General features: G+C 40.0%; 1 long non-coding RNA gene across 2 annotated transcripts; it reads right to left on the bottom strand.

Moving 5' to 3' along the window:
- Positions 1 to 3,456: 3,456 nt before the first annotated feature.
- LOC109319175 lies at positions 3,457 to 37,437 on the bottom strand. Of its 2 annotated transcripts, none has more exons than XR_002103395.1 (3): positions 37,389 to 37,437; positions 10,072 to 10,196; positions 3,457 to 4,771 (listed from the first exon to the last, which is right to left on the bottom strand). It is a non-coding gene; the product is annotated as an uncharacterized LOC109319175 (long non-coding RNA). The 2 variants fall into 2 exon arrangements; XR_002103394.1 differs by lacking the exon at positions 37,389 to 37,437 and adding an exon at positions 12,180 to 12,299.
- Positions 37,438 to 64,184: the final 26,747 nt, after the last annotated feature.

Below are 64,184 nucleotides of genomic sequence, written 5' to 3'. Positions count from 1 at the left end.
GTACAGCTCACACTCCACCGCCGCTAATCCCACCTGTTCGAATTCCAGTTGCCACCCCGGCCCACCGTGACCTTGGGGCCCGATTCACTCGGTGTTCGGTTACCCCAACACCTCCTGCACTGGCCATTCCAGATGTTGATAATGGGTACAGAGACTGCAATATCTTCTGCCCCTGAGCGAAGAACTAGGATGGCAAACTAACACAGTAGGTGTGTCCACACATACATTTATGCTGGCTTAAAGTTACTGTGCCATAAGTGGGAATGGGCTGGCTTAATGTGCAGGCATGAAAGTGCATTAACACTATGTGTAGACTGACTTGGGACTAAAGTTAGTCCACAAACAGTGTTACTTCTCAGTAAGGTGTCTACATGTGCATTACTGTGCAGTAGCTAATCAGCCATAAATTTGATACCTGCATGATGCAGATATGAAATTTATGTCCAAGTTGCCATAAGTCACCATATTTATTTCACAATACAGACGTGCATGTGTAGACATACGACCATACTGTGCAATAATTTCAGTTACTGTGCAGTAAATGTGCATGTGTGGACATACCCAGTATGTAGGCTAGCAGCTCTCAGTCCCATTGCTTCCAGGGCCACATTGTGTTTTAAAGGAGGAACAGGGGCTCTACAAGTGCTGTCAGAAACATTTCATAATTAGAAGTTTAGGATGAAAAATGTCATTGAAATTTCCAAGGAAAAAGGGAAGGGAAATTTAAATTTTTTTTGCTTTTTCTCTTTCTTTCCTCTGGCCTAGTTTCTAAAAATTAGATTTTTGTTTTGGGTAATCAGATGTCAAAGGACATCGGGCCATAGACCATCAAAAATATAAACAATGGGTCTTTTGTTATGTTTTAAAAAATCATCTCAGTTATGACCACCTAGTTTTTATCGTATTATTTTTACATCAAAGTTACACTGTTCTGAGCTGTCACGTTATTTGCTTCAAGAACAGACATGTCCAGAAATTTAACAGAAGGTTTGCCTTTGCTACTTATAGTCCTGACAGATATTATCTTTGTGATACTTCTCCTAAAACTCAGGCTAGCTAAGGAAAACTCACTCTGAGGGAAGTATTTTTGAAGCTGTGATTTTAATCTTAAGGTTTACATACCTGTCAGAGGATAGCACATCCCTAGCCTTTACTATTGTTCACAGTTTCCGTCTTTTCTTCCAAAGTCTACACAGAGCTCTCAAGGGTTCTTGCTCCTCAAGGCAAATTACCTCTGAGTTTACAGTTTCACCTCCAGCTCCTTATTATTTTTGCTTTTCACATGCTTTTTTCTTTGTGTTTTTTGTCCTATCTATTCCTTATATCCAACTCCTGATCTGGATCCTTAAAGGAAAGAAGAAAGCCACTCAGATACCGTGGTGATGGGTGACCTTATAAAGACATAGATAAATAGGCAGGGACACTGTTATGTTTCCCCCACACTGTTAAAATGTGCTTTCGTCGTGTGAAAACATTTGTTCGACAAAGAAAAGAAAACCTTTCAAGCAGCATTTGGCCTGAGCCTTACTCCCACTGAAGCAGCTGGGGAAAGAATTTGAGATCGCCTGGGCTTTCATCTCCTCAGGGATGAGGTGAAGTTAGTTGATGGAAAGATAGCCTATCATTCCTACTGTTAGTTTTCTCATCCATTTAAATGACACTGTGAAAGTTTAAGGCTTGTAAGTATTCTCTGGAAGCTCAAAACTGTAATCTCCTTTCCAACTTTTTTTCTTTGTCTTTCATAACATGTATATTGCTGTGCTATTTATAGGGGTACCTTTGAATACAGGGACAATTATACTTACTTTTACTTGTTTTTTTATTGTAACCTGTCTGTCGTTATGTTTTATTGCAATATTTTTCCCCAGCATAAGTGCTAGACCAGTGGTTCATCTAGCCCAGTAGCCTCTCTCTGACAATGGTAGGAGTGGATGCTTTTGGCACCCTCCCTGAGTACCACTGCAATCCTGCAAATTTCAGTGCCTCCTAGTTCTACTGTTCTGGGACTTGGTAAATAATAGTTCCCTGCTCATTTTGCCCACACCTTTCATTAATTTAATAGACCTCTAACATATCCTTAGCCTTCTCCCTTCCAAACTGAAGAGTCCTAGCCATTTTAGTCTCTCCTGGTATAGCAGTTGCTCCATCATTATCTTGTTATGACAGTGTTAAGAATTTGCTTTAAAAGAAAAAAAGCCCCATAATACATTAACTCTCCTCAGTAAAATATTTAAGCATATTTCTAAATTTAAGCCCATGAGAAATTCTGCATGCTTAAGAACCACACTGATTTGGGTCCATAACACAGACTATGGACTCCGAAAAAGAATATGACAAGAAAGAGTCAACTCTAAATACGAGGAAGTCAGTTTACTTTTTACGGTCATAACAGTAAGGTGGTAATCATTTTGGTTCAGGCAAATATAATCTAAAGTCAGTGGGCAGACAAAAAAAATCTCTCTATAAACCATCATGTTCTTGGGCTAAAACTGGGATATTGCAGCTCTCATTCATCCTGAATCACTGCTGCCACACTTCCCAGTCTTAGCACTGAAGACGAAGGCATCCAATCAGCTGGGACTCAGCATCAAAGAAACAGTGTGTTGTAGTGCAGTGATGGCAAAAGAAAAAGGGAAAAATAAAAAAGGATCAAAGAAAAAAAAACTTTTTTATTTAGGACGACACAACCAGGCCGATGCAGAGGGAGTGTAGTGTGGCTACAGTATGCAGCAATGTTTGGGGGTGGAAAGGTGAGCCAGGAAACAGCCATTTGAAACACAACTAGGAATACAGCCAGAGACAGCATTGATTTTTTTGGCACAGAAAAAGATGTATGTGTTTAGATCAACTCATGCCCTTATTGAGTCTTAAGTGTAGCAACATCTGACTTTTTTGATACAGTCAGTGGGATTCCAGGGTATACTCCATGCAGATTACTGTAGGCATGGGATAAATGAAGACCCTGACTGTGGCCTTAACCTGTAATGCAGTGGGAGAGAATTGTTTTGTTAAGTGGTAAAAAGGAATCTGGCAGATCTGCAACAAATCTTTCTAACTGCCAGGTTAACATGGTGTGTAATGTCTGTAAGACAGATCATGAAAGGAGGTGACACATTTTAAGACCTTGGCTAGGAAGGAACATCAGCTGGAGGTAGCTCATTTCTGTCACCATGTAGGCCTCATGCAGCCAAAAGAATGACAACCTAAAGACTTTGCAAGATTTCTTTAACCCAGAAGTGATGAAAATACTTAGTGATGCTTAAAAGCAAAGATTAGAGACACATCAGCAGCCTAGACAGAGAAAAATGGATTACTTGAACCGAGACAATGGGAAACTATTGCCTGATTCAATGCTCTTCCTGATGTATCCCTGTTCTGTCTTTTATATATGACACCTTTGGCTGCTCCACAAACAATTCCAGCCTTGATATCCTTCTGCAAAGTTTTCCATCTCACTATTACCTTGGAATCCCCAAACTCTGTTGAATCGACCTGTTAATTTTCATCCTATGTCTTGATGGCAGGCTCTTCAAGAAAGGGACTGTATTTTGGTCATATGTGCATACTGTATCATGCACAATGGGACCTGGATCCTTGATTGGTGGCTTTTATACACTATTGAAATACAAGTTTATAATGATAATAAATAAATAAGCTCCCTTAGGCTCCATTACTATGGCAAAGAACAGTACAGATTCAGTCATTCAAATTCACATACACCTTACCTGGGATATTTTAAAAGACTGCAGCATTTTGTTTCCAAAGTGGTATTGAGTACTCTAGTACATTCTAAGATGTATACGTAAATCCCCCAAACTATGACAGAAATTAATGGAATCTGGTAAAAGTAAAGATGAAGAGAGAGTTCTTACAGTTGTCCCTAAACACAGTTAAACATACATTTCATCATAGAAACATTCAGAGTTGTGAACGTTGAACTAAGAATTTGAACATTCCTAGTGAATACTAATGATATGCCAGGCTACAAATAGGAAAAAGCCATTTCATTCAGTGGTTAACTGGCAGTCAGTGCAAGTGGAGTACAAGAATAAGATGCTCTTGTCAGTTTACACAGCTGAGAAGATAGGCAGCTGTATTTTTCCCAGATGGAGTTTCCAGGTGGCTTTTATAATTAACTTTTGCAGTTAGCTGCAAGTTAGCCTAAGTGGTCACAAAAGCATGGATGACTGAAATAAGCCCCAGCCTGAAAAGGAAAAATGTTCATCTGAGCTGAGATCAAAGGTTGTAATTTTAGGAAGTGTTGGAAGCACATGGACAGTGATGAATCTATTAAAACACTGAAACTGTGTGCCATGTTTGATGATGATTGATCACACATCTCCAACGCCTGGATTATATGCAGATTTCACTGATTTTTCCAAGCACTTCTTTTGCCAATTAGGGCGACTTCTCTCATGTATATGTTGAGATGTTCCCAGCTGGTTTTCATCCAGATACGAATTCTACCAGATATCACATGAGTTTGGAGACTGTTGTCTCTAGGGTCAGATGAAGAGAAGTCAAATATACGTATACTTGGGTATCATCAGCATGCGGATGAAGCAGTAGTTTAGACTCTCAGGACCGATCCCTAGTGTGAAAGTCCAAATCTGAACAGTACAGGGAGTGGGATCTGACACCCAGCACCTCATGGAATTGATCATAAAGGAGTAAGTTGTAAGCACTATGAAAACATATTTGCCATACTTAGATGATCCTTCTTGGTATGTGCTGTCCATTTCCCAGTTTCTGCCCCACTTCAGGTATACTCCTGAAAAAAAACATACCTTCGGTTTCAGTTCACTTTTATGATTCTTTCCATTCGCATGGCTCTACAATTGGGTGAAACTCTGAAGGTAAAAGAATGAGAAATACTGAACATGCCAACTAGGCTACACACAGGATATACTAACCTAGAGCATTACATCCATATGATAAGAAAGATAAAAATCTAACTGTTGATCCAAGGCTAAACTGCTGCTAAACTGCTGCTATGCCTGGGTGGGTGGGCTGGAAGGTACCTTAGAAGGTCACCTGGTCCAACTCCATCATCAAGACAGATAACATTTGTCTAGATAGGGATGATCCTAACCTATTCTTAAGACTACACAAAAAAAACCCCCCAGAAAGTTGGTTTGGCCCAGCTTTTTGTGTAATCCTAAACCAATCAGTTTTAATTGTTAAGAATTATTCTGAATAAAAGCAGTTATCAAACACTAAACAGACGGTAGTGGGTTTGATTCTGAGTTCTCTTACACATTTTTATATTTACCTGTTAGCTTTAGCAGATTGCTTCTTGATTTACGCTAGTGGAAGGGAGAAGAGCAGCAGGCCTATTCTTCAATAAATCCTTTAGCAGAATCCCTGCTATCAAATTTACATGCAGTATCTTCAGATTCATACCTTTTCCTACATCTTTTGGCTGTCACACCTACTTCTTTCAACAAATACAATGTATAGATTCATTGAAAGGAAGATAAAAGTAGCAAGGTATGCACAGCTAATGCTCATTATATGCAAAAGTTAGCTTGCCTCCACAAATTCAATGTATAGTGAATGACTCATCCAGCAGACTTGGGCTCAACCGATGACACATAAAGACTAAACTGTATTAAGGTTAATGAACTTCAGAATGATGATTTATACTAAAGTGAACGTAACACTTTATGGCAGCTAAAGCTACATTCACTCCTTTTCATTACTTTCTTGAGGACAACTCACATTAAAAAGAATCTGACACAAGGGGCTGTTGACAAGCATACAAAATGAAGCACAAATGCTACCTACTATCTGTAGCTGCACCCAGGGGACCTTGACAAAACGTGTGAATAGCCACTGCTCTTATTCAGTGTAAGTGGGAAATATAGGCTCTTTACCAAGGGGTATGGCTGAATTTCTCTATAAGATACCTTCTGCTTACACAGTGGTTAGAGTCAGGGTGGAAGCTTGTTCTGTGCCATGAAGCCCACAAAATAGACAAATATTTTAAAAGCCTTTAAAAATGTGATGATTTAAAGGAACTTAGTATGATTTAAAGGAACTAAAGACTGAATGGTTCCTGATTATGTCATCCATATTTGTGATGTAAACAAATTGTATTGTTTCTCCTGAACAAAATATTTTGTATGGCCCCTCTGGTTGTTAGAAGAAAGTGCTAAGAAATATTTGCAGTTTTGATGTTTGTATCTGAATGGTCTTTTCACCCCATTTGTGCATGTCTTATAGGTACACCCAAATGCGTTTCCTGTGAAGAGCATGTACCTTGATTTTACAGGCATATACAAAATAAAAAAGGCCATTTTGGATGTGAAGAAACCCCCTACTCATAGCAGTTTGCTTCTATACATGCTCAACAGGTAAGAAGAAAAGTTATCCTTTGCTGGTTTTACTATATTCTGCCCTTACAAGACACTCTAAGTTCCTGATATAAGTTAGTTGTTACTAAAGGAGGTCAGCATATCCCAGCTCATCCCTGTTGTAACTTCAAGAACAGAGTTAGCTCTATGTATTTTTAAGCACCAAAATACTAACAGCATCAATCTTTCAAAGAGTTAGCCAAACATCAAAGAGATGAATAGTTACCTTCAGGCAGTGATGGCCCAGCAGACTCTTGCTTACCTTTGGGCTCTCTTTTTCCTCAGTTAGGGAACCCCTAAGGCAGATACTAGGAGGAAGAGCCAACACTTGAAGAAGTCCTCTGGCTATGATCTTGCACTCTCTAAACAAGTGACATTATTAACATGCCTTGTAGAAGGAGGACTCTGGCACTTTCATTTCTTATTTGAATTCATTTCCAAATATGATTATTTATGACCTTTATTTAAAGTCACATTATACAATGCTTGTTCTCTAGTCTTGGCTAGGAATATACCAGAAGCTAAAGGAAGAATCCAAGTTTCTTCCGGGGGGGGGGGGAGGAAACAACTAAATTAGGAAATGCCTTTAGACAGATAAATGAAGATTTCAAGTCAACTGCAATTAATGAGCAATGAGGTTCCATGTGAAAGAAAGGTCCTTCATGAAACTTAAAAAAGCTTTAAGCATGTAGTATCCAGCAAGTGGGCCCCTAGCTCTACTTTGTCTAGCAATGCTGGCTCCAAGAAGGAAATGAAATGACAAAGAAAGCACAAATTGAAACATTAAGACGCACCACACTTCAAACAGCTTGTGACTGTCACATATGTGAGCATGGGCTTCCTAGGGAATTAGCCACTTTTGGTCTGTGTATGTTTCTTTAAATCCTGTCCACCTTCGAATCACTTTGCAAGGATATGGATAGACTCCCCCACAAACCATACAATTGCCCTAAAACATTCATGAAAAGTCATTAAAAAACAAACCCACAAAACCAAGCAATGGTAGTTATTGCATTAATAGCATGAATACCCTTGTTGAAATACTTTTCTAGGCAAGTTCTCCCCTCCTCACACTACACCAGCTGTCTTTCAGGCTGTTTCCTGCAGCCTCCCAACGGGAAAAATGTGGGGCTATTATAAAATTGGCTTTAGAATTCTCTAAAAACCTCAGAGTCCCATGTAATAGCAAGAAGACTTCCAAGTATCTTTCTGCAATGTTTCCTGCCATTCACTTAGGAAAATAATCGGCTTCTTATTCAAGGAAAGATATTTTTTAAAAGAAAAAAATCTCCCCAGAATTCTGCCTGTTCTTTTATATACCTGTTGTTGATAAAAATCAAGCCTTTTAAGAAGCTAAGAATTAAGCTGCACATGTAGAAATACAGGAATATCAATATCAAACAGACCAATGGTTTCTCTAATTCAGAATTCTGTCTTCAATAAGATGCTTGAGAGGAAGGTACAAGAAACCTTACAGTAGGCAAGAAATTAGCTAATTTACCCCAGTCTGAACAGTTATAAGTTTACATTGTAGGAGTTTACACTGTAGGTTTATGTTATGCCCCCTTTTTGTAGCCTTTGTACAACAGTCTATATTTAGCATTAACTTTGGATAGCCCTGTTTGAATTTTGATGAGTTTTTCAATTGCTATTCTGGAGAAATGACTTCTATATCAAACATTCCCCTCATCAAGTCTGTTTACTGAATGTCCTTCTACTCTTGTGCTATGAAACAGAGAGAATAGATCCTTCTGATCTACCTTCCCCATACCACACACTCATTTTGTGCATCTCTATCAGGTCTTACCTTTTTCTGAAAAAAAAACCCAATTTCGTTCTTTTCAGCCTCAGAATATTTCCATGCCTCTAATCAATCTTGTCATCCTTCTCCAAAGCCCTTTTATTTATGCAATGCACTTGGCTGAGTTGGAGTTACATGTGTGTATGCACCACTAATTTATATACTTTTTATGTTATTCTCAATCGTATTTCATATGCCCTAGCATTATCGGGGTTCTTTCTTGACTGCAGCTGTAGTGTGGCATGGGTTCTCATTTGAACAGTGAGAACCCACTCTTTTTCTTTTTCCAAATTTCCAATGCCCAACTTGACACAAATGAAAAGGACCTGATTTTCAAAGTGCAGGTGTTCAGACTTTCTAAAAAGTGGCCAGAGCAGGTAGTCTCCAGATAGCATCAGTAAAGGGTAGAGGGCAGGAGTCAGAAGGCAGAACAGAAGATCAGGCATAGAAAAAGGATCAGAGTGGCATTTGGGGAGGGTGCAGGGCTTTGTGGCATGTCTGCCAAAAAGGTTGCCTCCCACTGACCTAAAGAATATAACTGGTCAGAATACAAAAGCATTTGCAAACATTTGTTTAAGTCTCAAACTGCTGTTTACAGTATGATGAAGTGTTCTACTGGGTAAGGATGGGAGTGCTCAATTCTTATAGGATCAAGCCATAGAAAGGTACAGAAGAAACAGAATAACCCAGTGAGGAAAGTCATATATTATTAGGAGTCATGGAAAAGTCATGATTTGAAAAGGTATTTGAATCTAAGGACCTGTTTTAGAGAGAATACTAATAAATGGGGCCACGATGGAGCTATATTGGGCAATGGAAGATATAAAAATAAGTCAATTGGTTATTCTTGTTGCTACTATGGGAGCAGAACTTCAGCCTATATACATTTTTCATATAACACAAGAACACAAGAATACCCAATGACATCAAATGGGAATGATTTAAACTAATAAAAAGGAACTACTTCTCTGTACCATATATAAATTAACCTGTGCTACTCATTACTGGAATACATTAATAAGGCAAAGTATCTAGAAGGTCTCAAACAAAGATATTATGTAAAATGGAATAGCATAAACCATACAAGGCAGGGCATAATCCAAATTCAGCCAGGCCAGAGTTAAGCAACTCAGCTGTGGGCTACTGAAGAATTTATGAGCATTTCAACTCTTCCTCCAGAATGCTGGTTACAGAGTACTGGGACAGGCAACATTACAATCAGCATTTTCAGAAGTGGTCCAGTTTAGAATGAGTCTATTTTGGGGTATCTTATATGAGATGCTGTATACTGGATGTTTTTGTAGAGGTTCTAGATACCTGTTTTTTCCTACTGACTTCCACCAGAGTCACTGGTGCTTAGCACCTCCATATAGCAGTCACAGCGTTGGTCACTACAAACTAGCCATGACTTTGAGAACACTGGCCTGAACCAGAAGAAGGGATGAAAAGACAATCATTCAACTAGAAGCCCTCCATTTCTCTTCACTTAGAAACTTAAAATGCAGAGATAACTATAGCTGAGGGATATTTAATGGGAATCTTGCACAGTTCATTTTTAGGATATATAAAAAATCTGACGTTCTGTAAAATTTATAGCTTCCTTGCCCCCCAAAAGAAAAAAAATCTCATGGTAGAACATATAAATTTTTCTGAGACTCTAAAAGGTGTCATAAAATCTCCCTGCTAGAGACACTGTAGGTGTTACAGAACCACATACTGTAATGCAGATTTGCAATAATTTCATCTTTGGTTCAAAACTATATGCAGACACTGGGTTCTAATGTTGAAATGCTCTAGGCAAGAAGCATATAATGCCCAACACAACAAAATGCTGTTGGATCTCATTTGAAATATAATCTAAACAAACACAAATGGCGGGACATATGCAAAGAGTCTTAATATTTCAACACCTACATTTCTTTATGTGTCCACGTTATTAGAAAGGTGGTTGCAAAGGATTATTTCTTTACCAAGTTCACATGGAGTTGTTTGCTCAGTTTAATAATAGTCTATCTTGTTCAGCCTGAACAAACTGGTCCCTGTGGAAAAAAAAAAGGCAGTAATAAATCAATAGCCCAGATGTAATCTTAGGTGTCTAGAATGCAGAGAGGGATTTTGGAGCATAATGGCACTAGTTGTCTATTGTCATTCAGACATGAGCTGCATCAGAAAAGGGCTTGTGGGAACCTGATAAGAGTTGGTCAAAAGTGGGCTATAAATCAAATACAGGCAGTATTCTGCTGATTTCACACACACGCTCACTGGGGGGAAAAAAAAGTGATAGATCTGCAATTTACTGCTTATCACATCTGCTAGAAGTTTCATAATACAAAAGGCTGACCTTGAATGAATAAACACCCTAGTTGACTACCTGTTTCTGCTTAGAAAATATGGCACTCTGCTCACCTAGAGCTGGAAACACAGCTATGAGAATGATGTTACATCTTCAAGTTTAACAAGCTTCCTTCTGTTGTTAGCAGTTGAGTAGTTGTCACTTTAGTTACTAGTAGCCACTTTAACATCAAGTGTATAGTGTTTATTGAAAGGAACTAGATGCTTATTCAAAGGAACTAATGACTTAAGGAGCTAAATAGCTAAATAGCTCACCCAGCCACTAGAAGTATGAAAAAAGCGGGAGGCTCAGGTACTTTTGTTATTTTCTTTCATATAAATGACCTGCTCCCTTTTAAAAGGAAAATGGAAACACTACTATGATGATACATTAAGTAGAGAAGTTCAAGCACAATATATTGATTTAGATTGTGGTTCTGAACTCGCTCAAATTCAGGAGCTAGCAAAACTGTAAGCTTAGTTTTGCCCTGCAAAACTGTAGGCTGACTTTGGCCCTTCATATTAGCCATTTGACAATTTAAATATGAATTGAGATTCAGACTTCAAAGTTCAGGCTAATCTGATCTCTCTCTTCATTAACCAGAAAGAATTATACTTTATAATCTCTTTTTAATTTTTATAATGAAGTAAACTTTATAATCTCCTCTTATTAAAATTAGGGATGAGGCCAAACTAGACTAAAAGCATCCTAATCTTCTTTTCCTTCCTTCTATCTATAAAAATGTATGGTGTGGCTAATGAAGTCATGCAATGCCCCACTGCCCCGCCCCCCCAGGTTTTGCCTATGTCCACATGAAACTCATTTTATTTTCCACTTACTGAAATTGTGGAACACATTTTCTGCTCAATAAAAAAAGATTTCATTTTTCAAAACAAAAAAAAACATCTTTTCAAACCAGTTGCGATCATTTTTTTAGTTACTACACACACAAGTACTAAACCTCATGTTTCCAGTCTCACCTTCCTCAGAGCTTGCTTGACAGGATGTTTAAAGCTCAATTAAGCCACTGTGCATTGATCAAGTTGGAGGGAACTGAATTTAGATGTTACAGGAAACATCCTAATAACCAAAGTTGGAATGCTTATCACTTAGCAACTCCCGTGAGGCCTGCAAATACTAGCCCACATGAGACAAATCCATTCTCCACCCCAACATCATACAAGAGGATAGAGACTGTGATTAAAAGAAAAAAATAATAAGTTAACAGCTTCCTATGGATCCCTCAGTGTCTTGTCTTATCTGCATCTGTCTTTTAGATTGTCAGTCCCTTAGGGCAAGGGTTGTCTTTACATTTGACTTCTCCAACAGCACTGAGCATATTAGGTACTTAGGAAATAATAACTAGGGAATACATGATGGTCTGGCAATGCATGACTGTTTAGTGGCCCAAGTGTGTCCTGTCTGTATTACTTGTAAGTACATCAGCCTTGTGTGAATTATTGACGGTTGTAACAAACTGCTGTTTACCTGAAAGAGTCTATAGCTGCTCTTCTGGCTATAGGGTTCAAAGGGTCATTGCAGTGGTGGATATGGGGAAAGGAAAAGAGACAGAGATAATTGCGGGGCTAGAACATGCATTCACTCAGAGACCACATGAGGGAATTGCATCAACATATCAGTATGGAGTCCTGTTGCAAGTGAAGGTCTCCAGCTTATAAACAGGACTAACCTGGAAGCATCACACCATGTCTTCTTTGGCAGTGAAACTCTGCTCCAGTGCAAAGGGCTTTGCCGGCATAAGGCATAAAACAGACATAGGCTTTTCACCTCCCTAATCAGCTGTAGTGAATCTGATACATTATCTCAGCTGCTAGCAAGAACAGAAACAGAGAGAGGAGAGAGAAAAAAATATGAACTGCTGTTTAAAAATAATTCCTTAACAATTCTACTTCAAAGTTATAACAACAACAGCAGCTAAAATGCTTAGTGAAACACAAGTTCTCCACACATTTGCTGGTCCCCTTGCGGTTGCACCATATACTGTAGGGCAGGAGAGGACAATGACTGTCAATCTACTTTGACCGTTTTAACATGGAACACAAGTTACAAACGCCTTTCAAAATTTATGTCCCAGGGGAAGAGCCATTAATTGGGATTTTCAGCTTCCTGTTCAACCAAAATTAAAAGACAAAATATTGAATATAGGACCCTTTGATTTAAACACATGTAAACAAGTAATAGAGTGTATATCTTTAGACTTCTCCGAAGAGAAAAGGCATAAATATCTGAGCTTGGTTTTACAAACCAAACCTGCTCTACTTATAGGCCAAATCAATTAAATCCTTTCACACATGTTCTGTATACCATGGTTAGCCAGAAGGAAGAGAGACTTTTTTTAAAAAGCAAAAAAAGACTGAAAACCACAACATTTCAGTTATAGTAGAGTGCCTTCTTTTCTTGCATCTGTTAGCTAGTGTTTGGTTTCATGCTCTGTGTGCGCATATGTAAGGGCTATTTTATATTGCAAGTTTGCTCACTTCTCGTACAAAGATTACCCTTTTGATGTTAAATCACTCTTAAATCACTTGTGAACAGTCCATGGCAACCCCAGATCTACTTTAACAGGAAGAGGAGGAGGAAGGGGAGATTGACCAGACTGACTGTGGAAATGCTAAAAATCACATGTCATTCTATTCTATGAACTTCCTTAAGGAACATGAGAGAGAGATAACAGATTTTCATTGCAAATAGTTTGCAGAATTCAGGTCACTTAAAAAAAAAAAGGAACATTGGTTTAGGGATGGACTTTTAGACCACCAGGCAAAGATCCAGATTCAAAAAAGGATTGGACAATTTTTTGGTGGAAACTATCAGTAACTATTGAGCACAGAAATTCGGATACAGCCTCTGAATCAGAATTTCCTGGACCTTATATGCCAGAAGCTGCAAGTAGGAGAGGAACAGTGGAGAAAACCCTGATCATACCCTGCTCACTCTCCTTTTTAGCATCTACTCTTTGACACGGTATGACACAGGATGCTGGGCAAGATAGACCTGTAGTCTGACCCACTTAATGGCAGTTCTTATGCTCTTAAGTCTCTCTGTTTGAGGATAACTGTTTATGCAAGAATCCCCAAAATAACCACTTCAAGTTCTCGCCCACAACTACAAGGAAGAAAATCCAAAATACTAAGAAAACTTTATAGCATGCCACAACCCTGTTGATACTCTGCCACAGCAATAACAAAGTAGTTACTTAGTGTATACTTAGACAATCATTAGAAAAGAACCTTGTTCCATATTACTGAGAAAGGCAAAATCCCCCTGACTATGCTAATATGTCACAGTGAAAAAATTCCTTCTTGACCCTAAATCTGGAAAATGGTATGGACCTGAGTGGATGAGCAAGACCCTCTAAGTTTGGGTTTCTAGTAGGGGTGTGCAAAGTGCCCTATTCGATTTGGATTTGGATTTGGCCTGAATCAGGGACAGTGATTGGATTTGTTGATTCGGATCACTGTCCCTGATTCGATTCACCCGAATCCAAATCTGAAGATTCGATACTGATTCAATCAGCGATTCGGACATAGACACAGCTTTAAAAGTTTTTTCTACATGCCTCGAGATACCAGTGTGTCTCATGAATGCTGTGATGCTGGGGTGCATGGAGCATCCCACAGGAATGTGGGTGAGGGGCCGTCCACATGCTCAGCGGTGAACCCGGAAGTGGAGCAGAAGTACTTCTGGTCCACTTCCAGGTCCACTGGGGAGCACGCAGGGGGGCCTCCCACACCACCCTGGTTCAGCAATCAGCCACAGAGGGGCCCTAGGTGCCCCCCCCGACCCAGAAGGTACCAGTCACTGAGCCAGGGAGGTGCAGGGGAGCCCCCCAGCATGCTCCCCAGTGGACTTGAAAGTGGACCAGAAGTGCTTCTGGTCCTCTTCTGGATCTGCTGCGAAGCGCGCTGGAGAACCCCCCATACTTCTGTGGGATGCTCCATGCACCCCACCATTGCAGTGTTCACGAGCTCCTGGTATGTAGAGGTATGTAGAAAAGACATTTAAAGCCATGTCTATGTCCAAATCGCCAAATCTTTCCAAATCTCTCCAAATCAATTCAGAAGGTTCTAATTCGATTTGGAGAGATTAAAGTGTTCTCTGATTTGATTTGGTGATTCGGCCACCAAATCAGGCGGAATCGAATTAGGAACCAAAGCTGCACACAGCCCTAGTTTCTAGTAGTAGAAGAAACATCAGAGTATCCCATCAAAACACTGGCAGCCTTAACTGGGGCCTATGCCCCAATGCATGAGGGAAAGGCAAGGAAAAAATACAAACAACCATGTCCCTCTGCATGTTTCCCCTCCTGTTCCTTACCACTCTTGGTACTCACAAGGATATTACATCTAAGCCTACTTCTCTAAAGTAGCTTCTTCTCCACAGTTTGTTCTGCTATCCCCCTCCCACCCACTCCCCTTCTTTTCAACTAGCTCCAGTCAGACTATTTAAGATAGCTCAGGTATGATCCAACTTGCCCTCTTTCTAGATATTATCTTCAAAACACTTTTACAGAGAAAAATCATAGGAAATAATCCCTTTGATTAGCTTCTGCTTGAAGGACCTCATCTATTTTCAGAGATTTATAAAGCATAGTGGCCATCTTGAGCAAAAAACAGTTCGTTTCCATATACATTTAAGGTATGCAAATTAATACGGATTCCAGAATCCAGTCTCCCCTGCAGTGGATGGCAAAGGCTTTTAATCCTAACATTACTACAGAGCAGATCATTACTCTAACCATCCAGAGACCAAGATAAGTTACATCTTGTTGATACAATGCTAGAAGCTCTTCCAGCTTCCTTAGAATAAGCTGTTAAATGCTTCTGATGAGCAGACACATTGACACATTTTTATAAGACAACATAGTGGTTGACTTGTTCAATCCAAAAATAAAATAAAATAAAAGAACATGATTGCCTTCACCACTTGGCAGATTGTACCAGATTAAAAAAAATCTAGAAACCATATGGAGGAAATGCAGATTAATCTGTTTAGGAAACTCGCATTATATGTACGTGCATATTAGAAAAGAGGTGAATTAGAAACACTGCGCTGCTGAAACAGCTGATGTATGTTGTTACAGTCACACACACTTGGGGTCTGATGGGAATATATCCTCTCCTAACCCTGAGCCAAATAACTGTGTACTACCTTTAGCCTGCGTATTCTATACACAGTGGAAAGATGTCATATCTGAAATCTAACAGATCCACCTTTGGGCTTTGAAACTAATCCACACTCTTCTCCCACCCACAAGGAAGTAGAAGCTCTCCCACAAACACCAGTGGGCTTTGGCTCAGGAAGTTTGTATGTTGTCATTGGCAGCAATATTAATAGAGAAAGGAGGAAGAGGGGGATATGCTTGTTCTCTACCAGACTGATTGTGAAACACAGAGCTGCTGATTTGGGTGCCAAATGGGATGAAGAAGCAGCTCTTCTTGGAGAAAAACGGGGACAATCTGAGCTTTGTGTGAGTCATTCTCTCTTCCCTTTTAACACTGATGTCTATTGGACACACATGGATAAACACAAGGGAAGAAAGGGGAGGGGGAGAGAGACACACACAGAGAGAGAGAGAGAGAGAGAGAGAGAGAGAATGTGCACCACTGGGCAAATATTTCATCTCAAAATGTTTCATCAGTGAACTCATCCCTTCTTCCTCCTCGCTGCTAACAGATGGCACTTCCTCATATTGAAGATTGTTTGAGACATGTGGGGATGGAGTGGCCACAGAAATTTTAAAATGATTTTCTGTTTGGCAATAGCACAGACCTTTTATTTCCAGAATATTTCAGATTTTTGCTGCTTACAGAATTATTATTTTTAATTTCTGATTTTATCAAATCCCAACTACTGAGTAAAGTGGGCAATTAATTGTAGGTTAAGCAGTTTACCATGTAAAACACTGAATACACATACACGCGTGCACAGTTTTCCATTGGCAACTTAAAAAAAATGGAATATTATGATAATATGACAATAGTTTCACAGAAGAAATGTTTATGTAAAACAGATGAATTTTAGTGACACTCTTAAGTTAAAAGAATTGTCACAGCTTATGACTGAGACACAAAACCTAAAGCCTGATCCCTTGTGTTTGTGAGCATCTGTTTAATCCTACTCACAAAAACAAGAGAAGTAGCACTAGTTGTCCTGGTTGGTCACATTTTAGCTCTGGAAGGCACATTCTGACTACCTAACTCCCTCCCATCACATCAAAAAAGGCACAGAGTGTTTTTTCACTTCTCTCATGTTGCGAGTTGACAAGGAGATGTGCATTGATGAAGCCAAGCCCGCACAGTGATCTAATGTCGTCAAAATGGCTCTGCTTGGGAGCTCATTGCAAGTTTGGGGATTTAAACTGCTCTATACTTTCTGTTGGTAGAGTCAGCCAGCTACTGGAGGTAGATCACTTTTATTTAACTGCCATGGCTACAGCAAGATCTGTTTCACTTATACGTCCAGGTAGGAAAGAATTAAAAGGTTTGCTTTTACTGGCTTTATCCTGCGCACCAAATGAAGGACAAATATCTCATTTTATCATTAATGATTGCATCACAACATACACATATGCAAGGGGCAGAGTTACGGGTGCACAGGCAGCACCAGCTCCAGACATTGAGAAATAATGAGATAGTCATGAGAATGTCTTAAAAACCACGGGATCATTAACAAATAGTAAAACTTTGAACTCTTATCTGCCCACTGGTTTGAATGCTTAGTGCGTGTTTGGGTCACATGATCAAGCTTTTCATCAAAACTATTAGAGCCAGAAACTTATTTATTTTAAGTGAAAGGTAAGCTTTGCATAAAACAACATGGCTCTGAGGAAGGGTCTTTCAGAAAAAACATCAAATATCATTAGATGTGTGATTTAGTCGTGGGGATTAGCAGCACAGTAGTTCAAAAATCCTAATTTGGACATTTTCTGTCTTTCAGTTGCTTGCCTCTTCCAACCTTAATGACATCATGCTTCTAGTATAGATATTTTGTGTATAATTTATATGCAAAAAGTGCTCCCCTATGTCTGTTAAAAAATGACCGTAGTGCAATAGGCCAACAGAGTACACAAGGCTATCACCATACCAAACCAGCTTATTATACTTATGGAAAAGAAGGATGTATTATATGATACCCTGGCTCCCAACACCATTACTGATCTCAGGCAACCGCAGTCTCAATCAGTGCAAAATATTATTATTACTACTATTATTATTGTGATAGCATAAATAGACCTAACAGCAGGAAGGTATGTTGAGGGGCTCAGCAGCGAGAGCTTTTCAAAGTTCTATTGTGGACTTCCAGAAATAAAGAGCACACAGAATGGTTTTCCTTCAGCAGCAGCCTGTGCTTCCCCCATGTAAACCATTTCACAGCTTGTCTCATTATAGCATTTGTAAAAACACTGTCTGAAAGCAGTGGTGCATAAATGAATTATTTAAGTTTTGCAGCAAATCGCCCTGATCTTGTGTGCAGCTCCTTAATGCACTCTAAGTGAGCCCTAGGAGGCAAATCATAGCAGACAAGGGGTGTAATGTAAACCAAGTTTTATTAGCCACGAAAAGCCATGCTATAACATTTATTAAGTATCAAAGACGGTGCATTTAAATAAGTTTGATTTGGTGAATAATAGCCAACATTGCATCTATCTTCCCTAGTTCTTAGTGCTTTCCTTTCAAAAACATTTATTTTCTTGTCAGTTTGGTTAATCTAATGGACTCACATTTTTAGCAAATGGTGATTTTCAACAAATTACCATGTGTCACAAACAGTCTGCTGCTCTCTAGCTTTAATAGTTTACAGAAAAGTGAAAGTGCATTAGTGTTATCATTTGCTTCTTATCAGTACTAGCTCCAGGGTCTCTGGTGCCCTAGGCAAACTGGAAAACATACACCTCCTAGATCCCACTAGCACTCACTCAGTCAATGGGCACAAAACATTTTGTTGCCCCTAATATTTTGCTACCTCAGGCGACTGTTCCTTGTGCTGATATGACAGAGGAGGTTGTTCAAACTAAAACGATGTATAGTTATATTTTCAATATTTTGGGAAATTAAAATACAGACAAGCATGGTTTTTGTTTATGCCACACCTTTTTCTGACTCCATTAACTATATTTGAGAAAGGACCTACTGCTGTACTACATTTCACACACATGATACAAACCATCTTGTATATTTGGCCAAGGAGATAATTCCCAGTCCAGACAGACAATAACACTAAAAGAAAGAAAAAAACAAATATACTAAAGTACTCAATGGGCAGACACTTGCTGATAAATATTTAATGGATTTGATAACACAAGTTGAATATTTGTAAAATGTAGCCAGTTTGTTCTTTGTCTCTCTATCTCCCAAGCTACCACGAATGATCGGTCATAAAAAATGGTAATGTACTTGTATATCTTTCACTTCAGAGCTGTTTAAAAATAATAAAGGAAAGCTAGGTAAGGTAAGCAACAAACAAGCCCACTTTCTGCCAATTTTGTAGGGGGTGGAGAAGTGTTTCTTGTCAAGAAGAGGTGCCAGTTGCTTTCTTGTCTCTATGCAGGAAAGTGAGCCTTACTGAATCTGATGGCTTTATAGGAATGAGGACTTTTTTGTTCCTCCTTGAAAAGGTATGGAACAAAAGCAAACCTCCACTTTGTTTAACATTGTTGGTATTTCACTTTCCCAGAAATAATGTTTTTGAAAACATTTTTGGACAATGGCTAACATTTTGTGTCTGGTCATCCAAAAACTGACAATCAAAGCATGGTAACAGTCTAAAAAAACATACATTGAGAATTGATGGAAACTTAGTATGCCTTTCAGGAAATGGATCCTACATGCTTCTTATTGTCCCAGTGAAATATGGCAATGATTGGACAGCTTGAGAAGGGAGGTACACAGAGCAGCATTTTGCAAGAGTAAAAGAATTGGTCTTCTGACCCAACACACTTCCGAGTTATGGATCTGTTGTCTTATCTCTCTCTCTCTTAGGGAGGTTGAGAAGCTCTTGCAAACTACTGGGTTCCCAAGCTGGAATTCCAGATAAAGGTTAGGTGGTTAGGACTAGGTTCTACTAACCCTTCTTACCTTGAAAGGAGCAAGTAATTTCCCTGACTGCACTGGTGATATTCATGGACTAAGGTAACAATTGTCATGAGCAAGAGGAGCAGAATCTAGCCTTTATTCTTCTGAAGCATGAATTTCTCCTCCTTCTTTCCCCTTTAGCAAAACCTTATTGGAAGCATGATTATATCCTATATGGGTTCTTATACTGGGCTTATTTTCATTAAATAGCACATTAAGCAACATTACTAAAATGTGTCAGATATTGATTATTCTCTTGTCACCTCCCTACAGGAGGAGAAGCTCCCTCGCAGCATTCAGGAAGATGGGAATAGATGTCTGCTCTCCCTCTGTTGAGAGCACCAGTGCCACTAAACTGACTGAATTTCAGTATCTTGCCTTGAATCTTGATGCAGTTTAGAAGAGACTGTTTGGACCAGAAAGGAGAAGAGAAAGAAAGCATGCATAAGATGACATGGGAAGAGAAGCTTGTGGTAATAAAGCCTAAGGCTGTTCTTCAGAGCTTCCAGCTTTACGTTAGGTGTAGTCATAAAGCTAAACCTAGTCCCCTTGGACCATGCATAGTGACTACATCGATGTGGATGCATTACATGAATATCAATAAAAATGTATTTGGTGCTGCAACTGAGTGAGCCCATATTCAGTAGAGCCCATAATGGCAATGACAGCAGGAATGTATAACAGACATACAGGGACAGCAGCAATTGCGGGAAAACTGAAAAAATGTGTCCTGGCCTCCTACTAAGATCTTCTTCATCTGTTTTGATTTTTAGACAAGGCCTCCATGAAAGTGATTTGCTAAATAAATCATATGGACAGTAGACATTTTTCTTTCTTCCCCCCCGTCCCCCAACAAAAAAATTTGCTTTTTTCTAAGGGAAATTTTTCAACAAACTTCTGTCTTTTTTTATTTTAAAATAAAAAACTGAATTTTTAAAAATTATTTTTCAATTAAAATGGAAATTTCTACAGAAAAAGTACAATTATTGCAGAAGCTAGATTTTTTTTCCAGAAAATGCTATGTTCATATGAATTATATTAGGGATAATTAAGTGGTAACAGATACATAAGTAAAAGTTTAATAAATTGACAGCAGAGACAATCAGATAATAGCAACAGAGAACCTGTCCTTTCCTACAGTAGGATGCAACAGATGTTTCAAAGGAACACAGTCCAAATATGTAAATATATAGTTAAAACAATGGGAAAATATGATGTCATTTATACCCATCCATGAAAATTTTAAATTTTTGTATATAAAGGAGAGCTATTCCTTTCCATTTAGTACCCTTTCTCTCTGCAAGTTCATTTGTAGCATCTGACAACCTATGCTGTTACCTACCAAAGCTTATGCCTTTCTGAATGAGTTAGTCTCTAGGGGTACTTCTATACGTGCTCTGGGAATGGAGAAGGGAAGGGGGGCAGAGTGTTCCCATGTCTGAAAATGTCAAATGAGCCTTAGATAAAGTGCCCCCATCATCATTTTGAAGCATAGGGACGCTGATGCACAGGATGTGGGAGGCTGCTGGAATGTGGTAATTGCCACACTGCACTCGATTAATCGAGTCTGCTCCAACGTGCTGGAATTACAGCACATCAGAGCAGCCTCCCTACTTGTGTATAGGTACCCTGAGATTCTATCCTCCCCTGCCTTCTGCCTAACTTCAGATTAATGTGGCTAACTACCTTTCTCAATTTAAAGCTAGAAATATTTCATCTTGTAGCTGACTAGATTTGAGGAGATGCCAATGGACTCTGATGAAGCAGCTTTGACTACAGATCAGGGCAGAATGCATACCAAATATAACACTATTCCTTCTTTACTTCCATGGATTTATTTTTCATATTATTATTTGTGTATGATTGTATGGGGGATAATAATATGGAGGAGTAGTCTAACACTATTTTCACTTATGGCTGCTCTTCAAATCCTCTGTATTTATTGTTTCAAGAATATTTCCTATCTAAAATGAGGGGTGTTCTACTTAGTATTTAGATATGCCAAGGTGCAAAGTAAAGTTCATTAGCAATTAACAGTATGAAGAAGGCCTCTCTTGACTGCTGCATGTCTTTATCTTGCATGTTTCCTGCCTGATGAACACCATTAACAGAGAATTGTTTTAACGATAATTTTTAGCTTGATGGTATGGTAATATACAACTGCTAGATTGCTCTGTAGCTATGTTTTGAAAGCAATTTTACAACCCTGCCATTTTCTCTATTCCTGTCCTTTGTATAGATTCTGATAACTTGTATTGATTGACAGTTTTTTAAAGTGAAGGCAGGAATATACCCTGAGCAATCAGATCACATTTAGATATATATTTTAAGTGTTTCTAAAAATACTCTGGTATTTTTAATATTGATTAAGGGAACATGTTCAGTTTATAATTTTATGCTTATATGATGGGAATGGTTTGAGCAAGCCCAGCATCAGCAAGTAATCAAAAACTTATTCAAGGTCACCTTATCATGTGAGCTTCCATTTTTTGTTCAAGTGAATAGCTGTAACATGAATCTATAGGAAAATTTCACCCCTCTAATGCAGTATCTGGTTCCTATAGGAATTCATCCATCATGCTGAGAGAAAAGCTAAGTTTATAGACCTACATTTTCATATCTGATAAATTATTTTGGTTGGCCAAAGAGAATGCTCAACTCAGGGAGATCATCAAGGACACAATTTCCATAGTGAGGATGCTCAAAACTTTTTGAAAATCAGTTCTTGTAAGATGTCCCAAGCCAAGCTTCTAAATCTCAAACCACCCAAATGTACTAGTCACTTCTGAAAACTTAAACAGTTTAATCCAGCTAACACTTCAACATTTGCTTCACACTGGGTGTGTCTTGTGCTATTAATATGCTGTAAGTCTTCCCTGGGAGCACATCTACACATGCTACTCCTGCCCTGCTCTGCCCCTCTACAGCAGCTGGGAGGAGCTCCAGGTTCCCCCTGGATGCCAATCCCAAGCTGGCAGGGAGCATTGGGGTCAGACCTGTGCTCTGTGGGGAGCTGTCCTGCCTCAGGGGCAGTCGTCTCCCAGCCCTACTCCTCTGCTCCAGGCAGCTGTCTCTTGCCCTCTGAGCCACTCTGAGATTGTTCCCTGCTCCAGGCAGCTGCCTGCTGCCCAGCCCCAGTTCTGAGGTTGAAGCAGAGGCTGTGACACTATCCCCTGTGCCAGGCAGCTATCTCAAAGCAGGGCCTGAGCAGCAGGAAGATGCCTGGGGCAGGGGACAGTTCCTCCACCCCCTACTGCCTGGGATGACCAGCAGCAATTTGCTCCTGGTAAGCTGTCTACACATGTACTACTGCACAGTAGCTACCTGCAGTAAATCTACTACCTGTCTTTACAGGTAGTAGCCAATCACCCCGTAAACTACTTTAGTGAGCAGTAAATGTTGTACATGTGTAGACAGAGATGCTTTACTGCACAGTAGATTAGTCTACTGTGCAGTAAAGCATCTCATGTAGATGCACCCATGATCTCCCCAGTGAAGTGTTTGAGATTTAGACTGCAACATCTATGAAAGAGAATGATGTTCATAATGAGCATTTAAAAAAATCTCACCTGTATAATAACAAAGCATGCAAAGTCATACATATTAAAGATAAACTACTTTTCAGTAAGTCTAAGACATCACTAGAAATATCCCACCTAAACTGTAATAGATATTAAAAAATATCTATTACTGATAATGTTGCCAGTACATAAATATATTTTAGGATAAGGAAAATTATCCTGTTCAGGATAAAAAGTCACTGCATTTAGTTTGCTTTCACTGTTATCCGTAGCATTTCCTGAAGTAGAGAAAATAAAACAAAAAAAGATATTCATTAGAGTCTGATGAATTAATTACTACTTCTCATGTTTGCCAAAATTAAAGAAAAACTGGAACTTCAAATATCTGACAATTATGCAACTGTCCAAATTACTATTTGTTTCATGACTTTTATTAATACATGAAAAAATAAATGTAACATATGGTCTTCACATGAAAAATCTGAACTAATAAATGTATACATCCCAAAGTTATAGTCATCTGACAGTTCATATACACAAAAACTCCTTTGAGAGCCAAAACAATAGTATAGTATAAATGTATCATAATAGCCCAAATGAGACCATGATCCTGCACATTATGTACAATACAGTTACTCATGTTCATAAATGTTTGCAGGATCAAGGCCTTAATTTTAACAAACCAGAAAAAAAACTTGATTTTTTTATAATCTTGTCAGTAAGTCAACCGCATTTTAGAAAATCTCATCTAATGATTCCAAGTCCTTTCACGGAAACAATATTTGAAGTATTTAGAGAAGGAATCTCATGAATGGACTGGAAGAGAATTAATAACACACTTCCCCCAATTATGTGACTCCTAACAAACTATTCCCATCCCTATCCTATGCCCTTTCTTTATGTTGTTTCTAGAAGGGTGGAACTTCAAAGAAAAATTGAGGTAAGCTCATTGATTTTGGTTTGCCATACCATGTATTTTTAGGATACCCAAAACGACTCTTTTCTACATATGAAGCTGCACTAGCTCTGCATGAGTTTACTCATAATTTGCGTTTCATAAAACATGCACTCTGACCGCAGAAGCCCAGTGTGCATTTCTTTGCATTTACAGATGAATTCAATTTGAGGAATTTTGGAATAAATATCTTCACTCTTATTTGGGTTCTGAGCCTTCAGTAAGAATAAGGAGAGCCTTAAATGCCAAAGGTGGGTTATTCATTTTTAACTTGTTTCTCTGAAATTTCCTAATTTAATTCATAAGATTTGCTCTAGATAAAAGCTGGGCATTTTCTAAAAGTTATTTAGAGAAAAAATGCTGAATATTGACGAATTACTTGAAGATATGCTATAAAACTCCTTTTGACGGTTGCAAAATAACTTTTCATAAAGGAGATACTTCCAACTAGTTTTTGTTGAGGGCGTGGCCATACTGCTTTTTTTAAAGCATATTTTAGGTAGAATTTTTTTTTTAACTTAAAACACTAGGGACAGAAGCATCAAACTGCCTAGCAATTTTTATTCTTTTTTCTGGAAATAATGTATTAGCCTACTAGTTCTGGTCTTTGAGAATTTTGCTGACTAGAATCTACCCTGAACAGTGGAATGAAGTAGCTGAGAAATCACAGATGTGAGCTATGATGAGTCACTTTTTGGTGTGATTTCCCATGGACTTAAGACACAGCTGCCACTGTGCCAATAATCATGTGTGACTTCATGGTTTCTCAGTGCAGGAAAACTACTGCCCAATTTCCACTTTCAGCCAAGCCCATGCCAACATAAACAGCGCAAGCAAAACTAACAAAGTTACTCCATATTCATCCTGTAAAAGTGAAGTCAAAAGTTGGCCTACCTTCTCTCAATGTTCATTACAATTTTCACTGGAGGATATATTTAGATCATAGTAGAGGAAAATATTTTTCATAGCTAATGTAATGTGGGAAACAAAGGGTGTACCTGAAACTTCGTATTTGAATTTATGCTTCGAATATTTGTGTTTTGTTTTTGTTTTGTTTTTTTACCTTTAACACCCTGGGGATCCATTTACATAGCCAGAATAATGCAAGATGTGGGCTTATTACAGTATTTCAATTCCTGGAAGGTGAAAACATGGTGAAAAATCCAGATTTTGCCTTATATCAGGCCCAAAAATGGCTCCCAGAGGAGCCTATGAAAAACAACACACAAATACTGATTCCTTTGGGTTCACCTGCTTTCCTGAGGAACAGTTCTAATGAACAGAATGAGTTATAAGGAATTATAAGTTATAATGATATTTTGTTAGTCAGAGGATGGAAAGTTAGTCATGTGGTATTATTAAGGTTTCGCAAACATATCTCATTAAGGATTCTTTTTATGTTTTTCAGTATCCATCTCAACATCTAGTTCTGTGAAGCACTGCAGGAGGCTTGATCTACTAGCCTAATGTTTGGATCCTCATCTGCAGAAAATACAAATCTCCTAAACTCCAGGAATCTCCAGAATAAGAATGGAAATCTAACAAAGAACACAGTCTCTCATAAACTCAATTTCCAGTAGAGTCTGCTCAAATTAGACCAGAACCCAATGAGAAGGGATAGCTAGAAATAAAAAACATCAATAAAAAAGTAGACCTGACTTTCTTCACAGGCCCAGGAACATTTGGAGATGGCTTAGGTTAGTTTGTAAGTGTTATTTTCAATCTTCACTTGCTTAGTTTGCCAAAAGGTGAGCATGATTTACTCTTAAGAGGAAGGAGGACTTGAAGATGATCAGGTGCCCAGATAACTTGCTGACAGTAACATCTGGCTAGCTCAGAGGACCTACCTATTACACCTTTAAGCCCTTTAGACCAATACAGGACTGTCCAGCTGGTGGCCTGAGTGCTGCATGTGACGCATGAGAGGTTAAGTTGTGACCCCTGGGCTTCTGCTGCCCTTGCCATCTCTCTGGCTCTGACAGCACAGATGGAGCCACCAGGCTTCCCTTCCTCCTGCTTTTGCTACTTCCCCGAGGATGGGGCCATGGCCCAGGGAGCTAAGGGTGAACCTGGGGCTATTCACAAACATGATGCAGGTGTGGTGATGTGGGGAAGCACCCATACAGGCATGCAGTACAGCAGTGAGAGGGAAAGGAAGGCCTCAGTGCAGCAGTGGGTGGCAGTGTCCAAGTGGCTTGTGTCTCAAGAGGCACACGGTTCATTCTGGTGTGACCCAGGGGTGGGCAGGCCATGCTGTATTCAGCCCTTGCTGATGTGGCCCACAGGGTATTTGGCCCTCAGCTGCTTAGATGTTGGACAGACTTGGACTGATGTGACTTTTCTCCTTTGTGAGTTTGTATCAGCTACAATGTGCTTCATTGTATCTAAGAAAAAACCGCTCTAGTAAGATATCATAGAAGCAAAGAGCTTTTAACAGGAATCAAAAAATGACAAGGTATCTCTATGGATATTGAGACTATCCATAAGGACATTAGATAGCATTTTTTTTAAATGACATAGATATTTCAAAAGGATATAAATCTTCATATAACAAGGCAAAAGTACACTTATAACAGATAAAGTTGGAATGAAATGTCCCTGTTGAGAAAGCTATTCTATACATGTTGGTCATGTAGCTTTTTGCACCTTTTTCTGAAGCATATGGAACTGGGCATAGTTGGAGACAGGGTAGTAGACTAGATGGGCTAATGCACTGATCTATGATGACAATTCCTATGCTATTCAAACCAGACTTGAAAACTTTTGGAAGTTCCTACAATTCTGATTTTACACAGGTATTCAAGGAAATCAAATTATTAGAGCATAATAAGGATTTGCTATACTCCTAGCAACTATAACTCTCTGTGTCTTGGGGTTGAAACCAGACAAATCCAAACGAAAACTAAGGGATAAGTTTTAACCAGTCAGAGTAAGCAACCATTGCAGCCCCATAGGAAATGTGAAGTAGTTGGGAATCACTTGAACTGTTTAAATCAATACCAGGTATCTTTCTAAGAAACTGATACTCATCCTCAGTTTGATGAAGGAATTATGAAGAAAAGTTCAATGACCTGTGTCATGCAGAGGGTTAGACTACATGCCCCTGAAGATGACATCTGGCTTTACAATCTATGATGTCACTAGATTTTTAAAAAAATGACAAAGACTGGGTCCAGATTTTCTCTCAGTCATGTGAGTACCATCCCTGTGATTTCACCACTGCAACTCAACTGAAAGCATTTTTGTCTTGTCAATGTGTGTGCAGGTGTGCTTAAACTGCAATGCTCTATAGCAGGACAATAGTGACATAGCCAGAAAAAAAGTAGAGGAAAAAAATCAATAATAGCTGGACATTCATTTAAACAAATGCATCATCCAATAAACAGTGCAGCTGCTATAAAATGTAAACAAGAAAAGGTGAACTTTGTTCACACTGTATATCCAGCTGTTTTGTGTTTCAAGACTGTGCACCACAGCTGGGCTGATGAGCCCTGAATCCTGGGAAAAGGGGAAATATTTAACCTAACTTAAACAGAAAGAAGCAACCCTCAATGGTGAGAGATAACAGGTGGGAGCCTTGCTCTGCCGCTGTGCCTTGAGGGTAAAATCTGGCATGCAGAGGTAGCTTCAGAACAAAAGTCATTGCAGCTGCTGTTTGCTGCTCTTCTGAAGTCCTTCTCTATTTATTCAGCATCACTGACAGCACCCCTACAAGCATAGTTGAAACTACCATTAATTTTTATAAAATTAGTTCACAGATCTGAACCTGGGATGAGAAGTAGACCACATTATATGCATGCTTATATTTCTGCCATCTAATAAAATCATGCTTAATGATGGTTTTTAAAACCCATCTTTACTAACACAGTTTTGTAGGCTGAATAAGGGGGTTTCTTTTAAAGCTAAAGTTAAGAGCAGGGTCTCTCTACTAATGCTAGCAAAAAGTAGGTAGGAAAGACCAACTTCAGAATCATCCCTAAAATGATTGCTTAACTGATAGGGAATATCATGCAGATGAAACACTGAATAGTTCCCTCATCATTTTTAACACTGCCTTTAAGGTACTCTAAGATGGGATTTTTTCTGAGAAACTCTTGGCTCTATTGGCTTGATGTCCATTGTCAGGTGCTGGATATGCCCAATAATTAAAAGAATTGCTGTAGAGTAAAACTGATGCAAATTAAAGGAGAATCGGCCTATACTGTTCAAGTGTTTGCTTCATTTTGCATCAATACAACAGATCTCACCATTCCCATACCAGCACATTGCATGAACAATGTGAAGTCAATTTGCCACAGTCCCTCAGTGAATTCTAGCACATATTTTGATCTGACAGTTACTTGAGAGGGAAAAGAGGTCTGGGGACAAAATATATTTAAAGCTTTCCTCATGATCAGAAAGTCACTCAGACACTTGTTCCATTTTCTTTGCTTCTCTTGTCTAGTGGAACTTCAGATGGCCAGACTAGCATTCTCAACGGAGAGTGAACACTTCATTTCCCAAATCTGCCTCCATTTAAACCAGTGGCAAGAAACTCTTGATTTCAGAGAGAGAAAGATCAGGCAACGATGCATGAGAGAGACTATCTTGGCATAGCAGGCTCTTTCAGGCTGCAAATCTGAGTGGGGACACACTCATGTCCTGATACATAGTCCAGTAGTATAAATAGTGTCGAGAATCCCAGCATATAACAGCAGTAACAATGAGCTGCAGATGCCTTACAAACAGAAAGCTGAACAAGGCTGAAGTCTGACTGGCATTTCTTGACTACTTACTATATCATCTCAACTAGTATAAGCCTCACCATAGTCAACAAAGACCCCTGAGGATATTAATGCCCTTACTATTCACATGAGACCTACCACTATCAAAACAATGTCTTCTGTAGACTTTCAGCCTGGAAAGTGCACCTGGGTGGGGAAAGGAATGGGGGAATAAATGCTACTGCCTTAGTAAGGGTTCATTCCCTGGCCCTTTTACAAGCTGCAGCAAAGCCACTTCCATGCACACATCTAGGGTTCAGAGGAGTCAGATTTTTAAAAATATTTAAACCAAGTAGATCTGACACACCAATATACCTTTAAATACTTAATTAATGCCTCCTGTCTGCCAGCCAGCATAGACAGAGGTAAGCCATGGCTTTGCCCAGTTCAGAGTGTCTCAGCCTCTTCAACTGCTTGTAGTGAGAGAGGACAAGCACCGTGACTCTTGCTCTCCCTTTTTTCTTCTACTTACACAAGAGTTACCAGAAGCTGGGCCAATGCCATTATATGGGAAAAGAAAAATGCCCACTGAAGACTAGCTCTCTTTAATTCTGCTTTATGGAGGTCCTTCTATCAAAAATGCTGCTAAAACCACCTCTGAACATCCCTGAGATCAGTTAGGATCTCAGCTTCACTAGACAAGATATTCATTGTTCATTGTTCAATTTATAGCTTGATTGGACCTGTAGAAATGTATTTCACATTAGTATCAGATTGGCTGGGTGTGGAGGTATATTGAGGGGGTGGGAGGAAGAAGAAAGAAGCCCATTAGGTGTTTTGCTTCTTTTAAGTCCCCAAAATAAAGATGCTTGTTAAGTTGAGTGAATGTGTGTGTCATTGTCACTACTGAATTCACATTACAGTAGTTACATTTCTAAAGACGCAAAATAATCAGTGAAGGGGTTCTAAAAGGAAGTTTCCGACACAAGAAAAGCCCAAATTCTGTTTTCAGTTTTGTCAAAGCTCTCTGTCAGCCCCTAGCTGCAGGATATAAAAGCCTGCAGTTATTTTCTGCTTTGGGGGACACGTTCCAGGGAGCCAGCAGGAGCTGCTTATGGCTGCAGCACCCCAGCAGGCTCATGTGCCCCGCTTTACAGTCCACAGGCTGGGTCTGCATGGGCTGTCCCCCTCCCAAGCTGCTGTCTGGCCACAGGTGACTGCTGCCAAGGGCTCTAGCTGGTTTCATTCTTTGCCCAGACCTCTATCTTTTTGAAGCACCATGATGAAGCACCTCAGTCACTTGGCTGTGACACCCTGGCAGTGCCCCTGTTGGGGTGCTGCTCCTAGCCCTCCAGGGCCACCATCACAGGGCCAGCCACATGGGGGCCCAGTCAGCTGGCATGGGGCATGATGCCCTCCTCCCTCATGTCTAACACCATCCTTGTGCTCCCGCCCATGCAGTGCCCCAGGGGTGCAAACTGGACCCGGAAGGGGTGTGCACCCTTGTGGCATTGTGGGGCAAGGAGGATGTCCTGAGGCAGTTTGCCCAGGGCAGGCACTCAAATGCCCTCATTTACTAGACCCTAGCAGCTAGGATGCATGTGGGGCCACCCCTAGTCAGTGTGGCAGTGCTGGGTGAAGGCCAAGGACCTGCAGGCCCAGTGTGTGGCTATGACTGGCCACAATTCTCAGTCCAGTGGGGCCCCAGGACCATGCCCTTCATATGAGAGCTGACCTTCATTTTGGTACCCTGGGAACCCATGCCTGCATCCCACCCTGATACCTCTGGTGACACATCACCAGGGGAGGGGTCCTTGGGCCTTCAGGTACCCCACCCTGCACTCTTCCCTGAATGCTGCACCACTGGCAACCTGGGGAGCCCTGGGCAGTGGCTGCCATGGCCTCATCCCTGCCCCACAGCCACCCCTAAGAAACAGCCAGCCACACCACTACCAGCTGCCAGAAGCACAAGCCCCTCCCTGTGGGGGCCCTGGCTGGGCAGCAGCCTGCCACACACCACCATGGAGACTGGGTGGAGCCAGATGCCGTACATGCTTGGGAGCCCTGCACCGAGCACCCAGCCTCACAAGCCCCGAACCTGTAGTAAATCCCGCACTGGGGGGCAGGTCCTTCCAGCCTCAATGCCACCCCCACTCCACCTCTGGCCCTACCCCCTGTCCCCCTTCCTTGCATGGCACACCTGCACTCCACTTGCCCCAGGTCCACCCCCCCCAGCATGCAGACAGCTGGCACACACTTGAGACCTTTCTTATGCAACCTATGCCACTGCCGCTGGATGGACATGGGCATCTCACATGCAAAGAAAGGTGTGAACTCCAGAAGAGATCTCTTCCTTGGCAGCCAGGGGCAGGAATGTGTAGCACTGCAAAAGGTAGCCCTCCAGGTTGTGGCAGAGGTTGTGGGGTAGGCCAGGTTTTCCCCCTGTATCGTCATAGCTCAGGGTCCCAACCTGGGAGCGCAGGTGGGCCTGGGGCACCAGCAGGATCATCATCAGCAGGGTATAGTGGCTCAGGCATCCCTCTACCTGCACAGACAGCTCATCATGCACCACTCACAGCATGGGCATGCTCAGGGTGCAGTGGTGGCATGGTGGGAGGCTGAGCCCAGGGCACCACCCTTGAAAGGCCCCCACCAGCCCCACACCCCAGTTTTCTGGGAGCCTCACATGCTCCAAGCCTGTGCACTGGGGGCTGGTCACCAGGGCAAGACAGCAGTGGGCCTCCAGGGCTGGGGGGGTGGTGCAGTGGGGGCTGCAGCCATGGCAGCAGGTGCTGCCACCAGCTTGGCTTGGCCCACTCTGGGAAGGGGGCAGGGGAGGCAGGCAGCATGAGGCCAGACCTATGGAACAAGTACAGATAGGAGGATCAGGCAGCAGCCACCTGGGCCCAGGCCTGCCCAGCCAGCTTACCATGTCCCTAGGCATGCACACATGGCTGAGCTCCAATCTGAGGCCATGCAGTGCAGGGCTCCTAGAGCCGAGCATCTTATTTCTTAAACATTACAAACTCTCACAACAGCCTTCTGTCTCTTGCCTCTGCAGAGTCAACATCTGGAAGTGGGGGAGAGACCACAGGAGCTCACAGGACTGCTACTGCAGACTCACTGTCACCCACTGCTGGAAATGCCCAGAGGCACTGGCTGCACCAATGGTGCAGCCAGGATGGGACACACCTGCTCCATCAGCTGGTGGTCACAGTGGAGGGCTGCATGGCAGACCAGTGGATATGGTGGGCAGAGGATCTTTCCCAGGAGGCCACTCAGGAGGAGGCACAGCTGCAGGCATACCATGCCCACTAGGCTGAGGTGGCTGGCCTGGAGTGGCAGTGTGTGGAGCTGACAGAGCAGCTGGTTACCCAGGGCCACCCAGGGCTGCCTGTGCCCATGCCTTCCTGTACCTGGCCCCCCACCGTAGCCCCACAGTGCCCCTGGTCCCACCCGCTGCCTCACAGCAGATCCTCAGCAGTGCCCTGGAGGAGGTCCTGAAGTGCCTGACAGCCACAAGCATCTCTAGGCTTTGATGCTGCTCCCAGATCCATGGGGGAACTGTTTGCAGCTGGGGTGCTGGCCACCTACCACTGGGGTCTCTGCCCTGGGTGGCCCTACCTCTCAGCCCCTCACAGATTGACTCCAGAACAGAGTCCAACAGTTGACTGATCGCTAGGTTCAGTTTGGGACTGGAGTGTTTACTGTGGGGAGGCACTGTTGCAGAGGGGGTAAGGGGGAAAGGGCTGTGTTTGTTGAGTGGGGATGGGGGAGGGAAGGGAAGGGAATGGGTTTTGGCCAGAAAATAAAGTTTTTTATAGTTTTACCCATGTGCATGTCCTGGAGTGGTGCTGGGGGTGGGCAGAGGTATGTGGGCAGTGGAAGAGGCAGGCTGGAGTGGGGAGTGCAGGAGGAGGGGTTGGGCCAGAACTTCCCACAGCCAGTGCTCTGGGCCCAGCTGGCAGGGGCATGGCTGTCCTGGGGCCTGCGCAGGGATGGGCCTGGTGGGACCAGCAGGTCTAGCAACATGGCCAGCAGCAGTGTGGGGCATTGGTTATTGCTGGCAGGGGCTGGGCTGGAACAGCAGGGCAATGGGTACCAATGGCAGGAGCAGGGGAAGGGGCTGGAGCAGTCATTTTGCAGGGAGACAGGGTGAGCAGGGAGGCAGCTGCCACATGCTGTTCCTGTACTGGACATACAGGTCCTGGGCAGGGGAGGGACTGGGCAGGAAACAGAGGGTAAGGCTGTGCTTTTAAGATGGCTGCAAAATGTGGCAGCTGTCTCTGGTCTCAGCATGGCTGCCAAGGCCTGGCAGCCATGTAACTGGAGGCTGGAGCTCTCCCCCATCACCAGAGGGGCACAGGGCAGGCTACTCTGACCTGGAATTAAAGTTAGTCCCAGGTTTCCTGCATGTGTAGATGCCTGTCCATTCATGCTTACTGTGCAGTAATTTACTGCACAGTAAATTTAAGCCAGCATAAATGCATATTTAGATGTGCCTGGTATCAACCACACAGATGTGAGGAAATTACTAAAAACAGGAGTTGCTTTGGAGGCTTTCAAAACTACATTCCAAGTAACTAGCCCCCAACACAATGTAAAATCAAAGTTTTAAACCCTGTCAGAAAAGATATTGATACTGTCCTGATTGTGAAAGCTCATAAAATAAATGTGATGGTTGTTATGGATTACAGTGAGTACTAAAAGGATGAAGAAACACTTAGCATCTGGAGCCTAACCTGTAGTCCCTAAAATTCCTAATCAATCTGTGTCAAAAAAGATAAACTGAGATTAATAGGTTAAAATGAAAACATACCCTACTGAGACATGAAGATGAAAAATGCTTAACCAGAAGGCATAATCCCTAGGATTTATGTACTTCCAAAATTTCACAAGACTGACATTCCTCAGTGAGTTTCACTATGAATGATATTTTAAACTTACACTGAACAATTTAAATACCTAAATTCTGGATTGCATTTAATTAATAAAGACAAGTTGTGCCCTGTGATCCCTTCATTCCTCATAGACTCTGCAAGGACAAAGCTGCATCAGTGTTTGGACAGTCCCTAGAGTGTCCTTAGAAAATTTAGGAATTGATGTTGATAATTCAGTAAATGAAATTTTCCCATCTAAGTCAATACTGACTCAATGTCTCATTACAGATCTTAATGCATCTTTTACAGTTTAGATTCTAGCTGGAGTCAATGAAGTCTCCCTGGGTGCATCTACATATGAAATTAACACAATGCAATAAACTCCTTAGCAGCTTGACCAGGAGTCAGCTGCTCCCAGGTGCAGCATCTACATGTGTGCCCAGGACAGGAGCAGTTTGAACTGGGGCAGAGCAACCTCGGGATTGGCAGCAGGCTCAGGGGGTCGTCCCTGTGCTCCGGGTGGCAGCATTGAATGATGTAGGGGCTAGCTGGGGCACAAGGCTGCTAAAGTGTGGAGCCTTGCAATAGGTACCCCCCCACTTCAGGCCCTGTCGCAGTCTACATGTGTGTTTCAGTGCACTTAATTACTCCACCGTAAGACAGTACTGTCCCCCAGACTGCTGTCTTAAGGGACAGTAAGTTTACCATGCCCTAATACCAGTGCCCATGTAGACAGTGATGCAGAGCTAATTAGTCAACTCAGCAGTAAAGCACATGTATAGGTGCACCCCTATCCACATTTTACTGTATTTTAAGTTGGACAAAGTACTCTTAATTTCCTGTCTTAAGCTATATTTCTTGTGTAGTGCTGTTGTGCACTGCTAAAGAGTTACTGCATTTAACCAATAAATTGCATGTATTCCATGTATAGCTTTTACTGCTATTTATTAAATATTTTGAACCTGATTCTCTTTCAGACTTTTTTGCCTCTATATATAGGTGTAATATAAGGCTCCTTTACACTGCCAGTGCAACATGAAGAGCCTTCACTGTTAATGAGAATCAGAACCTCTGTGATTCCTTCAAGTGCAAGTTAACAAATATCATATTTACTTGAACAAAGTTTTTCCACAATTAGCATGGGGAAAAAAGCCCCTCATATTTGCATACAGAAAAATGTCATTATTAAATACATTGTCTATTAAACTGCTGCCAGAAGCAGCATTTGCTCAGTAATGGAAACCAACCATGAATCTGAACACAACACGCACTGAGCATGCCTGTAAAACACATGGCCCATACTGGGCAAACACATAGATAGGAAACTTTTTTTTTTGTGTAGCCCTTAAAAAATATGGCAGTTGCTCCCCAAGGAGAGAATGAGCACCGGGCCTGGATGTACTATAATACCAGGCTGGCAGTCAGAGAGGCCAGAGCAAGCTTTGACACCTTTCCCTAGTGCTAAAAATGCTGATGAGAACCTACCATGAGGATAGGTTAATGTAACCCATCTTAATAAGATATAGTGCCATTGTTCTCAGTCCCCCTCAGTACTGAACTTTTTCAAGTCACAGTGCACCACTACACTTACTACATTTCTACTTCTTTTTCACTCCCACAGATTATAGACTTTGTGACCAGAACACCCAGTTTCAGTTGGGGGCACTAATTAGCACATGGACCCTTTGTGGGGTGGGGGGTATTTGGAGTACACACGCATAGTGAGCAGTGCTGGGCTGTGGGGTCACCATGGCTTGAAATGTTATTGACTTTTCTGAGGCCCAGTCCAATGAATTATATCAGAAATCATGAGCCTTTTGGTTTTGGCCTAATATCATGTATAATTTCTACTTTGTATAAGTACTGCTCAAAAAGTGTTGCTCAAAAGTATGTTTAGGGAGTACCTATGCTGAAACTTGCAGCAGTTTGCAAAAAAAGGTAAAATACACCAATTGTGTATTAACTAAATCTATAGGTACCCACAGTAATTTGCCTATATGCAATATAGTTATGTTTATTTCAATGGCAATGTTTTTGGTCCCTTGTATTTCAAATTTGCCCCTCACTTCCACATGCTCTGGGAGGGAACAGAGCCCAAGTGGGGTCTGAGAGTAAGAGGGAAGAAACTGGGGGGCAGAGAGAACGAGGGCTACCTAACATCCCAGCCACTATCTCCCCTGCTGTAACAGTGGAAGGGGAACAAACTCAAGACAAACATCTGATAATTACATTCTATACCTGAAAAAAATCACAAGTTTATAAATTTTCCATATATACAATCTAATTATTGGGGATCATCTTAAAGTGAGGGTCATTTTAGATTTGAGTAAATATGGTAAATGCAAGGTATTTTATTACCAGCAATAATTTTATTATTGTAATCTGCCATGCCTTGGACAGTAGTTGTTCAGAGACTGTCACAAGCAGAACCTGACCAAACACATCAACCTGATTCTGCAGGTTCTGGTCACAAAGACAAGCATTAAATCAGCTGCTTGAGGTGTATTTGGAGACTGAGGTCTTACCAACAGCTCCCCACACCAACTTTAAACTTACTGAAAGCAGGTAGACAAATGTCTGCTACTCACAGCTTTTGTAGATGCCCCCAGCACTTCTTCATTAATCTGCCTTGGAAAACCCTCTGTCCTTGCTCATTTTGATAAAGGGATCCAGGGGGGACAGGGAATTCCTGCTGTCTCCACCCCATGAGGCAAGAGGAGCAGGAAAACATATTCTCTCTCCATGTATCAGCTGATAATCTAAATAGCAAGTAAAATGACTGAAAGTCAGTAGCAAAGTAGCATCCCAAAAAGCTTAGTGCTCTACTTTCCTGTTCTACCTAGCACACTTCTAGATAAACTTCCCACAGATCCTAAGGACAGGTATAGCACTAAGCTTTTTGGGATGGTAGAAAAGCTGTTAGGGCTTTTCTGCACAACGGATGACACCACAGAGGAAAGGACAATTGGAAGGTTGTGTAATTCTTGGCCTTAGGCAAGCTGGTTGGCTAGACACCTAGTCAAGAGAAAGATTGCCTGAGTGGAGCCAATGTAGGTGGTAATGAGCGTGCTAATCACCTGAGCTAAGTTGCATTAATTTTTCTTCACTTGGGCTGATTGATTGTTGGTTTAGTTGGGATCTGAACCAAACATGACTTCAGATGGGTCCTAAATTTGAGCTTAACCTTTCACGTGGCATTTTTTTTACTTGAGGATCACTTGTTGTCACAGCTAAACATTGGGAATTTCCTTTCTTCAGGATTTTTCCTTGAACACTATATTTATGAACCGAAATGTAGATATCAATGTTCTCTCAGATTATGTGATCCTCCAGATAGAAATGTTGGATTACAGCATGTTCCATTTTTTGTTTTATTAAGAGAGTATATTGTATTTAGCTACAAGCTTTCTCTTACATCTACTTTTCTCCATGATTCACTGCCATCAAAGCACAATGTTACTTTCTATTCACTATAGATTATCTGCACCTTATGCATTAAATACAATATTATTTAAGCAGTACACAGGAGCAAAATATGTTTTTCTTCTTTCCAAAGGAGCAACTCAAAAATCAATTAATTGGTGTTTTATGATACTGATAAACCCAGATTAATAAAACTCATATGGAGGATTTCATCAGAAATGTTTGAATCCCATGGAATTCAAAGTATTATGAACCTAAACATTTTCACAAAACTCTGAGCTTGTAAAAAATATTGCCATGTTGAAAAAAACAGTTTACTCACAGTACTGGAGACTAGGAACTCTATATTCCAGAAGGATGATAAGTCAAGCTCACCTAGCAAAACAGGAGGCAGGAGAAGGAGAGGTAAAGCATGCCTCCATCCCATAATACTTTTGGTAACCCAGTTAACCCTTTCGTGGCCACTTTACTAAAGTACTTATTAAAAAAAAACACAGAATGGACTGAACTGTCATTATTACATGTGTCTTTTGGCTTCAACAGAGTTACCCTACTGTAACACATAACTCAGCAGGGATCTACAACATTTTTAACTAAAGTCAAATCTGCGCTATAAATTAAGGATAGTAAGCGACCCTTCATAAACCAGAATGTCACGAGCACAAGTGTTTGTCTTGTATGACGTGTGTTCTGTATATACATAGAATTATAGTATCTTTATATCTATATAGCTATTGTTCCATATATTTTTTTCTGTATTTGCTTGTCTTCTCTTGACGCAGTTTGCTTCACCTTTTACCTTATATTTTCATCTGTTTTTCCTGCCTAAGAAGGTTGTGCATATGATAGTATATGAATTGGAGTCAAGTTTTCAAACCCCCAAATTTCCAATGGCAGATGATACTTGATAAAACAATTGAGCCACCTCTATATTTTATTTTAAAATAATAATAACAACCATAGCCAATGCATTCATTCACTAACCAAAGGTTGAAGGAGTTTGCCATTTGTGTAAATAAATAGAGATTAGTATGTGTAAAAAATCATGAAAGGAACTGTAGACTTTATTTCATGAAAAATACTGTGTCATGTGACACAGGATACTGGGCAAGGTGGACCTATGGTCTGATCCAGTAAATGGCAGCTCTTACATTTTTATGGGTTTTATCGGGGAGGTGGGGAGGGTCTAAGTCTAAAGCGTATAACAGTAAGGTAGCCTAGTCAGTTGTATGCCTAACCACCTCACCAATACCGCTTTTAACTGAATAACTGCTCCACTGCAACTCTGAAATATGGTGACATTGTAAGGGAGCTTTAACAATGATAATGAAAACAAGGCTGCCATTTTGTATTTGAACTGATCAAGAAGGGGCCTGCATTATACATACAGCTGCTTATACCCACTATAAAGGATAATTTTGTTGTATTAACTCCATAAATTTGATAGAGCCAGCAAAGCTTCCACTGCATAATAGCTTAATTTTTCATTCTAATAATAACTGGCTGCCAGCTGAAATGAATGGGAGCAAAAACAAACATTTCTGTTCCATGACATGATCCATGACAGATGTACAGTTTAGGAGGCCCTGGGGCAGGGTATTCCAAGCCTCCCCTCCCTTTACCCAATGGCGGTAAAAGCATTAACACCAAGAAAAGACTGAACTGTAAAGGAACTCCTAGGAAAATGACCCCGCTATCCTCTACTTAAATCCACAATTGGCAATATGCCTGATTTAAGACTACGCTAAGCAACCAGGATTTTCTAAAGTGCTTACAGACGGTGTGTACAGTACAACATACGTCTATAATCTGTGGAGGGGGAAATATCCCTCTTTCAATCACACACAAAGGTTTCTTGCTTTGCCTTTAACTGATTTATTTTTCCTCTCCCTCCAAAACACCCCTCTCCTTGAGAATATATAGGCAATGCTAATAATTCCATTATTACAATTTATTATTTGTATCGATTCAGTGTAATGTCAGATGAAAATATGCATCCCTTTTTAAAATAAAAAAGCCGACAAGCTTGAATCTTGACAAATTTAGATGAAAATAGGGTTTCAATGGTTAGTGCCAACAAGTTACTCAAGCTTTATGTGAATATTGATTTACCTACTAAATGAAAATGAATAGCTACCATATCAATGGCATTGTTTTGCTGCCTCTGCAACAGACAGTACTATCTTAAAGAAACCCTAGCCAGTTTCAGAAAGTGATTCAATGCTTCTAGCGTGATAAGAAAAAAATCCACCCTAGTAAATATACAGATAGTCACACTCCTATTTTGTAATGATGTTTGGGGGAATTTATGCACAAAAATTTTTTTAGTTAAGCAAGAAGTGCTACAGGAATACCTTCTATAAAATCCAGCAAAGTGGCTGGTAGATGTGTATAGTATAATTGTGGATAGTGTGTGGATAGTATAGCTAGGAGAGAGATCACAGAAGAAAAGGAAATTCCCTTCATTAAAATGGCTTGCCAGTGGGTCATTCCTTTGTATTGTATTGGACTTAAAATTCCCCAATGGCTTCAAGTAAAGTGGCCATTATACAAGTCAATAATTATAGTTGTGTCTGAGAGGCTATCCTATTACAATGTGATATAAATGAAAAAACATATCATCAAAGCCCTAGAGATTCAAGGATGTGATAAAGAACTAGAAATCACCCCCTATGGAAGATGAAATTGAGGGGGGGAAGGAGGAAAGACTGCACACTTAGTGAATGAAAATGGAATGTAAAAGAGCAGCACAGATGTTGGAAGCTGTCTGTAGACACTTTTAAGTTCTGGTCCTTCAAACAAGGAAAAGCAATTTGTGACTGCCTACAATGGTCTCCACTAAGTCTACATTAATTTTCTGTGTGCACCCAGAAAATTACTCGGGAAGTCTTGATTTCCTATATGTGATCCATTTTCCCAGTTCTTCTGTTTTTACCTATTGCCAGGCAATAGAAGACAAGATAACCTGCTGCCGGTGTTAAAATCTTGCTGCCTGAGAAGACACGGGTAAACCCAATGTCAAGCATGTGCCAAGGGGAAGCACTGGATCTTCATCCCACAAGAATAAAATGCATGCTTCCTTTTTGAAAGAAATAAAGTAACCTACAGAGGAGACTAGGGTTTGCCATTAGTGCATAATAAATCTGATCAGTTCTTAACCATAGATGGACACTTGCACTGTTATTACAGAGACAACCGTGAAGACATCAAAGGAATTGAGGTCCATGGGGCTTGTGCTCACAAATGATTATAGAAAATAAAATGATCATGACTAAAGTAGAAGTAAGAGAGTTAAATCCATGGGAAGGAAATTGACATCTGCAATGTTGAATGTAAAGGAGGATTTTATTCCATCTTTAAAAAGTTGACTGCCTGGTGTTTATAGCTAAAAGCAAAGGATGACTCTTAGAAAGTGTATTAGGTATGCAGACAAGCAAACATGGTGACAGGCTGGGTCTCTGACTTCCACAGCAAAGCTAGTTTACTTGAGGCCAAACACAAAACTCTAAAGTAAACCCACCCCAGGCAGCTGTCTACATGTGCAGGGAAGTGGAAGCAGATTTGCTGCTCAAGGCAGCAATCTGAACTCACCCCCACCAGCCCTGCACTGGCGCCCTGCAGCAGCCAGGGGGAGGTCTGGGCTCCCTCTGAGTGCTAATGCAGGGACTGGCGGGAAGCATATGGCCAGGAGACAGCTGTCTCCTGGTAGGGTCTAGGAGATTGCTCCCAGGCCTTAGGAGCTGCCTGCTGCTGGGGAGGGCTCTGCCACCAGAGTTCAAGCAAGAAAAATGTCCCCCTGCCCCAGAAGCAGGGAGCTGCCAGCCCAATCACAGAGCAGGGGCTGGGAGAGGATTGTTCCAAGCCCCTGCTTTGCAATTGCGGAGTTGGGGCTGGGAGCTCTCAGCTGCTGTGGCAGGAGGACATTGTCCCTATCTGGGCTCCAGTGGCAAAGCCTACCTTAGCAGCAGGCAGCTCCCAGGGGCAGGGAGCAAGCTCCCGCCCCCTGCTGCCTGGCTGACCAGAAGCACATTTGCTTCTGGTAGGCAGTCTACACTTGCCATACTGCTCAATAATTATTCCCAAGTAAATCTGCTACTTGTATTTACAGATAGCAAATTTGCTCCCAATTACAGCAAATTATGATGCAGTAAATTTCTGTACATGTAGATGGTGAAACTTACTGGGTGTATCTACATGTGCATTTAAGTGTGATGACATTTAATGTGTATTAAACTAATGCGTATTAAGTGATTTTTGACAAGCCTCTTTGCCTGCAGAGACTTGGCACTAAAGTTAGTTCACTTGGCACTGAAGTCCCTGCCATGTGCCCCAGTGGTTGGGCAGACCGGGCATTAATGTTAGTGCCAGATCACTTGTATATATGAGTTAATGCGCTTTAACTAATCATGTCTAAATTTGATACCTGCAAATGCAGGCATCAAATTTAGGCACAATTAGCCTAATTTCACCATTTTTAATGAGCATTATGGATGCATATGTGTAAATGTGCACCCGTAATGTGTATTAAATTAGGCTACTGTGCATTAACATGTCTTGTGTAGACACATCCACTGCGCAGTAATTTGCTCTAATCTCGAGTAAAGCATTTTGTGTAGCTGTACCCACTGGGAATCAATTAAGCACAGTTAAACCCATTTAGGTTCAATGCTTCAAAGAGGAATGCTTCTCTCATGGTTTGTCTTTACTAGGAGATTAGGTAAGAACACAATCTTAACAAGTTGCATAAATTAATACAAAGTTAAACATGGCTTAGTGGTTGCAGGAAGAGACGAGTAATATTTTACATCTTGTCAACTAGTCATGGTGAAATCATTGATTCTAGCAGCATTTTACTGAAGACCAGTTAAAAATGTTAAACATGTCTACACTGATGATTAAACCATTTACATTATTATAATGTATTACAGGACTCTTCAAGGATGGATTCTAATGCATCCTAATTTTCTAAGGGAGGCAAACCCTGGAAGGGGAGAAAAAAACAGGGAACTGTGCTAGCTAGACAGTGAGGCAGAATAAATGGGACACCCCCCTCCTCCCCCCTGCTACACATCACACACACACATACACAACAAAGCCAGAGTTAGGCAACTCTGTGCCTTTGGAAATCCAAGCCTTTTTTGTTATTGTTGGCGTTTTGAACTTGCTGCCTATAATAGCACATAGAAGGAATGCAGCTGGAGACTAGTGCCAAAGTGATGTCAGTTTGGATTAAACCAGAGGCCCCACAATAAAAACCTACCCAGAGTGGGTGATTTTGCGTCCAATTTTAAGCTTCCCTTGAACACTTCTCTCTTGACATTTTCTTTTTGGTCCTTTAACAGAGACAAGTTTTTCTGTGCTCACAGTCAAGTAAAAACTATCCCCTTTCAGGCAAGCTACTCACTGCATTGTTGTTGTTGTTGTTGTTGCTGTCTGTACACGAGCTTGCTATGTGAAGCTTTAACTTGTCACCTGCTTCAAAATCCCTATTCAACCAAATGAATATCACAGATTCCGAATAGATACACTAAGCAAGAGGATGGCAACCTCTCATCAAATACTTTGATAGAAAAACATGATCTCTTTTTGTTATTTGTGTGTTATTTTTGTGTCAGTTGCTATTTGCGTATCACATTGAAGATTAGCAACATTAACTGTTGAAATGATCCAGTGCCTTTGTGCTGTGGAAACAGAGGCCCTTTCTCATGTCCATATTTTAAATTTATGCATAAATGCATAGATGCTGAAATAAGTGCTCAAAAGCCTTTGGGCAGATCCATATGCCAGCTTTTTCTTTCATCATATATACCATTCTCAGGTAGACAATATTGTGAAGCCTACATACAGCCTATACATGCATGTATTTTGTGCACTGCATGTGCATGCGCATTTATGTATGCATGTCTTCTTTCAACCTCCCCCAAGCCAATAGATCCTCCGTCTGTCAGCTATTTCACTGAGCCAGACTAGATCATTGAGAGAAAAAACACAAATGTAGCAGTCGTGTAAATGCCTCTGAAAAATCTACATAATCACAGTGCTTTGCCCTGACCCCACCAACTCTGGTGGTCCTTTATCTTGATCACTGCTATGACATTAAGGAGCCTATGTCTTCTTGATCACATTGGAGTACCCATCCACTGTTTTTCTTTCCTAATGGTAATGGGCCTTTGCTTGACCAGTGACAATAAGTGAGTGGGTTCTCCAGCTTCCTATTAGCATCCTCATTACTCTTTGTTTCTTTTCTTCCTTCTTTTTGAATTAAAAATGTTTAAATTAGTTCAATATGTCTTGAACCTCTACAGTGTGATGCTGTCTGTCTGACTCACTTCCAAATTGAAGTGCATATATAAAAAAAATGAATCACTTCAGTGATTTTAAATCACTCTTCAATGTGCAAAGTAATTTAAAATTACTGGAGTGCTTCCAATTTTTATTAGACCTTGAATTTGGAAGTGATCGAGGTTCTTCTGGGCACGAGCAGTGCACTGTGACTTAAAATTATTATACCCCTTTTTTTTTTTTAAAAGGTGGAGTTCACTTTACAATGGAAACCATTGAGGAGACTGTGAAACAATAGTGAAGAACCAAATAGGGATCACATAATCTCAGAAAGTCTCAATCTGGAAAAAATCCTTGCACATTAAAAAATCCAGAAGCACTACAATGTTGACGTATTCTACATTAAGCTTAGACTTCCAACTCCATTCCTACAGCACTTTTGCATTTAATTACTTTCATTTTATTTAATTGCTCTAAATTTAGCAATTTACTAAAATCAATATTAGTACAGAATAAAGACGTCTGACTTTCTCCTTAAGTCTTCCAGTCCCTTACTGATATGAATAGTCTTTATGCTCAAGACTCCTCCTTCTGGAGGTCTATATTTCTTTATTTCTGCAAGGAGTGACAGTGAAGTTAATGTTCCTTCCTTACACATATGAGTAGATCTACTAAAGTTAGTGATTCTTTCTTGTTCACTTGAAGCATCCTGTTGAAGACAATGGGATTTGCTGCTGAAGTGAGGACTGTTCATGTGAGTAAAGTTTACAGGACTGGGCCCTATGTTTTTCTCTCAGACATTTTAAAACTAACCTGATCATTTCTTCTCACTGCATTTTGAAATTGTGATCATTCACATATATGATCTGTATATTTTTTGTAGGTGAAACAGACTTTTAGACTGAAGGCCTTGACCATCAGAATTGTATAATTCAGAATAAATGAAGACAAAAAATTTATAAATTAACATGAACAAATACACCTAATTAACTGTCTTGAATCCAATTAATCAGAAAAGGGCATTTACTTGGGGGAGATCAGCTCTGTCAGCCTGTTTCCATATTTGCCAGGCTTCACAGAAATAAGTGGTTGGGCAAGTTCAGCACTGGGGACTCCAATTCTGCCCCTGTTTTTAAAACTGCATAAACAAAGCTGAGTCATAACCCAAATAGGCTCCATGGAATATAACTGCAAAACGTTTTTTAGGAGAGGATGGTTAGTAGCCACAAGTGGACATCCTTGATGTAATATTTATGTGCAGAGTAGTCATTTAGGTTAATATCTGTTACCTGACACAACACTTGTCAAGCCTGCTGTGGAGTACTAATACCACTTGCTCTGGTGTGCATTTATCTCCTGTCCATGTGCACCTCTCATCACTGATTTTTTTTCCCTAGGATCTGTCTCTTACAGGAAACGTGTTTGATTGTTCAGTGCAAATAGTGTTGGTTGTTTCCCATAAATCTACTGGGTGAAATGGTTCTTGTGCAGCACCTTAAGATTGTTGAGTGGCTCTGTAATAATAAGCACTGTATCATTCAATGCATAATTTACAGTATATTAATATTTTTCCCTTTCCCAGTACTCTGAGAAAAAGGATATAAGTGAATCATAGAACCATAGAATCATAGAAAGAAGGACCGGATGGGACCTGTAAGGTCAGCAAGTCCAGTCCCCTGCCATGGGCAAGAGGTAATTAGGCTCAAATGAGCTTAATGAGGTATTTATCCAGCCTACTCTTGAAGACCACCAAAGATGGTGACTGCACCACCTCTGTTGGAAGTGTGTTCCAGATTCTAATTACCTGTACATAAAAGAAGTCTTTTCTTATGTCCAGCCGAAACTTCTCCTCGACTAGCTTGTGTCCATTGGTCTGTGTCTTCCAGTGGGGGGGGGCAAGGGGACTTTTCTGAAAAGTTGTTCTCGATCCTGGTGTTCGCCCTTAATATATTTGTAGGTGGCTATCAAGTTACCTCTCAGCCTTGTTTTGCTCAGGCTGAACTAACCCATATCCAGAAGTCTCTCCTCATAGGGCCTGTCCCCCAGGCCCTTGATCACGTGGGTAGACCTTCTCTGCACCCCTTTGAGCTTGTTCATATCCTTCCTGAAGTGTGGTGCTCAGAACTGGACAACGTACTCCAGCTGTGGCCTCACCAACGTCGAATAGAGGGGCAGGAGCACCTCTCTGGATCTGTTGGTGACACACCTGCTGATGCACGTCACAATTCTATTTGCTCTGTTAGCAACTTCATCACACTGGTGGCTTATAGTCATCCTCTGGCCAATTGACACCACTTGGTCCGTTTCAAATGCAGTGCCAACCAGTGGACCACCACTCATTGTATAGATATGGTGAGGGCTCTTCCTACCCAGATGAAGGACCTGGCATTTGTCCCTGCTGAACCTCATCTGGTTCTGTTCAGTCCATAGAACCAGCCTGTCAAGGCCTTCCTGAATCCTTGACCTGTCCTCTAATGTGCCTGCTTGTCCCCAGGTGGTATTGGTCAAGTCCCTGTTCTTTCCTATCTGCTGATCTCAAAAATAAATGTCCTTCAAGGTAGTCAACTAAGAGAAGTGGGGTAGAAAATTCATAGGTCAAACTGTGAGCTCAGCAAAAAAGAGTAAAGGACTGTCTACTCTGAAGTAATTTCAGCAAAGTGGAAAAAAAAGCCTTCAAGATTACACCAAATGTTTTCTCCTAACATATATTTCTGTTAAGTAAATTTATATTCAGCCTCACAGGATCACAGTAGAGATTCCTTACACATATACCTAAAGCTAGTTGTGAACTTTTGAGTGAAAAGCCTTTTCACTGGAAATTTTGAGTCTTCAAAACCAGACCACTCAAAGGAATGGCACCAGAATCCTTTCAATGAGAGAGTTATCTTGAGTCCAGAAATTATACTGATCACACTACTAACCTGTGATGTGAGAGACCAATACTGAGGTCACAGTGTTGTCTGATTCAGATCACTAAACCTTAATCCTCAGCCATTATATTAGAGATGAGTGCCCCACTGAATGGGGATATGCTCTCAGTACTTCCTGTTGGAGTTCTTCCACTTTTCATAAACAACTAAATATTCATTGGACTAGAACTCAACCTTTGGTTTTCTGCATCTCAGGTTCCTTGGGTCAAAGAGATCATGAAAAAGACCGACTCTACAGACCAATAGTTTGTGCAGACACCTATGAGGTCTTAGAATAGCTACTGGGGTAGATCTCTCTAGCTGTAGATTCTGAAGAAATACTTTGAAAGTTCTTGATTTTTGTCCTGATGTGGAACAAAAATATTTCAAAATTGCAGAAGATTTTGTGGGATAAGAAAACCATTTCTTATATAGCCCAAAGCTTAACTACCATTACAACACCCTTAAACACAGCTTTCTTGCAGTGTCTTGACATTTCCCCTAGAAAACACAGGGGTGTTACAAGCCTCTATACAACTCTGTGTGAAATTGTACGCTATTCCTCGTTTTGCTTTTCCTGCTCTTCTTTCTCTGTATATATTCATAGACATCAGGGCTGGAAGGGACCTCGAGAGATCATCGAGTCCAGTATGTATCAAGGAGGGTCAGAAGGTGGCCCTAAGTTTCCTTTAAGAGTAAACAGCTCAGTGTCAAAGCTCTTAGCATCAGCACTCTATGGAGGAAACAGAAGTATTTACAGTGTCATCTGAGTTTAATATTTGATACATCCATATATATATATATATATATAGTTATATATATATAACTACATCCTGCCCTTTTAATGGAGATGGATTCAATGATCTAATAGGTCTTTTCCATTTCTAGTTACTGTGATCCTGTTATTAAAAGTAATGAGCATCTAATTTAACAAGTGATCTAATGAATAAAAAACTGAGTTTGTTTTTTTAAATTGCTTTAATTTTAAAAATACAGCATGTCCGCTACCTGTTTCCTGCTTTTGACTATGATAATAAAACTTTCAGTATGGCTAATGTAGTTTAGCTAAACAAATTAGACAACTGCACCATTTAGGTAGAAGAAAAAGTTTCCATTAGCCATTGTGATGTTCTTTGCCTGGTCAGCTAGCAAGTTTTCCAAAACAGACATCAGCACATTTGATTTTAAACTGATTTTAATGGTGGAATACATTACTCTAATGTGAAACTGCAGTATGAGCATGTGCACACATTCATGGACTATGTTGGTTTGGGTTAGAGTTAATTTTTTTCCAGTCTACATAATGCAATAATATATTGCAATACCCTATGAACAGTATCTACCAATACGAGATTTTGAAAGTAAGGCACAGAATTGAGACTTGGCAACTTTCAGTTAAAATTCTGGCTTTCCCAGAGGCTTTCTCTGTGACCATGGCAAGTCTCTGAGACTCAGTACCTCATTGGTAAAGAGGCATGTGACGGTTCCTTTCTCTGTCCAGTATTCTATCTTGTAAAATTGTTGGGGCAGAGTCTGGGCGCATCTACATGTGAAATTGATTTGACCAAAAAAACTCTGGCACAGTTTGCACTGGAGTTTATTGGTTTTTGGCACCTTGTTTACACATGCATCTGGGACAGCAGCATATTGAGTCGGGTCAGAGCAGCCCTGGCTGGCAAAGGGCCGGGTGGGTCAGCCTACCAACTCAGGGCTGCTCTGACCCGGCTCAATGTGCTGCGGAAGGGCTGCATGAGTGTACTTTAGTGCAGGGTTAGATGGCAGGCACCCCCACACTGATGCATCCTTGTGCCCCAGACAGCCCTTTTAATACTGACACATGCATTGTGGGGCACTAAATAACATTGCCGTAGGATAGTACTTGTGTTGACAAGTACCAACCTACAGCAGAGTTAATTAGTTTACTGCAACCTAGTAGGGCCACACATATCTATGCTGAGACTTTGCTGCAGAGATAATTAGGCAACTCCACACCTCGTGTAGTTGTGCCTTCTGTGTAGACTATGATGTGCATTTATAGTGCCAAGTACAATGAGAGTCTGAACTTCTTTTGGATTCCAGGTACTCCTATAATACAGATAGTAATATTATAGCCATAATAATGATACCATAACCACTGTGAAACACCACACTGAAAATATACTAGCAATTTGGTGTATACTTTACTTTATCTTTTAAAGTGTCCAGTTGATTCATTGAGCTTCCCAGACACTTGCTTGACACAATTTACTAGTTGAGACAACAAACATTGAAAGCAGCAGTGTGAGGAAGAGCCTAAGTTAAGAAGGGAGGGTTCTAGATCTTTTCAGCCCTGCATAAGATTCATTTTCTAGACATGGAAGTAGAGGACTCTTTCATTTTTCCTCCTAGAAACAGATCTAGTAATACTAATGAGTGATCTTCTTATGATGATGGACTGAAGTCATATCTGTACTGTTTTATCTCCCTGGATCCATCAACACAGGCTTTAGGGTTCTATTGTCCTAGTCACATAATAGAGCAAAATTAGATGGTAAAGTATTGTAGTAACTCCAGTTACTCCTTTCAAACAGGACTCCAAAGATGATCATAAACAAATGGTTCTTTTATAGGTTGTTGAAAAACTGTTTTCAACAAATGCAACTAAAGCCAACTAAATATATTGTACTGAGTGCAAGAAATCAGAACCTGGCATGGGGAACAGTTGTTTGAAACTCAGTCCAGGCAAGACTAAAGAAATGCTACCAAGAAGGGAATAACACTTCTAGAAACCAGACAACTGTACTAGTTTCTCTTTCCACAGAAGTCATTTGCATTCCATTTGTCAGTCTTACAGATCATCAGGTTTCCTATTCCTGGTAAAGATGGTCAAGAAGCATCTCCATATTGAGTCAACCTCGCTGGAACTTTCAAAAGCACTTAATAAAGTTAAGAGCAGTAGTTCCACAATTACACTTCTGCTTCTAACTCTACAGGGCACCTTTGAATATCTCTACACTAAAGAACATCCTCCCTTTGGCTTTTTAGGTAATATAATGACCAGGACATGCTACTCTTCTTGTCCTCTGTAAATTATTCTGGAAAGCTTAACTAGTAAATTTGTATTTGGCTTCTGTTTTCTATAATGAATCATATTTAGAACTAGTTGGATAATGAGAAACAGTTTTCACAAGCATTTTCATGAGACCCATTTTATCAAAGCACAATTTTGATTTAATTTTTTTGGACCAGTGTGGGATCATGTAACATTGTCTTTGTGAATACTAGAAGATACAAAATATTAAGGTGAGAAGATGGATGTATAAGTGCATGTAAAATATGCTGTGGACTGTTAAAGTTTGACTTATAAACAGTTTGAATGCTCTCATTAAGAAAATACCTAAATTGAAATAAAAGTCACTGAAACCACACAGCCATTTGAAACTGCTTGTATCTTGAACCACTGACTTGCAAATGCAGACAGAAATGTAAAAATGTTGACAGATGCAGAACTTCCAAGAATACTCTTAATTAAGTCATACAGTACTGAGAAGGGTTAATGTTGTTTGAAAGTAAAAGCTCTCATTCTAATAACAAGACCTCTCTCTGTGCACTGCTGGGTCAGCACTATAATTAAGAAAATTGCCTTTAGTGCGCTTGTTTGGTAATGCTATTATCATCTTTTTTCATCTTTTAACAAGAGTAAACTACTTGAAGATGTCCCCATTTACTCTTCTTGCTTCTTGTAACCCCTGAACCCATCAAGTCTATACTATTCTAGCATTTAATGGCCTAAATGAGTTACTTTATCATCTGGTTCACCCTGAAGTCTTTTACATATTTTTCTTGACCTCTAACCCTCAGACTATTATTTTGACAGCTATCATTAATGCCGTGTCCTGGGCAACCACACATTGACTAAGATGGATGGCAAAATGGCTAAGGAGTTGAAAGTAACACACACCTACTTTCATCTTTCTCTTGATTAAATCGAAACCATACAAGGCCAAGTTTTGTGGAAGTGTTGGAACACATTAGCCCTGATTTCAGTGTTTTGTGGTATTCACCGAATACTGAAATAGAAAAAAAAGAAGAAAAATCTTTACTGTAAAACAAATTGACCATATAAATTTAACAACCAGGACTCTATAAATCTGATAAATTATGACTATTCAGCTACGGACATGGATGAATCATTGTATGGTTGGAATGAAAACATTTTATGTTAATCAGTTGGAATGTAGATTTGGTAGGAGTCAACTAAAGAAAAGAAAACAGGAATAAAATGATATTTATGTAAAAAGGACATAGTTAACAGGAAACAGTATTTTGGTACAGCATGCTACTTTTCTACTAAAATATCCCACTTCAAAGGAGAATTTGGCCCCTTCTGATTATTTGTACAGAACACCACAGGCTGTGGTCCCACACAACTGTAAAGTTATTACAAATCATAGGCCTAAAGCAATTTAATTATTCCCCTGTAAGAATATGACTACAACTTACCTGGATGGCTTTATTTATATTTTGGAAAAGGAATGCAGATGAGGAGGGCAGAACTTCAAAGAGATTCCCCATATTTAAAATAAGATTTTAAAAATATAGTGGAAAGTTAGATAAGACCATGTGAGAAAATTCATATAAATTGCAATTCAAAGATTTGGGGTATTCAGGCTTACATTAATGTGAAGAAAGAGACAATATTGGTAAGCAACTGAAAAAGCTAGGGAATGATGGGGCTACTGAAATTTTACCCAGAGGCAAGTTAAAATATAAAGAATACAAGAAAGAAAAACAACCCCAGAACAGTATCAGGAAAATAGTTCTCAGCCCTTTTGTCTTCTACAATAAATGGCCTCCTACTGATGAGAACACTTAAATACTACAGCTCATTGAAGGACCTGATAATTGACCCCTTTTACTAATTAGGGATAGAATCTGGAAACTACAACACTTATTCGATTTAAATCACATTCTTTAAGACCAAAACAATTTTTGTGATTGCTTTAAGAACAGAAATGTTTATTATGCATGGACAAGATGACAATAAAGCTAGGTGACCTTTCTATGACACTGGTTATTTCTTGGGGGAGTGGGGAGAGGCTATATAAATAGGATGACCTTCACTTTATGCTTCTTTCAAATCAGACTTCTTTTAAAATGTATCTCTTGGGAAGAATTTAGGGTTTGATCATTGACGATCCTGAGTGCTTCCAAGGGATGCAAAGTAACCAGAACTCTCAAAAAGTCAAGAATGGAAGAGTTCAGCAGTTTGCATTTCGCTTTAAGTTCTTACAAAATTCTTAATACCCTTTGACTATTATTTTGCATTCTTTCACAACAATCCGACTGAGTGCCATACTGCATTACCAAGAACAGTGTGATGCTTTTAACTGTCTTGTAATTGGAACCTTTCAATTGGTACCATTTGAGAAAGGACCACTTTACATTATTTACATACTTTTAATTTCTCACTTTTTAAATTGTGAATGCAATCAATTAGGAAATGCTTCTAAAGGCACACAATTTAATATGGCTTTAAAACTATGGTAAAGGAAGCATATAATATGTACAAATATAAATACTCGTGTGCCCTCAATACGACACTTGCAAAAGTCCTTTAAAAGTTCATATTTATCCATGATTTGGTACCAAATAATCATATAAAAGTGTGAGGTATTACTTACTTACATATGTTAGATAGGACATAAATGTATTCCATGTTTCTCAAAGATCACATGCATCAATTTTATCATGGTGAGACTCTTACTCTTTTGTGCTGCTTCTGTTTCTGAAGTAGACTGAAATAAATAGATAACTTTATTAAGCACTGGACCTATTCCTGAAAATACTTACTTAAGCAAATAGTTCTTAAATAGGAATAAACTCAAGTAGGAATATTTATATGGTAAAAGTATTTGCGTGAATGATACTTGCAGAACTGATCTATAGTTGCTTGTTAAAACTTATGGAGGGTTCTAAGACAAGAACTTTAATGCAGGGCCAATAAGATTCAGCAGTTCTTTTTATATGTCAATCAAACTTGACAGCATCCCTTGGAAATAAATTTTACCATACAAATTCTGGTTAAAACATATCTAAAATATACTTCAGCATTTAAGGTATTGCATACTCCATGTGTCAAGCTGGTGTGTGCTGGATCACTTTTACATCAGGGGTCAATTACCAAAATATCTATAGAAAAATGGTGACGTGCTACCCCAGAAATTATATATATTTTTTTGCATGACAGAAGTGTGATATATGGTATCCAGCCAAAGAAACAGAAAATAATTTTATGTTTAACAATAGCTCTGGATTCAGAAATTAATCAGAGCAGCTCAGGGGACCAGACATGAATTTGTGCAGATATTCTACATCCTTAGACTACAGCATGTTTAAAAAGGCCAAACACTTAACTGCAGATTAAATGATGGTGCCTTCTTGTACTGTATTACTGTGAATTCAATCAAGAAATTCTTAATTGCCTTCAGACAAATTTAAGCTATTTTATACAGCAACCAAAAATAGGAGTTGGGTCAAATGATCTCCCTGTCATTCGTCACCTCTATTTATCACCTTAATAAACCAGAAACATAAACAAAAATTGAGCCCTGCTGAGAACTTTAAAATGTCCAGCATCTGTAGTCTTTGTTTTGTTTTCCACCTCAGCCAGCAACTCTGATCAGATCACTAATGCTATTCATGATATTGAATAACTGTAAAAGCTTTATTACTGCTTGCATATCATTGCAAAAGAGTAAAGACCTAATGCAGTCATGTTTCAGGGGACGTTGCTGTATGTATTAATCAATGAGCTACTCTATCCCTATCCAGTATAACAGTTACAATGATTCTTCATTAAAAACATTGCTTTATTTCACGAGATACTATTGTTTGCTAAAAGATAATGGTTTTTACAGCTCCCACACTCTTACAATACGTGTCTACATTCTTCAAACCCCATGCTACATTTCATTCAAATCTACAATATTTCTTTATAGTTTATATATTTTTGTATATTTTTTTTTATGCTTTTATATATATATATAAACCTGAAACACGAGTCTTTGAATCACTATGCCAGCTTCACCATTGTCACAAGTAGCAAATTAAGGAAAAAAGATTGCAAAGGTGTATGCCAATGCTGCAAGGTAAACTCTGCAAGACCAGAAATAGAAGGGCAATTGGTGGCAGGCATGGTAAGTTCCATAAAAATACAAATCACAGGACTGAGCTGAGAAAGGGCATAGGTAGCAGAACGCGGAGCTGTGCAACTTGAGTTATCCATTCAAATTCTCCCAAGGTCAACAAAGATTGAAAGTCATTACCACATGATGTGGTTGCTGTTTGTCAGGGATTTTATTTTATTAATTGTTCACTTATTGAGCCCTGTGTGCAGAAAACAGAGGAGTGAACAGGTCTTAATTGTGGTGTGACATTTGTTTGTCACCATATCTCACTCCCATTTATTCTGTTTCTCCCTGACAGAAGCTAGGAAAAAGAAGGCAATGTGAACTACACAACTTGCCAAAGACTTACCAATGAATGCTTCATAAGTTGCCAAAGACTGGTCAGTGAAGCAGAGCTGGAGAATGTATGTGATGTGACTATGTGACAACAGTTATTATTTCTTAAGATGAGGAATGGTGGCTACCTTTCTTTTTTTTTAATTAATTTTTTTATTTTAAAGTTCAAAAATGGTAATTGTGAATAATGTATAGGTTGCAAAATATGTGATTATTTAATATACATTTAATGTTCAAATGTGTGTGCCCTGTACATCTGTTCATAGATAGTTGTATATATATCGTTAGCTGATAATGATATCTTCACAATAAGTTATTCCCTGCAAGGTCAGAGTAACCTTCCCCATATGCTACAGGTAGTTAAATATAGAAGTAAATAACAGAAAACAGAGAGAAGCATAATTATTACTAAATTTAGAAGCATTGGACTTTACTCCGAGTCCTCTTAACTTTTCTTTTTGCGGGGAGTTGGGCAGGAGTGGGGGAGGGGTTCTATACATTGGTGCAATTGCACTGCCTTTACCTGCATTGTTCTTGACTTCTTTAGGCAAACTGAGAACACAGCAATCCTTGTGAGGTACTTGTGGCTCCATGTTTGACTGCAGTGATTACTTTGCCAACACTGACATCATTCCAGGGCGCTGTGGTGCATATACAATAGTACCTTCTCTTTTCTCCAAATTCTAATAGCAGGGCTCTTCTTGTCTCCAGGGAAGAGACTTTGACCAGTGTCTTTGAGTGGAGAAAGGTGTTAGGCTGACAAAATGGAAAACTCTCATTTATCTACAGACCATAAGCCAGTGCAAAACAGGCTTCTGCCTCATTCTTCCACAGTGCCTCAACCCTACACTAGATGTGCTATATCCAGAAAGAGGACAAAGTCAGATAATACAGTTCTTGCCTCTTGTACTTGGACTGCAAACTAAACAGAGAGCTTTGATGGTATTTTGTGTGATGTGGGTACCTGTCTACTTGAAACTGAAATAGTGATGACTGCATACCACTACGTAGGGTAGGTATTACTCATAAGTTTTGATTGTGCTTTATTTGAGCTATATATAAGCATTGTCCTACAAGTAAAATATTCTATTTCAATCCCCTGTGCCATCCCAGTCATCAACCTCATTGTCACACACCTGGGTATTTTGGCCTCCCCTGAGTCTGATGCCTCTACTGGCCAGACTGGCCTGCCCAAATTCCCTGACTTCCTCCACCTCATAGGCCTTCTCTCTCCTGCCACAAGTTGATGTTGCATATATAAAGGGGAGGCTGCCCATGGGGGCTGGGATAGTCTATTCCTTGGTGCCTTTACTTCTCTGCTCTCAGCCCAAGGGTATGCTGCCTCTTTAAGAGCATCTTAGGTGCCTCAGGACCAAAATCATGGCTTCCACCTACCCCCATGGTCACGTCTGTGCCTCACCAATTATCCTCATTTGCCCCTCTCAGGGGTATCTCTCAGTCCTAAATAGACACTGGGCCCCTCAGGTCCCAACCATTGTCCAGGCTTCAGCCTTCTTTGCCCCTGCCATCTTTATGTGGCTGAGCCCCCTCAGCCCAGGTCCACTGCCTCAGACTCAGGCAGGCCCAGCCCCATGTCTCTGACCAAAGCTGGTCTCACAGAGTACCCCCGGCATCCTGCTCCATGGCTTCCAGACCTCCCCTACAGCCACAACCCAGACGTCCAGTCACAAATTTAAATAAAGAAAAGAAAACCAACACACAAAGAGTTAACCACCTGCTTCTAACTCAAGCTCAACCCCTTCAGGGCCATAACCACTGTCACCTCCATAAGGGGTGGCCTTGATTCCCCCAGCCCCAGGGTACCTCCTTTCCAATGAGTTGTTGGGCTGCTCTTGTCCTGCAGTTTTCCCGAAGATGTTAGCAGGCCGAGGTTTCAAGGCTGGAGTTCTTCTTGGGGCAAGTGTTGCACCAGTCTGGCCCTGCAGGCTACAAAAGTCATGCCCCACCCAATTGCAGTTAACGGGGTTGGGGTTCCCTGTTACACAACTAATGATACTGACTCGCAAAGTTAATCATCGCACTGTAACATTATGACTTGTCATTGCCTCTCACACTCCCATGTGTTCAATTTCCCTCACAAGGAAACAGGAACAGGCCAGCACCATGGGAACAGTAGACCTCTGGGACTACACCTGTGTGTGAATGCTCAAAGCCTGTTTCCTCACTACTTACAGTGTATGCACAAATGTCACAATATTTCACCCCGTCTGAAAATTTCACCCAAAAAATTCATGACTGAGAGCTGCATCTTTCTGCATCCTGAATGTTAACTGATTAGACTAATAATTAAATTACTAAATTATTAGTGGCGGTTTATAGTGTCAGACACAAAGAAATATCATTATTCAATGATAAGCCATGGGATCTCATTGTAGTTTGCCAGAATATTTGTAAATTTAGTAACACAGAAAGTTAAAATACATACTTGAAATACTTCAGATTAGCATTTGCCTATAGTTAAATTGAAATGATATGAAAGAATAGCATGACATGCCTTTGAATCAGGAATCATCTATATTGCAATAGATCTATATTGCAATAGTTTCCTGCCCAAACTATGCTCAAAAGAAGGAACTGGCTCATCACAACCACTGAAGAAAGGGATTGCCTTAATTTATTAATCTAATTGTTCTTCTTTTATTTATTAAACTAATTGCATTGTTTCATCAAAGGGAATTACATTCCACCACTTCTCCCTTAATCTGAGTCCTGAGCAGTCTTTAACATTTTATTTCAGTAATTTGAAATTCTTTTTTTTTTTTTGCTGTATTATTGCCATATAACAAATTACCATCATAAACAAAATATTGTGATTTCCAGGTCATAAAAACAGCAGGTGGATGAGAAGAGAATGTGAAAGCATAGAATATAAAGTTTGCACTGTATCATCAACTGTCTTAAATTATTGGCAGCTCCCTCTCCCACAGCCTTTACAAGTAAATTTCCTAATGTATCAGCGTGTCATGAAATTCTTTAAACAAAGAGAAAAAAAGAAGAGGTTACTAGTGTCATCAGGATCTAACCAAGGGAAGATTTTAACAACCTTTTGGAGATAAAGAAGACCTCAATAGCAAACTTAATTCAGTAAATAAAACATCGCCATCAATGACACATTAACCTATAGGCCAAATAGGGTACACTGTAATTCATATTGTAATCAATAGGCAATATGAAACACTCAAAACAGAGGCAGAAAAGGGAAGTAAATATTATTTTTGGTGTAAAATGTTTTTATTATGATTAAATTCAACCTTGTATTACAATGTGGCTACACAGCTAAATTCTCCTAGTTAGGGCAGTGCAGATCCTATTTTTCTCACAGTTACATCGGTGTAATTCTGGAGTAAATCTGAACAACTGGGATGACATACATGGGACTTTTAGTTAAAACTAAACTTGTGCCAATCCTGCACACGTGGGTACACTGGGTTACTCTCACAGTCTCAATTATATTAATTTAGTACTTATGCTGATCCAAGTATATAGTCAAATAAAGTATTAACCTTTGTGGTTAGCTGGCATGACATTTGCCAACAAGGGTAGGCCAAAAGTTCCAAGTTCAAATTCAACATAATAATAAGTCCAAGGCATAACATCCTCATCAGCATTTTTCCTTCCCTACTCATATTTGCTCTGCCTAACAAGTTAGGTCAATATTTAGTTAAGTATTAATGGTAAACAGTTTATACTGCTAATTTCACAGACATTTTGCAATAAATAACATTAAAAACATTAAAAGTTTAGTTAGCGCACCCTTGTTCCCAGTCTTCAGACATACAAATGTAGAGAGCTAAGAAAGAGTACCCTAGATATTTCTAGATCTCACACAGGATGGAATGAAGCAGGCCAACAGATGCTCCACTTCCCTCCAGCGATAGCAGCAGTGGAGGTGGGATGGAGGAGGTTCCCCCACCCCGCCCAGTCCCCCTGGGAGCAGGCATGGAAAGAGGGACCCCCTCGGCCCCCGCCACCCATTGCCTCTGCTGCTGTCACTGTTCCCAGGTGAACCCACCATTGTGCAGCCTGGCTGGACTGGGCAGGAGCAACTTTGAAGCTTCTCTGGCTTTGGGATGGCAAGGAAAGTAGTAGCAGCAGGTGCAAGGAGGGGTGGGGGAAAGCACATGCCTCTGACCAGGAAGGGAAAGGAGGTGGATTCTTCCCTGCTTTGGGGACTTCAGAAAGCCCCAGTCGCTCCCAGGGTGAGCTCCAATCCAAAAGTAGAGTACAGCCATGCCGCTGCACACTCTTCGGATCCACTCCCTGTTTTCCTCATAAAGTCACTACAGTGAGTATCTTTGTAGGAGGCAATTTAAAACTGCTTTTCAAACATATCTGCCTTCGTTTCCTGGACTAATGATCACGTTGCAGACATTGCAAATACCTGGGTAAATATTGTTATGGTCAATGAAGAAGAAGAAGAAGAAGAAAAAACACTCTATCACATTGCTGATGGATGTTTCCTCCAGAAGATGCCAGCTGGCACCTTTAGATGTTTGGAAAAACTAGCTGACTGTGCTTGGCTTTTTCCCTTGTACTGTTCGTAGTGCTTTGACAAACCTACATTTACTTTAATGTTGGTTACATTTGGCTAATCTCTCTGCCTTTCATTTAGGAATTGTTGGCATTTTTCTTTTTTGTATCAGCTGTTTCTTAAGCTCCCCAATAGGTCTCTCAACCCTGTAAATACTGCTTCCTTTTTTTACTCCTTATGCTTGATCAGTATTTTCTTTATTACATATTTCCCGCCACATTTTTTCCCTACAGATTTAGTCTCTCAGCTTCTCTTTTCCCCTTTTTTTTCTTGCTGCAATATTTCCTAGGAGACTTTCCAGGTTTTTTCTACTTCCTTCTCCACCGCTTTCAAAGGCCTTTGTGTCATGCCAACTGTCCTTCAAGACAAGGAAAGCTCTGTAGACTGCCAGTGCTAGTGCTGGATCCGTGGAATTGGCTAAAGAAGTTGCTACATGTGGTATCCCCTCTACTAGTATGCACTAAAGAGGCTGTTTCTGTAGTGCTTCCTACAAGCAAGAGACTATGGTTAAGCCTTTAAATTAGTTCCTATGTCCAGTAGCAAGTGGAGATAACACTGAACGGAGGTATGGAGCAGAAGGGAACCATGAAGCCAAGATACACACAGGGGGCAGAGCAGAAGAAAGGGAAATGACATGCAATGCACCATCTTAGTTGTTCCAGTTGGTAATGCTATTGAATACAATGGGAGCCATTTTGAAAGTGCTTTCTATAGGACTATTTGATATAGGACATTATTCTTTAGCCTCTGCTGAAAGAGAAGAGTGAAGCTCTAAAATGTAATGCCAAAAATAACTACATATCCCAAAATGATTTAATCAAAACCCATGTAAAATATTTCAATCAACTATATGAAAAGTCTGAAACATTCATATTATTCTGTAACTCGGATTATTAGAGACAAAGAAAAGGACTGACACCAGAAGCTAGATTTCTTAGAGTGTTTTTTTAAAATTAATTTTAGCTGTAAATTAATTAATTAATATACCAAATCATTACAAACTCATTCGCTAGCCAAACTGTATGTGCAGTAATTCAAGGGAGGGTAAACTGAGGTTTTCATAAAAAAGAAATTGTATGCCTGCTTTAAAGGGAAATTGCATTTATTAATTATAGAGGTGTAAATGGCATGTCTTGTAAAATGTGGCCTGATTTTTGGAGGTGCTGAGTACCCACTGTTTTGATTGACTGACTAGATGGGTGGGTTCTAAACACTTTATAAAATCAGACCAATAGATTTTCTATTACCGGAAAAAAAGATTAATTGTTCTACAAGGTAAACCTTGACCAAAATCACTGATCATAGATAAATGCACATTTTAAGTTCACCTCAACCAAAATCAGTATCTACAAAGTGATTTTACCTATTTTATATATGAGTGAACTGATCAGTACCAAGAGGTTAAGTGCCTTGCCAACATCAGAGAATACATCAGTGGTAGAGCCAGAAATTGACACTCTTCTATTCTAGCCACTGGACTTTCTTTTTGTTTTTTCTCTCCTATCTGAAAAAGAACAAAAACAGAGATGATAACAGACATGTGATTCCAAAGGAAATAATCAGGAAATCATTTCTTTTGCAAAATGATCATTTGAAATCTGTCCAAATTTTCCCCTCCCACTTATGCTTTAGTCTTGGGAGGAATGGGCACTTTTAACAGGAAATGTAATACCCATCTGCCACATCCCAAACCTGCTCTAAAAACAGATTGAAAAAAAGCAAAGTAAGTGGGTGGCAAAACACCCACTGTATTTGTGGATTGGCAAGTCATCCTAATCGAATGCTATCACGGCTACATAACAGAGCTCTCATTTTGACACATGTCACACATCACCTTCCGACAGCTCTGTTGAGAACTCCTTTTTCGACTGACAAGCTCTTGTTTTCACAACTGGAGGAAAGGGGTGATCAGAAGTTCAAAATTCAATGGTCTAAAAATGCACTACTTAAAATTCTTCAAAGGGGACCAATGAAGAATGCTCAGCAATCACAAGCCATGAGCCTGGCGGTGCCTCCCAGTTGGATGAACCTGTCATGCTCAGATTTTCTGTTCAAATTTGCACTTCCAACAACACTCTTCTTATGAACTTCCTCACCTGGCTTGGCAGCCACCAAACCTGATGTTCTCCATTTAGGTTCAGGGCATTCACAGGCTGCAAGTGTACATAAGACACGGGACCTTAGTCAGTTTAAAAAAAAAAAAAAACTTTCCTAAAATGTCAAAGCCTGGAGTTGGGTAGTGTGGTGGACACCTAATGCCCCATGGGTTGAAAAGGTAAGGTGGTAGGCTATCGTGACTGCAAGTAATCCTGTTTGTGAGCACGGTATGTCCACGAAAGGCAACTGGTTCCTGGACTAGTTTTCTAGTGCCAGAAAATGAATAAACTTTTGCTTGTGTACTAGGATAGCTAGAGTGTTTAAAGTATGATTACAGAGGAGATATACAAAAGTAGTCACTGTAGGTATACGTTATATAGTACAGTATAGTAGCCAATGGCTTATTTATATTCCCTGAATTTTTCATGGGAAATGCCTTAGCTATCCAAGTCAAGTTAACTTTTATATTTAGTAAATATCCAGATTTTCATGGTATACATCGCATAGCAAAAGGTCATAGAAGCACAGCAATACATGATAAAATGCAACAGAAGGATATGTTTTATCCCCCCCACAGAGTTGAAACCAAGTGTATGTTGTGCTGACCTAGCTCCACGAAGAATGAGCTTACTGTGCTGACGGGTGTCTATTTCCAAAACTTGGAAATAAGGGACTCTATGGGTCATATTTACTTTGTGCACAAAACTGCATTTCATAGGGTGCATTTTGTTTAGCACATTGCTAAATTTCTTATAGATTTATTTAACATATAATGTAGTACATATAATAACTGTGAGCGGCATAACGGATGTTCTAGATTGCTGTATATTTATTTTTTTCTCTGCATGTGATATTTAAAACAAACAAGTTAATGCAGATAGAAAAAGATGGCAAAAGTTGTAGGATAGCATTTCTGCAGCTTGCCTCTGGGTCCAAATTGCTTAGCAAATCAGATACTAGATATATTTTGATTAGTCTGTACTTTAATGGATCATGTACAAAGAGTCCACCTTTCACATCGTAGCCATTAATTTTTCTTGAGTCTGATGGAAAAAACAGGTAGAGGATTTTGGGGGGGTGTGTGTGTGTGTGTGTGTGTGTGCTGATTGAAAAGTGATGGATTATTTTCATGTGGTAAGGAACACAATGTTTTCTTTAGCACAGCAGGATATTCTGTTTGCAAGGTCTAACAGTGAAATATTATGCATATCTGCATCTGGCCCACTGCCAAAAATTGAACAGCAAAAATCAGAAGAGATTTTGAATCTTAAAACCAGTGCAGCCCTACAAAGCAACTAATGAGCCATTTGTACTAATATACGATTGCTGTCATACATGTCAGCATTTAACAAAATAGTAAATAATTATTCATTTCAATGTTACCTTGAACTTTAATTATATATCTATATATACATGTATAGATGTATGTCTTCAACTTCTTCTAGAGATCCACTAGTACAAGTTAATTTATATTAGCTCCTTTTAAAAAAGTTAGAAATATTTCTCAAAGCAGCTATCATACAATGATCAATATGATTAAAAAATAAAGCAAAAAACATGAATTCTAAGTGTTTGAGATGACTGATTAGCCAATAGCTTTGCAAATGTATCAGCTCTGCAAGCTTTAATTAAATTCACAGTGTTCTTCACACTACAGAAAAGAAGAAAGTCCCCTGGCTTCTTAAAAACTGCTGCAACCCCGGTACAGTCAGGGCTCCTTGAACAAGGCTTGCCTTTTACAGTTCCAGTGTCCTCTAGAAATGCCATTCTAATTTAGATCTCGATCCTGTGTCAGTTGATCAGTTTTGCCATTGAATTATATGTGAGCAGGATCTCTCTGTATGTGCAGTTCACTATTATTGAAAGTAACACTTGTCCCAAGACAAATGTAACAGCTGCTCCTAGCCTAAGGGATCTGGAAAGACCACATCATATTCTTTTGTGCACGCACTTAGTTTTAAAACTGGAAACCACCTTTGTCATAATCAGATGCTTTTTTTTTAAGTATGGGCTCATCTCCTGTTGTTAATTATTATCATGATGACAGCTATTGTAAAAAGAAACACCTCTTCTCCCTGTAAGTCTTCTTTCATTTCTGAGGGCTTCTTTCATTGCTAATTTGTTGCACATGATTGTGATTATGGGGTGGTGGGTTGTTTTGTGTGTGCATGTGATTATGTTATTTACTGATTAGTGTGCCCTTCTGGTAAATTTCACTCAAGCTGCAAGCTACATGGAGCATCTTCTTTTCCACAGTATCCCTTTTATTACTGGATCATCACACTGGGTTTCAGAAAATGCTTGCAGTACTAAAAGGTTTATTAAAAACAGGCTGGTAGTTGTATTAACATTGTTAGTGATCCAGGAGAAAAGGTTTTAATGTCAGGACACTATCTATGTTTGGAACATTAACTTGGAGACCATGGCATTTCAGAGAGCAAAATCAGAAATTATGGTAAATCAGGATATATATTTTATAAACTTCCAAAACAAACAGTCTATTATGTTATGGTACTCTGGTCCTTTTCTTAATAAGATATTATGAGCTAGAACCTCATTTGGCATAAAGGAATATAGCTGTTTTGACTTCAGTGGATCTATATTATACTACATTAGTGTCTTGTAGTTTCCTTGCAGATTATCATATAGCAGAACTCTTACTCTGAAATCAACAAATAATATCTTAAATTAGCAACAGTATTGCCAACAAAAAATCTACTGAAAATGGTGGGTTACTATTCTACTATGGGAGAATATTTTTTTGAGTGAGGATTTACCTATTAAGTTAAAAATCTTTCCACTATGGTCTTTCATAATGTTAGAAACTTTTATATATAAAAGTTGACCTGTAGATTTTTTTTCAAGACCTTTCTCATTTTTTCTTAACACAACTAGAATATAAAAATAAACATAATATATATTATGGGAAAGTGCTAGGGCAATGTAAAGTCTTCAGTACTAAGACCGGACGGAAAATTGTGGTTATTATTAATTTAGAAAAACAAAAGAGCAAACCAGCATCTTAGTAATGTGGCAAGTTGTATGCTATTGAAGGAAAGAGGTTTTTATAATTGGATTTTAGAGTAATTTAGGAGACAAGATAAGCTGTAATGGTTGCATATTAGAGGTTAAAACTACAGCAGAAAGTCATAATGTAAAGGTTCATTGCACTAAAGAAAACAGAACAAAGAAAAGCAATGTAAAACCAGACTGGTATGTGAGGGAAGGCAACAAAGTGAGTAGGTGCTAAGAGAAATGAACTATTCTATCCTCAATAGCAGTCTTTTAAAGAGGCATTAACTGTGCTGTTTCCATGCAAGAGTATAGTTAGTGAGTGGCTCTTACTTGCTTTAAAAAATAAGAATGAAGATTCTGCTCAACATATTTCTCAACCAAGAATTTTTTCTGTTCTAGGAGGAGAAAGATGGCTTGGTGGTTAAAGCACCTGTCTGGAACTCAGAGGAGTCCTGTTGCTCAGCCACAGACTTCCTTTGTGGCTCTAAACTAGCCACTATTTCTTTTCACCATATCAAGAATAGTAATTCTTTCTCATTTCTCCTACATGGACTCTTATTTGTATGTACAGTCCCTAGCAAAAGAAAGCCTTGATCTTTTCTAGGGTCTCTGAGTGGTACTGTATTATTATTGCTGCTATTCTGGTGGTGGTGGTGGGAATTTAATTCCAACACTTCCTTTCATACACTACAGGTACAGGTATCTTTCTTCAATCTGCAGCACAGCACCCAAACTGCAAGATTTCACAATTGCTTTCA

This window comes from Crocodylus porosus, unplaced genomic scaffold (genome assembly GCF_001723895.1).
Source record: "Crocodylus porosus isolate Cpor-Errol unplaced genomic scaffold, CroPor_comp1, whole genome shotgun sequence".
In the NCBI taxonomy this organism is placed as follows: domain Eukaryota; kingdom Metazoa; phylum Chordata; order Crocodylia; family Crocodylidae; genus Crocodylus; species Crocodylus porosus.
This window is presented reverse-complemented; position numbering and strand designations above follow the sequence as displayed.